At 45.8% G+C, this 66,168-nt stretch overlaps 1 protein-coding gene and 2 long non-coding RNA genes across 4 annotated transcripts in view; all 3 read left to right on the plus strand.

The window, feature by feature from the left end:
• Positions 1-2,175, plus strand: part of LOC121137467 — a 10,092-nt gene extending 7,917 nt beyond the window's left edge. Inside the window, exon 2 of the long non-coding RNA XR_005874699.1 lies at positions 1,479-2,175. This is a non-coding gene — a long non-coding RNA (uncharacterized LOC121137467). The remainder of the gene's footprint in view (positions 1-1,478) is intronic.
• Positions 2,176-6,268: 4,093 nt separating this feature from the next.
• On the plus strand, positions 6,269-12,436 carry LOC121137468. Its single transcript, XR_005874700.1, has 3 exons — positions 6,269-6,541; positions 9,528-9,904; positions 11,196-12,436. It is a non-coding gene; the product is annotated as an uncharacterized LOC121137468 (long non-coding RNA).
• Positions 12,437-17,387: 4,951 nt separating this feature from the next.
• Positions 17,388-38,069, plus strand: Larp6 (La ribonucleoprotein 6, translational regulator). Of its 2 annotated transcripts, none has more exons than XM_021230415.2 (3): positions 17,388-18,247; positions 30,353-30,560; positions 36,520-38,069. In XM_021230415.2, the coding sequence occupies exons 1-3, from the start codon at positions 18,048-18,050 to the stop codon at positions 37,585-37,587; spliced, it is 1,476 nt and encodes a 491-aa protein (XP_021086074.1). In that variant the 5' UTR covers positions 17,388-18,047; the 3' UTR covers positions 37,588-38,069. The 2 variants fall into 2 exon arrangements, with proteins under 2 accessions (XP_021086074.1, XP_005075651.1); XM_005075594.4 differs by having other exon boundaries at positions 17,389-18,247; positions 30,350-30,560.
• The last annotated feature ends 28,099 nt before the right edge of the window (positions 38,070-66,168 follow it).

The following is a 66,168-nucleotide window of genomic DNA, read 5'->3' on the forward strand; positions in this document are numbered from 1 at the left end:
CATTCTCGAATACTGGAAAAGCCATTTGTATTTTTCTCCGTTCCTCTAAAGGTAAAAAGGAGTCAGTACCAGTATTCAGCCGAAGCTCATACTGCGGAGGCGCTGAGGGGCGTGAGCCCGCCGGATTTATAGGTGGTGGCCTCACATTCATTTTTGTTTTCAGCGGCCGGTGTCTATCAGGGTGATATCTTTCTTCCTCATACCGTGCCACCTCCTCCTCTAGACCACCTTCTTCGCTAGAATACAGAGTGTCAGAATCAGAATTATCTAGCTCCAAGGCTTCTAGCTCTACTGTAGGGTATAGCCTAGATTCTGGCTTTTTCTTTTTCTTAGATTTGTTAGGGGGTGAATGATCACTCCCTTCTTTCTCTCCCCTTTCTTAACTTCTTGGGGAGGGCCTTTTTTCTTAGACATGTCTTTCCTTTTGCGAGCTCCCATTCTCTCACTCCGTTCAGTTTCTGACATGCTATCCTGAACTTCCTCTAAGGTTCCCTGACTTTCTATTATAGCAGGGTGACAGGCCTCATCCTCCAAGCAGTTTTTAACTAGCTTCCAAATGGCTTTGGTACCTAAGTGGAGATCTCCTTCTGCATGCTTCCTGTCTAGTTCTTTACCTAGCTTGTTCCATGAGGCCACAGTGAGGGACCCGGAACAAGCATACCATGGTGCCACTCTATCTACCTCCTTCACAAAATTTTGAAGTGTTCGTGGTGCAATTTTAAGATCTCTTTGTTTTAGCACAGTCTGTAGGGCAGTAACCACTGACTGTGACAACCCCATCGCGCTAGCGGCTTATCTAAAAACGGCGCTCAACTCCGTTACCAGACTGACAGCACCAGACTGACAGCACCAGACTGACAGCACCAGACTGACAGCACCAGACTGACAGCACCGTTCTGTCAGCACCAGCCACGATGAAGGAGAAGGACAAACAGGACTAGCACCAAAGCCTCCACTGACCCGTCCCACGGTGATGACAAACTAAGGCCAAAGTCGAGAAAGGGGGTATTCAGGATAAAGCATACCTCTCTGAACTTACGTCCCTGCAGTTCTGAATCCGCCCCGTCTTCCGAGGGGTCTCCCGCGGCGCCGGCGATGTTGAAGAGTTCCCGGGTTTCGGCACCAGATGTCCCGCGCTACCGTCTCGCCAGCAAGAACGACGCAGAACACTCGGATCCTTCTGCAGTAAAGCTTTAATGCATCTTGAGAGATAGATGATCAGCTTCTTAGAGGGAGACCCCAAGCTAAGAAACCCAGCCCCTTATATAAGCCTAGGAGCTCCGAGTGAGACGTGTAGAGCCGGGATTGGTGGTTTGCACATCACCCCAGATGACGCCACGGGAGAGGCACAGCTTAAACGGTTAACTCCAACTGACAGCAGATGTCAGCGCCATCTTCTAACGGTTAACTCCAACTGACAGCAGATGTCAGCGCCATCTTCTAACGGCAATAGCGATAGCGAGGGCGGCTCCTCACAGGTTGTCAGTCAGACTAGATCTGTAATCAACTAAGATGGAAGCCAGTAGGCATGCCAGCAAGAAATTCCCTTGATCAGATCGTTTGAAGCAGTAAGAGCCCACCCTCGATGTGAGTGGCACCTTCTGATAACAGCCCAGGTGAAAGGAAATGGAATATGGAAACTTCTCTTCCTGCTTGTTTGCCTTTTCTCCTGGCAAGTTCATCCGTCTTGTTGCTTCATTCCTCCTCTAATCTTAGAACAAGCTTCTTTGAGTTTCCAAGTGGCAGCTCTCCAGGAATACTCCTGGCCTTAAGTGCACGTCTGGGACTGCAGAGACATGAAGCCTCCTGGACTGAGCAACTAGCAGATTCTCAGCCTCTCTGCTTCTGAGCTGACTATCGTTGAACTACCAGGACCACATCCTATAAGCAATATCAGTGTGTGCCTTATGGAACCCTGGCTACTGCATCAGCCTTCCTGTTTCTGGCAAACCCAACCTCACTCTTCTCTAGAAATGGTTCAGTACTGCAGCTAGATACTTACTCTTGTAAGTCCTGCTCAGTGAATTTCTCTAGAGTAATTGGATCAAACCCAAATGACCCAGTCATCCTCCTGTGGGGAGGATCAGCTAGTCACTAACTACTAGGTTTCCTTGGAGTGTTTCGGGAGATGTTCAGATAATAGCTATTAAATAAATCAGAGAGCTGTTCCATGAATTTAAAGCTCTGGACATTTCTGATCTTCTTGATAGCGCTGAAGGGGACCCTGTCAATCATTCTCGTTCCATTTGGTGTACGTCTATTCTTTTCTATTTTCAGCTCCCCTAAAAAGGTTAGAGATGGAGGAAACTTGGCAAACCATCCAGTCAGAATGCTTCAGTGCTTCAGTGAGAAAATGCAGTGGCATGGTTGCCAATGCTGACCCAGATCTTTAGTGACAGATGACATGAAAGTCTTCCCTGGCTCACCAACTTAAAAAGTCTCAGCCATTAAAGGCACTTGCCACCAAGCCTGGTGACCTGAGTTCAATCCCCAGGATCCACAAGGTGGAAGGAGAGAACCGACTCCTTGGGTTAGTCTTCAGCTTCCAGATGTGTACCATGCCATATATGTGGGTGTCCACATACAAAAACAGGTAATGACTTTTAAAAAGGACACCATTTAACTGCTTCAGGTGACTATCATGTATCTTCTACCTGCCTTCTGAATGTTTCCTAATCTTTCCTCTAGGTCATAGTCTTAAGCTTATTATTAATTCAAAGGATTTCCTCTGGGGCAAGGCATGACACTCACATGCTACTAAGTCCTGATATTGATGTAAATAACTAGGCTCCCCAGATGTTGTCACCCATTCATTCACTTTCTACCACCCAGGCCTTAATTCCTGCCCTGGAAAAGAAAAGCTAGGTCTTCTCTCCTGATGGAACCAAGAAGGCTGGATTGGCAGGTATTCCAAGGGAATTATCACTGCCTGCCTAATTTTAAGTCACAACGATCTCAGCACATGTTTGGTATTGTCCCATGATGGTATTTGTAGCTATAAATTCTCTTTTTTTCCCTCAAGACAGCATTTCTCTGTGTAGCCCTAGCTATCCTGGAACATGTTGTTCTGTAGACCAGGCTGGCTTTGAACTCAGAGATCTGCCTCCCAGTCCTGGCATTTAAAGGTGTGCGCCACCACCACTCAGGTTATATTCCCAATATTATACTGCATTCTGAGATAACAAAACCCAGATCATCCTTAAGTATGTTTTCCTAGCTGAACTGTTTTAATCAGGTACAGCTTTAGCTACCTGGGAATAATGAATCTCTACAGACAAGGATTGTGTCTTGCCAGGGTCCAGCCTCAGCCTCAGCTAAGATAAGGAAGGGGTGTTGGCACAAGGAAAAAATCTGGCCACCAGATAGATTGCACCCAAGTGGTCCCAAATACCTTGAGCCACTTTTATTTACACTTTAACATGTGTTTTCTACCAGGCTTACATGAACAGCTTTATTATTGGCTCCTATTTTTTTTTTACTTTTAAGAAATAACATCATAATCATTATAAAAGAGCCCCCATTGTTCTCCTTTATGCTTCCCCAGTACACCTTCCCACCTCCTACATAACCTTATTCTAGACATAGAGTTCAGCATCTTTGCAGGCTTAACTAAATATCAAGCCAGACACATCCTGCTCTTGCAGTACTTATGTCAGCCGGCAGCTACTTGTGTTTACAACAGCAATAGACATGGGTACAATGCTTTAAGGACAACAATATTTCAACCCAGACAGTTCTTTCATGTCTGCCAGATATGATTTTAGACAGTGTCCTTTTCCACAAGAGGGTCCCATGTCTCAATCTCTGCCAGAGGCAGACTTTGACAAAGCGCTCTCTTCCCGTCTCAGTATACCATACTTCTTCCACCAATATAAGCTCCTGTGTGTGGTAAAGATGGATCTATACATCCCATAATTTACATTGCATTTTTTCCCATTGTACCATACTAGATCCCACCAATGATTCTATGCTTGGTGTCCAGGGAACTTACTCTCAACTGTTGACACTATGTGTATTCCTGAGACTTTCTGCCTGTCCTGTATATGTATGCCTTACTCTCTTTTCCAGAATTGTGAGACATGGTTAATGTTCCAAGTGTTGTTTTCTCATATGTACCTAACTATCTCTATTGAGACAGAAAAGTTCCCAAGATTAGAAATTCCAGATAAGGGATTTAAGAAGCATTATCCTCCTTGCTGAATCTTAGGGGGAAATGTTTCAGAAAGAAGAGAATTTCCAGGGAAAATTACAGCTGTTGCATGTGTGACTGACAAAGTAAAACTAAAAACCACACAAAGAATCAACAATATAATGAGAGAGAAAAGAGTCTGCAAGCTGATGAATTTTGAAAAATTGCTATGCTGTCCCACAGTCTACTGGTCCTTGCCAAGTGAGAATCTGTTTCCATGGGTGCCTTGCCCCAAGAAACCCTTTGGACAGGTAGTAATATGTTGATCTGAGACCTGACAGTGTCTTTGGTATTTCTATCTTTACTTTTCCATGGACATGTTGTACTACCTAGTTCAACAGATTGCATAAAAGGCCAAAAATTATGGCCTTCCTGTCAAGACATAAGATCTGTTTCTCCCATTTTTTGACTGTAGTTGGTCATGTGACTTACTCTGACCAATCAACAAAGGTAACTCAAACTAAAATTTGTAAAGTACCTGAGCAACGGGATTGCCCCTTGATGTGTCACTGACCCCAGGATTACTAGGAAAGCTACCTCATACTGAAAATAAGAAAGCCATGTAGAGAAGCAGCTGGCTTCTTCAAAGAGTAATTCTACTGTGGCTCTGTGAACAAGGACACTGTAGGCCACTGAGCCTCTTCTTACATACAGGGTGACTGAGCAGACACAAGTAAGGCCTATGGATTACTGAGCCTGCCAATATAGACCTTCGTAGTCAATCCAAGAAACTGAGATGATCAGCAGTGTACTTTAAGTCATAAAGTGGTATCATTTGTTATACAACAAACACTACCTGATAAACCACTCCTTAAAAAAAGAAAAATCAATTTCTGTTTTCTTCTCCCCTCATTATAGACCCCCATATTCCTATTCTTCAACCCTGATACATTTGGTTGGTATTTTGAGTGTATATGGTATTTTACTTCAATGATACAACAGTAGGCTATGATTGTTAAATAAAATCAGATCATTTGGGGGCCTGGAGAGATGACTCAGAAGATAAAAGCACTTGCTGCTCTTGCAGAGGCCCCAGGTTGGGTTCCCTGGACCCATATCCAGCATCTCACAAATGCCTGGTCCCCACTAGCATCTGAACATAGCAACAGCCACACATACATGCACCCAAATAAAAATAAGTAAATAGATTCATTTTTAAAATTGGATCAATTGCAGATGTAAACATAAATCCATCTTGATAAGATGTTTTAAGCCTGCATGTTCTTTCATAGGCTTTGGAATCTCTGGGAGAAAAAATGTCCCCAATTCTCTCTGTGTTCAACAATTTTAGCTCCAAATGACTTCCCCAGTGGACACAGCAGCTGTCTTAGATCTACTTAATGAGCCTCGCTGGTTTAAATTTCCTCTTTTATTAAAAAATGCCAGTAATTTTCTCCTTCTTGACAAACTTCCTTTTAGAACATGTAAACTTTTGGAAAACCTAAAATTGCATCACTATTTTATCTCCAACACCGTTCCAGGCTTCCAGATCATGATTTCAAATGCCTCAAATTGGATGTCTTGGGAAGTTGCTTCCAAATATTCATTCCTTATGCACATGTCTTCATACCCATTATGAACATTTTTCATTCCTCCAATAAACTGAAGATAAACCAGAAACCTAGTAAAAATCAGTCCTTGCTCTCAAAGATCCTCCAGCATATTGAAAAAGTATAAAAATGAATTTCTGGTCGGGTGTGGGTGGCACATGCCTTTAATCCCAGCACTCAGGAGGCACAGGCAGGTGGATCTCTGTGAGTTCGAGGCCAGCCTGGTCTACAGAGCGTGTTCCAGGACAGCCTCCAAAACAATACAGAGAAACCCTGTCTCAAAAAAAAATTTAAAAAAAAGAATTTCTGCCATTTTCTAGTTAATATTTGATCACTGGTTGAAAAAGACGGATTTCTCTGAGTGGTATGATGACCCTGAGAGATAAGAAGAACCTGCAGACCTGTTCCTAACGGTCCTATCATGATTACATCACAGCTTGAGCCACACGACCCCACAGGAATCTGGACAGTGGTAAGCAACTGTGTGGCATTCCTGTAGATTTCTACAAGCGATAAACCACAGCTGTACTGGTGTGGTGTCGCAGTAGAGTTTGATGACAAATTGTGGGTTGCTCTGCAGCAGCCCCTCCTAATCCCATTTGCCCATGACTCATCCATTCCAGTCTTCACGTCTATAAATCAACAGGGAGAGCCACGCTCTGAATCCTTCATTCTGCATTGGTCTCTGCTGTTGGAATCATCTTAGCCCAAGACAGGAAAAGAATTTTGCTTTGATATTTTCCAAATTTCAAACAAAGTGTCTCCTGGATTTTGTACCAAACAGAACCTCCCAGCTCTGAAGGTGGGTGTGAGAAATAGGAGTGTCTGAGGAGGGGCAGGGAACCCAGAGGGGAAAGTCTCATGGAAATAGGCTTGTTTTGATGGGTATTTTTTCATTTGTTTTGTTTTGTTGCCACAGCTCATTACTGTAATTTTAGTCACACTGTCTTGTTAACAATAGAATTAAAAACACTCAGCAGAGTAAGAACAAACAAAGTTATATAAATGAGCAGGCACCTGATAATTTGGGATGTAATTACTACAAGGAAGAGGAACTCACTCAGGGCCAGAAGAGAGCTTACTGGAAGCATAAAAGATCAGAGCTGCAATGGTTTCATACATGTGGTCCTTCCCCATTCAAGTTTGTATGGAAGATTTGATAGCACTTTCATGGGTGTGGCATGTGCTTGCTGCTTAGTGAGCCTGTATAGTACTGACCATTGTAGCTGATCAAGCTGTGGTCCACAGTAGCCTCCTCTACTGGTGCTGGCCTAAGATGCTCACACACCCTACATCTACATGAATACAGGCCACAATAACTATCTAACCACAGTTTGGGTGCTTTTCACTCCAAACTTACAAGAGCCACTAATGGATTCACCTTGGTCAGGTGTCTGTACAGTATCCAATCACATACCAACTGGAGGGATGAGCTCTCTCGATATGCAGTCTCTTTGGGGAGGGTATTATGATTGGAGAACGGTATTTCAGGAGATTGGGTATGAAAGAAAAGGTTAGCATTTAAAGTACAAATATGCTACTATCCCAAAACCATCGTGTTAACATTTCAGTGTGTTCTTTAGCTAACATGTTGTAAGGGAAGGGCAGAAGGAGGTATATAAGGCATAGTTGATCTATCTTACAAGTAACTCGTGTTTTAAGCTTTTCTTTTGTGTGTGTGCATATGTTATGTGTACGTGTGCACAGTTGCACATGTGTGCACATGCCCATAAAGGCTAGGAAACAACCTTCCCATGTTGTTTCTCAGGTGCCATCCAGCTTTCTCTGTTTGAGGTCTCTCATTGGCCTGGAACTTGCTAAGCAAACCAGACAGGAAGGTGGTGAGCCCTGTGGATCCACCAGTTCCTGCCTCCACAACACTGGGGTTACAAGCACACATCACCACACCTGTCTTTTCTTTTAAGACTTATTTGAATTTTTAATAATGTCTATGCATGGTAGGGGTGAATTGTGCACATGCATGGAGTGCCTGAGGAGACCAGAAGAGGTCAGATCCCTGAGACTTGTGGTTACAGGTCAGTGTGAGCCACTCCATGTCTGTGTCTGTGCTGGAAAACAAACTCAGTGCCCTGGGAGAGCAATAGGAGCCTTGAAGCACAGGGTCATCTCTCCAGCCCCATGCTTGGCTTTTTCTTATAGGTTATAGGCTCTGGGGATTGACCTCAAATCCTCCTGTTTGAAAGGCAAGTGCTTTAGTGACTAGGCTATCTCCCCAGGCTGTCCTGGACTCCACTGAATAAAATACCATAAGCTTTGTATCTTGTCATTAAAATCTTTCAAGTACTTTGATGATGGCATAATATCCCACTACGGGGGATTACTGTAATTTATTAACGGTTGCATTCACATGTAATTTCCATATGTCTAGCATTTTATACAAAGCCACCTTTGTGCTTTAAGGAGTGGTATGATGCAATATAAAGGCAATGGACTTTCCGTTAGAAGGTCTGAGTCATACGCCTAGGTGACTCCCTTCTAGTTTTGCAAATTGACATTTAATGACTTATTACCTTATTCTTACTTATTATTGCTGTAGCTTTCATTTCTGATTATTTCCTTAGAGATACCTACCCTTGAGATTTATTAGGTGGAGTTGATACTTACTTTTTGTTGTTGTTGTTTTGTTTTTGGTTTTTCCAGACTGTCCTAGAACTCGCTCTGTAGACCAGGCTAGACTCGAACTCACAGAGATCCGTCTGCCTCTGCCTCCCAAGTGCTGGGATTAAAGGCATGTGCCACCAACACCTGGCAATACTAATTTTTTTTTTTACTTCCAAGTTCATACCAACGTCTACTCCCATCTGCAATGATTAAGTGGAGTCACTGTAGTTCCAACTCTTATACATTTGGAAAAACAAAACACAGGACAACATGTTATGACAGAGAGGAGGTTTTGCCAGTCTGATTCACCGATTTAGTTGTCCAAAGTTTAAAGTGATTATGAACACATGGTCCCCAGACCAGTAACATCGATGTCCACCTGGGATTTTGTTAGAACAGATTCATATTCATCAAGTTTTTCTTAGACTTACTGAATCCGAAACTCAGAATGAGAGCCAGGATCTGAGTGTTTGTGTGTGTGCCTCTGTGTGTGTGTGTGTGTGTGTGTGTGTGTGTGTGTGTGTGTGCTGATTTAGTTAGGATGACTGAGGTCAGGGTTATATTTGATGCGACCTTCCCAATTCTGCTACTACTAGTGCTTGTCACACGCTCAAATTTCATTTCGGTGCTGGGGATGAAGCTCAGGTCTTTATTCTTGTACGGCAAGCACTTTGCTGACTGAGCCATCTTTCCAGGCACAGGATTTGAGTTTTAAGAAACACTGAAGAACCCTTGTCAAGCCCTCAGAAGTGTTTGCCACTTTCCTTTAAATATAAAATTCCATTTTCTGGGCCCTGTCCATTTATAAGGGGTGGTATCATGTGACATAGAGACAATGAGTTGTCATTGAGAAGTACAACAATGTTGCCCTGGGAGATTCCCTAGTGGGTGTGCCCAAACACACGTGATAATGACTCTCAGGCTGTGGTCTCTTATGGTCAGGGTGGAAATGTCTCTGTATCATTTAGCCCAAATGTGGCACTGGAAGGAAATTTTAAGCTAAGTTACACCAGATGTTTCATGGTTATGCAAGAATGCAGAACATAACATGTTTTCCTCACTAGATAAAAACACGCTGTAAGTTTTCTTTAGCACTGTGACTAGAGCTTACCAAAGGGGGTAGAGTGACCACCCTTCAGGCAGTCATCACCCCTCCTTCTCCCCAGGGCGAAGGGCAATCAGGCCAAAGAGAAGGAAGAAGACAATGCTCTCAAGTCCGGGCCTGCAACATCTGGGGCGTATAAAACAAAGGTGACATTGTGGAGTACGAGAGCACATGCTGCTGCTTCTGCTTCAGACTGTCTCCTTCAGAATGGCTCCAGGAGGTGTGACCCCAGTGCTCATCTCAAAATAATGCAGATGGGAGCTGCAGCAGCGAAATGAGAGAGGAAAAAGGGAGAAAATTATTTCCAGTTCTTTTCAAAGAGCGCATCAGACATGCCTGTCTCCTTCACCTCAATTTAACAATGCCCCACTTCTGAGATCTCCCACACCTTTGTCTCATGGCTTCTTCAGAAGACTGCTCAATGGTGCCATTGGAAAGGTGATGATGGGATGTTAGCTAACATGATGATAAATCTATGCTGTGCCAATTCCAGCCACACAGTCTTTAGCAGGTGCAGTGGGATCATCTTGATTGGATTGAGAAGTGCCTAGATAGTGGTTCTCAACCTCTGGGTCTCGACCCCTTTGCAGGTCTAATAACCTATTCACAGGGGACTATCAGATACTTTATATTAGGATTTGTAATGGTAGCAAAATTCCAGTTATGAAGTAGCAGTGAAAATAGTGTTATGGTTGGGAGGGCTGCCACAACATGAGGAACTGTATTAAAGAATCACAGCATTAGGGAAGTTGAGAGCCACTGGCCTAGATTAATAAAGTAGACATCAGAGTGTATCTGTGAGGACATTTCCAGAAAGAATTAAACAAGGGAAAATGTGTCCTGAATGAGGGTGGCACCATCCAGTGGTCTAGAGTCCCAAAGGGAATGGGGGGGGAGAAAGACAGACAGAAAGAGGAGAGGGGAGGAGGAGGAGACCCACTAGTGACGAATTCTCATTTCCTCACTTTCTGGGCGCTCACTCTCACTCCAATCCCTGGCTGCTGAGGTGGCTGGTCATCTCTGCCTCACCCTCCTGCCATGACGGACTGGAGCCTTGAAAACCACAGCTCAAGTAAAGCTTTCCTCTCTTATATTGTGTTGTTTAGATGCTTTGTCATAGACAAAAGCTAACAGTACATGGCACTGGCACTAACATCTCATTGGGATGGCTGCGGGGACTAGAGGAGGCCACATTTAATGTCATTCCTGTCTCCTTCCTTGCAGTACTTCAGTGTGCCTCAGTCCCCTACCTAGTTGTGGGGAGGGGATCAGGGAGCACAAAAACACTGCTCTGATATTCAGAAAGATCCACTAAATCCCCTCATGCTTTGGGACATTCCTCCATAGTGAGGAAGCACTAGTCTAACCGTTGTTGTCTTTGAAAACGCATACTCCTCACAGCCTTGCTAATGGAAAGCTGGAAAATGGCTTCCCTTCACAAAGTCTGGCCTGTGTGACTCGGTCCCTATCCTAGCTAAACCTCTTGAGGCAGGAGAAAGAAGGCAGAGAACAGACTCTGAGAAGGAATAGAAACTTCACTTGGCCCTTCAAAATTCCTGCCTATATCAGTCACTAGCAGAATTCTTCACAACAAAGCACCCACCACTTAAACCTATCACCAGATCCCCAGCCCAGGTTTCCTTCAGGTTGGATCTGACACTGAGTTGACCTGGAGTTCAGAACAACTCCAGCACCCTTTCTCAACTTAAATGTCTCCTTATCTTTTCAGAGGCCGATCATCCAATGAGCTTGAGCGCAAACAAGGAGGCACTTACTCTTTTGAGTCTGTCAGGGTTTTTCAGGCCCTTCCACCCAGACTTCTCACCAGGTAATATCATAAATAATCTGTTCTGATAGGCTTTAACCATAAACCCAACACAGCCTAGAAATAATTTCAGCTGAGAAATTGCCTAGATCAGATTGGTCTGTGGCCAAGTCTATGGGGGAGTGTCTTGATTATAAATTTATATGGGGCAATCTGGCCAGGCCCACAGTGGGAGGAACCATTCCTTCGGCAGTTAGTCCTGGACTATTTGAGAAAGTTATTTGAACATAAGCCTGCCTGCCAGTAAGAAAGAAATATCTTCCATGGGTCCTTCTGTACTTCTTTGGCTGTGAAGTTAGTTTCTTGATCAGAGGCATGCTGTGTGGAATAGCAAGCATGCCTGCTTTCAACTTCTTGCCTTGAGTTTCTGCCTTGCCTTCCCTCAACGATGAACCTGGAATTATGAACTGCAATAAACTGAATTGCTTTTGGTCAAGGTATTTGTTACAGTATCAGAAAGGAAACTAGAATAGCATCCAAGCTCTGAAGCACTGCCCAAGGATCTGTGGCCATTCCCTTTAGTAGAGCTCAAGTTTAACTAATCACCACTTTGAGACTTTCTCTATTGGCCCCACCCTCTATGCTGGGCAACAGCCTGTCCACTGAGTATCTCTGATACTTCGCTGGGCACAGTTGTGTCCACAGGCACCACAGCTAATAAGGAGCCCAGGAGGTGCCAAAGCTGTGGGACAATGTTCTGCATAGTAGCTGAGAATACTCCTCCATGTGTAAGCTCACCTGCCAGAATCCCAAAGTCATATTCTTTCTGTCCAGTAAGTTGTAAGGGCTTTAGAGGAACATCACTTTCCATTTTGATGGAGTCTCCTTAATTTCTAATGGAATTCAGATCTACAACCATCGGTTGTAAACAAGGGCTAGGTTTGGGCCCGGGCATTCAAGCACCAGTTGGGCACTGATCTGAGCCCCAAATCATTCATCCTTTCTGACAATGGAGACTTTGTTAGTGGGGCAGGCTTGTGGTGCCTGGCTGTCCCAGCTCTGGGATGAGTATTCTCCTGTAGCGTCTTCAGAATCTGCAGTTCCCAGAAGGTGCCAGATCCATGCAGATCTTACAGAGGTCACAATTTGGACTCCTGCTGGGACTTTCATTTTTGGGTTGTTTCTTCCACACCAGAATACTTAAAAGAAAGGATGGGATTTTTCTTTTAATTTAATTATATTTACATAAGTAAGTTGTGTGTGTGTGTGTGTGTGTGTGTGTGTGTGTGTGTGTGTACAAACATGCCACAGAAGGTGTGTAGAAGTTGGAGGATAACTCATAGGAATCAGTTCTCTCTATCTACAGTATAAGTTCTAGGGATCTAGCTCAGGTCTTCAGGTTTAAAGGCAAATCCCTTTATCTGCTAAGCCATCTCACCAGTTCAAAGATAGGATTTTATTTGCTTTTGTAATTTACAGAGATGACATAATACACCTGAGAAATCCATTCTGGAATTTCCCAGTATCTTAGTAAACTCTAGAAAGATCCTGGGCTTGAATTAATTAGGTTAGTTGCATGTTGAAGTCTGGAGAGCCAATAGCCATACCCCAGATCAGTAGAAAATTTGGATATGAAAGGTCTGGTATGTGTGCTCTTAATTGAACAGAGTATGCAAAAACTGGTTAAACTTCCCAGATGATTCTAATGTCCAGAATCCTTGACCTAACATAGTCCACATCCTGTTCAAGTCAGCACTTTGGCTGTTGTGTGTTTTCTAGGGGTTGGTGGGTCAGAGATGGGATCTCCTTTCTCACCATAATGGACAGTTGTTCACTCTGCACCCTATAGTATTCATTTACTTCTAACACATCACACTCCCCACTAACTTGGTCAACCAGTCATTAACAAGGCAACAATTGCACGCAAAGTTTGAATGCATGCTCTGATGTGTGTGCTAAAACAGTATAACTATATGCTGTACCAGTTGCTTTTCTCAATGCTGCGACAAAATATTCAACAGCATGACTTGATGAGAAGGAACTTATTTTGGTTCATGCTTGGAAGGGATGTAATCTGTCATGGTGACAAGGCAAGGTGGCATGCAGGCGTCAAAGCCAGGGCACCAACAAGGTAGTAAAGACACATAGGAGCTTCGTATGAACTTCATGCCCCTCACCCACAGAAATTCACTTCCTCCAGCTAGCTTCCACCTCATAAAGATGATACAACCACCCCAGACAGCACCACCACCTGGGTATAAAGTGTTAAAACACCTGATCCTGTGGAGGACATTCCAAATATGCAAACTGTAACACATACACCAAGGAAACTCTTGCTCTAGCAGCAATGTGATATTTTTGTTTTCGCATTTATTTAGTGGAGGAGGTTACACAATGTGACATGGCATGCATGGAGGTCAGTGGTCAAGTCTCTTCTTCCACCTTGTGGGTTCTGAGGATCGAATCAGGTCATCATCAGCCTTGGCAGCAAGCACCCTTATCCACTAAGCCATCTCACTGACCCCAATGTGTCATTTTTTAAATGGTGGGACTCAAACTTGAGATAATGTTACTTGTTTTTGGAGGATACTTCACACTTGAGAGTAGGTGACAGTACAGTAACCAAGGGCCTTCCAGAAGCCACAGCCATCTCTGCCATTTGCAACAGAGACTGAGATCCTATTTATTACATTAACAATGTAATTCTTATAAAGGAGTTAGACGGAAACATAAAGAATCTACTCCCCCATCACATAACTGCCTGCCGTAGCAGAACCATATTATTCCTTTTTGAATACTGCATCATTTTTAGCATATAATTTTCATACTTTGAGCATACAATAAATAGATTGCTAAATCTCTTAAATTCAGATTCTAGAAATTGGAGGACTGATATCCAAATTTATTGAGCAACTATTATATCTTGGGGCCCAAGCTAGGTACTTCCCTACTATGTCACTCAAATTTAGAGTTCATATTATGTCTTAGCATTAGAATTAATACTAAGTGATGGTTACAATATAATCTAAGCTGGTATTAGAACATTACCTGGGGGCTAGAGAGATGCCTCAGAGGTTAAGAGCACTGCCTGATCTTCCAGAGGACCTGAGTTCAATTCCCAGCAAACACATGGTGGCTCACAACCATCTGTAATGAGATCTGGTGCCCCCTTCTGGCCTGCAGGGACACATGCAGGCAGAACACTGTATTCATAATAAATAAATAAATCTTTAAAAAAAAAAGAACATTATCTCAAAGTATAGTGGATTAAGTAGGACATGAGTTTCATCTGTTCTTTCCCAAATCATAGTTCGAATTATCATACACAAACGAGTCCAGAACTTCCTTTTAGCTCAAGAGGTTTCCATCTCTGAGCCTGACATGGCTGCTCTAGCCAATTCTAGCAATGGGTGGAGTGAGATGGTGAGGGAAGTATATCCTAATTTCCAGGGGTGGCAATATATACATACGTGTGTGTGTGTGTGTGTGTGTGTGTGTGTGTGTGTGTGTGTGTGTGTTTGGTAGTTATAGTCTGATTGTTGTAACAATAGTCAAAGCAGTTGGATGAATATAACTAATTGGTTGGGCATGTATCCATCTAAAAAACTGGAGGGGGCAAAACTAAATAAGGGACACTAGATACTGATTGACAGTTCACATTAGAACTGCTGAGAATAAGAATCCGTAAGTGGCCAGCTCTGCAGACCAGGCTGGTTTTGAACTCACAGAAACTTACTTGTCTCTGCTTCCCAAGTGCTGGGATTAAAGATGTGTGCCACCACTGCCGGGCTAAGCATCCTAGTTCTTATTGAAGTTGGGAATAAACTACAGGAAGGTGCTGGGTATTAGCCCAGAAAAAGTCTTCATTTTGCCAGTGAAGTTTGGATTAAGTTGGCTCTGAAAGGCTGAAGGTGTGGAAATTAAGGATTCACCAGACCCAGTATGAATGATTAGTGGAGTTTTATTGGTGGAAGAATTTACATAGAAAACAACAAGCGGCATTCCAGCTCTAAGGACACAGCCCTACCTCCTGGATGCTCTCTGCGACTTCAGGCTCCACCTCCTCTCGCCTCCCAGCCCCATCCTTTCCCTTTAACCAGTCAAGTCCACACCTGTAACCACGCCCAAAAGGTGTGGCCACTGTTACAGATGCCCAGTCGAATATATCGCTACAAAAGGCTACCTCGATTATAAGAGTTTGGTGTCTAACCCAAAAACAGAACCATAATTTCTTAATTTACAATGGAGGAAGATGCAGATGAAACAGCGGGAATGCCTGTGTCCCATTTGGGGTAAGATTTTCCTGGTAAAGCTATATCCAGAAAGCCACACATACTACCACAAACTCAGGATCTTTCTGGGTTGGGGTATGGGCTAGAAATTTTCCATAAATGGGCTAATTTTAATCTGTGTGCCCAGCTCCATCAGAGAAGGATCATTCATGCCATTTTTACAGGCAAGAAAACTGATTTTCAGAGAGATGAAGTAGCTAAGGATCGGTGACTAGGGTCTGAGTCCAGACCTGCGTGATATTCCGGTCAATGCTTTTCCTTAATATACTGCTGCTCATGAGTGAGACCTCAAAGTAAGCTTCAGGGGCCCGGCAGGTGGCTGTGTTGATAAAGTGCTCGTCGCATAGGCATTAGGACCTGTATTCAGTCCCCCAGTATGCTGAAAGCCCAGCCCTCAGAGTCCTGTGCTTGTAACCCCAGTGTTGTGGAGGCAGAGATACATGGGATCCCTGGAGCTTCTAGCCAGCCGACCTAGTTCTATTGGCAAGTCCTAGGCCAAAAAGAGATCCTTCCTCAAAATAAACTAACAAACAACAAACATATTAAACAAGATGAACAACTCCTGAGGAACAACACCCAAGGTGACCTTGAGTGTCTACACACACAGGTGTACCTGTGTCCATATGAACATGCATACATGCACACAAACGATAATAAAGCCACATTTCAAGGCATCCTTGAAAATGCCTTTTCTGGCCATCTGTTATGGTACTAACCATAGTTGCTGCATTCTTGTTATTACAGTCTGCTTTTCCAGACTGTCTCCATCTCCTGGCATTCATTCATTATGCCTCAGTCAATTTTCAAAACTGCTTGTGGTCCAGGGTCTGGTACCTGACACATGCCTAGACAAATGATAAATCAGGTCCCTAAAAACACCCTCAGACCTCTAAGTGAGTTCTCTTTAACACCTAGCCACCCCAGTTTTATTGCATTCACATCCTATTCCTCGGTCCTTGGTTTGCAAGTCTCCTGCCAGATACCAGGAAAATACTTCTAACTGATTGACCTTTCATGTACTTGGAAGGTCTTTGCAGGGCTGAGTTGTGGCTCAACCTAACCTTCCTCTATTCTGTGTCACCCTCAGGAACTAATGAAAAAACTGTTTCCCACTCTGTTATTAAAACAAGGCCCTAAGATGAATTCTGCTCCATGGCAAGTGGGAGTTCTCTTCTCTTACCCTAGGGCTTCTATTGAAAAAGATCTAACATGAGGGTAATGGTGTTAGGGGTATGTGGGGAGGAGCACAGGTCTTTAGTCTCTTTTCTAGAGAGGCAGAGGCAGGCAAATCTCTGTTGAGTTCAGTCTGAGGCTAGCCTGGATTACTTAGCAAGTTCCAAACCAACCAAGCCTACACAGTGAGATAAGATAAAATAAAATAGATCTGACAATGAAACACAAATTTAGTCAAATCTCAAAAGAAAGACCATGGGATTGAGGGTTTAGCTCAAAGACAGAGCAATTGTCCAATGTGCAGGAGACCCTGGGCTCCATTTCTAGCCTTGAAGGGGAAAGCAACTTCCTTTCTGGGCAATAAGGTGTCTCCTGGCCTCAGCCATGAAACCAGGACGCTTCTACTCAGACACTACCTTCCCTAAGACCAGGCTTTTCTTGGGTGTCTCCTGCCTTGAGGTCCTACAGCAAAACAAACACGTGGGACATCAGGTTTGTTCTTTGGTGCCCTGATGTGGCTAATGTGATCAGCTATGTCGAAGGCCTTAGATGGAGAGCTTCGTGAATACAAACTCAAGTTTTACCATGCTCCTTGTTTCTGGACATTAAGGCTGATGAGTCAGACTCATCTTAAGACTGTTAAAGTGTGGGAGGACTTTAGAACACACCGGTATCTAAACAGTTCCTTTATTCACCCAGTAAATGAGTACTGTCTCAACACCATCTCAATACAACAGTGGTTTTGAAACTTAGGATGCATCTTTGGGAGCTCCTTAAAATGCAGACCCTTATTCAGGCGGTTTGCTCCGGGGGCCTGACAATTTGCTGTTAGATCAGCTTCCAGGTATGTTTGGTGCTCTTAAGGGGACAGGGCACAGAAGAGCCATGGCTCTTGACCTCTTAGGAAACACCCTAGCATTAAGGTGGCTATGCCAGAGAAACTAACGGTAGTGATAGTGTTTTCTCTCACCTTGGCGGGTCTCTCAGGGAGACAAGCAGACAAGCCTGGGAGCTGTTGACTTGTGCCTGTCTCCACTAGTCCAGCCCAAAGCCAGAAACCAGCTGAGTCTGTGAGCAAGGCAGGGAGGAGGGAGCTGTGGGGTTGGAGCGCCATCAGACAGGGACTGGGAGGGACTCGGTCTGGGATTTACCCTGGGACAGGCCTGTGGAGCTCGGGGAGTCATCCCTACGCGGACGCTCAGGGCGGTGCCCGTGGTAAAGCGTGGGGCGGATCGCGACCCCCGTCCCTCCCGGGGCCGAGTCGCCGCCGCGCGCGCGCCGCCCACGCGCGATCCTTGCTATCGCGGCCGCCTGGCTGGCCCGGCCTCGCTGCGCGGGGACCCTGCCAGCTATGGCCCAACTCGGTGACCAGACTCTGCCAGGGCCCGAGACCACGGTGCAGATCCGGGTCGCCATCCAGGAGGCCGAGGATGTAGAGGATCTGGAGGAGGACGACGAAGGGACCCTGGCGCAGGCAGCGGGGGACCCAGCCCGGTACCTCAGTCCAGGCTGGGGCAGCGCCAGCGAGGAGGAGCCGAGCCGCGGGCACAGGTAGGCGAGGTGGCGCGGGCCTGGTGGGGGTACACGGGGCTCCGTGTGTGCGACAACTCACCAGGATAGAGGGTTTGACTCAACCCCGCCACGCCACGAAGGCTGCAGACTGAGTCAGAGCCGGCTTTGGGGGACAGTCTATGCCCCAGCCCTCAGCAGGTTTTAATTCTTGATTGACAGGGCTTCCTGGGATGGCGGCAGAGATTTGAGGGACCCAGACTTGGGGTGAGGGCTGCTCTGGGATCCAAAAAGAGAGATCTGCTGGGGCCTTCCTCACCATTCCCACTTCTGAGGAGACGCCGCCCCCTTGGGTGGATGCACCCCATTTGACCCAGTCTGGAGTTCCCCCTGTGATTGGGCCTCCCCCTGATGTCAGTGGTCCTAAAGAGCCTTCATCACCATCATCACCTGCTCTGTTCATCTGTCCAATGGCTTCACTAGGCCTCTGGGTGGGCACAGGCCAGGCACAGCTGACACATGCTGATGGGGGCACCCAGGAGGGAGTGATTTCCTGGTAAAGAGAGCTTCCTTGACCTCAGTTGAGATGGCTGAGGGCTACCACCTCCCTCAGCCTGGGGGTTCCTATTTCTGCCTGCCTGTCTTCTGCGCCTGGAGCTGGCTCCCCACTGCTCACTGCTGAGTGGCTTGTAGTTGGCATGGCACCCGTCTGACCTTGCTCCTGAGTCCTGAGCTTTCTCCTCAGCCAGACACCCATCGCTAATGTTTAGGCCCTTTGCAACCCTGGTTTTCTTATGGTGGTTAAAGAGACACCCCACATGGAGCCGGTGAGAAAAGAGACATGGCAATGACATGGACAAACGCTGAAGAATGCCGAGAGGCCTTTGGTAAGACTCCTCCTTTGAGATACTGTGCATAGGCTCTCAGCTGTGAAGACTTTGCAGAAGCACCCTCTCTATCGCTGAGAGAAGGCTCAATTCCAGCATGGGAGCATACTGGGGCCACGTCTAGGGGGCTGCCCCTCCCCCAGTTCAAAGAGACGGGGCCTTGGTTAAAAGGGTCTGGACCCCGGGATTTCAGGTCAGATCAGCAGATGCAGCTGTTGTAAGAGAAAATGCCAGTGTCACAGTTTAGGGCAGGGACAGTGACATAATTAAGTGTCCTGGCATCATTGTACAAAAAGCTCCCTCTGTGCCTAGCATAAAAGAGATGAGCACATAAAGACAGCCACGGAGCCAGATAACCCCAGAGGTCATGCAAAAGACCTTGGAGCTTCGCTTGCCTGTGACTACAGCAAAAGCTGCGGCCTCCTCAGCAGCCAAGGTTAAGGCCCCACTTATTTCATGGTCCTAGAAAGATTCTCTATGGAGTCTTAGGAAAGACTGATCCTCGGGGCCTTGTCCCTCACAGGGCAGTCCAGGGCCACCCTTCATCATCACTCTCAGTGCCAGTGGCTCAAGGATCATGGAGCATTCAGTCTGCTACACTTTATAGTGCCTACTGGCCTAGAGTTGCTCCCTGAAAGTCCCTGTGACTCTTCAGACTAGTGGAGCATGAGGAGACTCAGTCAGGGGCAGGATAATGACGTCCCCGCTTGGGCCCAGCATGGTGAATGTTCTCAGCTCCCAGTGCCTGAAGGAAGGAGTCCCAGTTCCTAAATCTGCTTAAGATCCTACACCCACCTTCCTCACCCCATCAGCCCATGGCTGCCTCCTGTCTTATTTCATGCTCCTGGGGCACTGTTCCCCTGAGCATGGTGGCGGGCCTTGAGGGGGGGTACCTTTTATGCCCGCCCACTTCTGCCCACCCACATCTCCATTCTATATTGGATTTCATGTCAGCCTTGCAAAGTCTGCCTCTTCCCCCAAAGTCCCATGCCCCTCCTGGTGAGGTAGGTTGGTCCCTCTCCGCTGTGTTGCTTTGGTACTCTGTGCATTTTAGGTCTAACACCTTTTACAGTCCTAAATCCAGGCACACCTCCCTCGAAGGTCTCTGAGCTCTGTGCCTAGAGCTCCTGGTGCAGAATGGACCAGACACCTACTAAATATGTGGGATGAATACACTCACTTCGTAGTGTGAAAAGCCACATGTTCCCCTCTGTGAGAAGAGAGACCTTGGAGGCAGTTTCGTCTTAACCCTTTGCACATACACAGTACGTAGTCCTGAGGATAAGGAATAACTGAACCATTGCTGTTGTTATTCTATTGTATTTGTTAGAGGCATGTGATGTGCATGGTCTCTCAGGAACACATGGAAGTATGTTATACAGAGTCGCACGTGAAATACTTCATCTTGTAACTCTTAACAGGAATGTTCCCTAGGAAGCCATTGCCAGCTTGGGAAATGAGCAATAACTCCCTAATAAAACCTCTCAGATGGTTTTCATAGTCAAGTTCCATGGTCAACATCCCACAGTCATCTTCTCCAGCTGTCTCCAACCAGCAGCCAGTCAGCTGAGGCAGAGTTTGCATAGTGTGTTGTCTCAGAAGAATCTTTTAGTGGAGAGTTCAGCTTCTGAAAAATGATGAACCTGTAAAGACAGCAGTTGAGCCAGACCCTGGGGGTAGGGGTGGGGTACAGATGCCCATGGAGATCAAAAGAAGGCATCACTCCCCAAATGTGGCAAGGTCCTGAACAATTTAGCAACGATAAAAACTGTTTAACAAATGTGAGATGTTTCTGGTAGTGCTTGCCCGTGTTGTGGCTTCACGGCAGCCTTGGTTCTGAGGATAGCATGCGTATTTTGCCAGTAAATGCTGCCCCAAACACCTCAACTCAGATTCAAGACTATGGATGTATTGATTGCAAGTGTTTTTGCTGTGTGTACAAAGTGTTCTGCTCTCATAGAAACATGATGGTTTAATTATGGGAAACACTTTCTGTATTTTTGTAGTTAGTCATTCCTTGGCATAGATCAAATTAATTTTTAATTGCCTGATTTTAAGATTTTGTTTTTATTTTATTTTTAATTGTGTGTATGGGGGTGTATATGAGTGCAAGTTCTCACAGAGACCAGGGAAAGGTGTCCAGTCCCCTGGCACTGGAGCTGCAGGTGGTTGTGAACTGGCCAAACTGGATGCTGGGACTCGCATTCAGGTCCTCGGGAAGAACGGCAAGCACTCTTAACCTGTAATCCATTTCTCCAACTCCTGACTAATTGGCTGATTTTAACAGTTGCTATCTGGGTTAATTTGAGCTTCCCAGAAATATTTTTAAATGAGTTTTGGCTTGGCATTGGCACAGAACTTCCAATCAATTCTGAAATGGCTCTAGACATTTTTCTATCACTTTGCATTACATATGTATGCAAAACAGTGTTGTCAGCATTGGCAATGAAAAATATTAATCAAAATAATAACCATCTCTGAAAAATGTGGTCAATGCCCTTCATCCTGCAGTACCAAATACAAGCCAAGCTCCATTCCTTATGTAAGAGCTAGAATGTCCATCTCAGCATCATGCCAATTTGTCTTTAACAAATGATAAGATTAGGCAGTTGGAGAAATGCCGCAGTGGTTAAGAGAGCCAACTGCTCTTCCAGAGGACCTAGGTTTGATTTTCAGCACCCACATGGCAGCTCAAAACTGTAACTCCAGGTCCAGGGGATCCTCTGGACTCAATGGGTACTTCATGCAAGTGGTGCATGGACATACATGCAGGCAAAATACCCATGTGCATAAAATAAAATTTAAAATTATCATGAACAAATTATTTTAAAGTAAATGTCTTTATTATTTATCACCAACAAATATTTAGTTTACATACTTGTATATCTGCGGTCATGTAAAAATTCTTGGGCAAAAAGGGGGGCTCCTAGGGGAAAAGTTTAGGAAGCCTCGATCTAGAACATTCTTAACCTCTTTCTTTCTAATGTTTTACTGCTTTAACAATGTAAGGCCAGGCATTTTTTAAATGTCTCATTTTTAGATTAGTTTTCATAGTTTCATTAACCTATTTCCTTGTACCATAGACTTCCTATAGAAGCAGAAGTTATGGGCTAATAGGTTAATTGAATTTGGACTAAACATTTTGGCAAGAGTATGTCATAGGCTGTTCCTTGACACTGACTTACATCACCTCAGGAGACTCACCATTAGTGGTGTTAAATTTGACTGTTTGGTTAAAATATCTCTCCATCATACAGATCTGTCTTTGTGGTCCTCCTGGCCTTCATTTATTAATGTGATATACCACAGTTTTTTATTTGCATATGTTGAACTGTCCTTGCACTCCAGGAATAAGTGCTGTTTGATTACGATGGATAATACCTTTATTTTAATTAAAATTTAAAATCTATATTAATTGTGTATACATGGGCATGCAGGTTCCCCAGATGGCAAAGGAGAGCATCAGATCCCCCTGGAGCTGGAGTTACGGTGGTTGCAAGCTACCATACATGCCATACACCGGCCCTGTGCAGGAGGAGTAATGTGTGAACTGCTGGGCTATCTCTCCAGACCTAGTCCTTCTGTTCTTCTTTATTGTTTTAGTTTTAAGGGGTAGAATCTCAGCATGTTTCTCAGGCTGATGAACCCGTAGGGTAAGTGGTCTATCCTCTTGCCTGAGCCTACCAAGCAGCTGGGACTACAGGTTCATCCTCTGACTACCAGATAACAATCTTTTTAAAGTTGTTGAAATCTGTTTGCATCTGTGCTCTTCTGGAGTATTGGATTGTAACCTCCTTTTCTTGCAGTGCCTCTGTCTGGCTTTAATAATGGAGTAATACTTGTAAAACAAATGTGGGAGTATTTCATCTAATCAGCTCTTTAGGATAAATTTGAGAAGAACTGGTATTCATTCTTTCCTTAAATATTTATGAAGTTCAGAAACAAAGCCATCAGATCACAGACTTTTTTCTTTGATGGGAGATATTTGTTTTTCATTTAAAATTTTATTTCATTATTTTATGTTTTGCTTGCATGTGTTTCTGTGTATCACCTAAATGCAGTGCCTATTGAGGCCAAAAGAGGGCATCAGATACATGAATTTGACAGGTCATTTGTGAGCCTCCAAGTGGGTGCTTAGAGCTGAACTTGAGTCCTCTGGAAGAGAAGCCAGTGCTCTTAGCCACCTTTCCAACCCCTCTCCTTGGAAAAAGAGCTTTACCTTATCGTCTGGATGGACCAAGGGTTCTTCCTAATGAAACCAGAAGAAATGGTTAATTATCTCACCTTTGTTTCTGTCAGTGCTGACAGTCTTACTGGATGCTTTAAATGAGGCCTTTCCTCAAACTTGAGCTTGCCCCCATTTTCTATTCATGGACTTTTGCCTGTTTCCCTTTGTTATAATTAATTACAGTCATTATTTTTGATGCTTAGACTGTCTATCATGTAGCTTGAGGTGCCTCTTCAATCCACGCACCCTTTAGAAACATGTCCTCTTGGTTTTGAGCAGAACCTCACTTTCGGGAACTCCATATTCCAGGCTCAATTTGTACTTTTCCTCATCCAGGCATGGGAATTAGGCATTCCCACAGGAATCCATGGCTTTTTGAAACACTAGTGAGAAAGCATTTAGAAACCGAGACCTAAAATAAAAAGTGCTTGTTTCTACCAGGGCATCATCACTTTCAGGGTCCTCTCAGGCATAGGACTGTTTTTAAAAATAAATCTATATAATAATTCAATTTTAGCATTACAAGATTTTGCTGTTGCTTCCTTTTATTCACACTGAGAATTTTGACTCCCTGTGATGTTTGTAAGAATATATGCGAACTGGTGGGCCAGCCATACAGTACCACCTTCACCAGTGGCATCCAAAACATAATGGTTCCTTTGACACCTTCTCCAAAGTTGAGAGCATATCCAGATATTTTCAGAATATCTCAGTGAAGAGCCAGTATCTTAAGAGGAAGAAAGAAAGGGAAGGAAGGAAGGGCAGCAAAAAGATTCATTTATTTTGTGTGTGTGTGTGTGTGTGCATGTGTGTGTGTGTGTGTGTGTGTGTGTGTGTGTGGAGTGTATGCATGTGCCTTCTGAGGCCAGAAGAGGGCACTGGGTTCCCTGGAGTGGGAGTTAGTGGTCAGCTGTGAGCTGCTCAATGTGGGTTCTTGGAACAGAACTTAAGATCCCTGTGAGACCCCCAAGTGCTCTTAACCACTGAGCCATCTCCTCCCAGGGCCTTGTGCAAGCTAGGCAAGTGCTCTATCACTGAGCTCCTTCCTCAACCCAGAATCCTTTGATGTCTGTATCTGTTTAATCACATTGGCTGCCCTCTTCTGAACTAACTCTGATTCATTCTCTTACTGTAGAAGAGAATCAAAAACAACACTACGCAGACGGTTCTGAAATGGAGTGCTTTTATACATGGTGTTTCTTCTTTGTATTCACTGCCCTCGTGTTGTTGTTCATCAATTTCCTTGTCTTTGTGGCCCAAACACTCTCATAGATCATTTATACTATGAATGCACAAACTCTCCCCTGGACTGGAAGTCCTAGTGAGGATCTCGTGGCTCCATGGGCATCTGGGTGTTTTCCTTTCTCAGAATGTCTTGTGATTAACCATTGAGTCAACACACCCACATTAGTTTGAGATTTTATGAGAAAAACAGCTTTGGAGATTTTACTATTTTTTTCCTCCAAATTCCTTATGAAAAGTGATCAATATTACAAGACTGCTCCCCAGAAGTCAATCTTGTATTCTGATCCAATTTCTACCCTCTGTGTTGATTTCAAACCAAATTACAGCCATGGCAAAGACCTTTCTTGGTTTACAATATTTTATGTGAACAACAATATTTAAGTATAAACTTTACGTCTTTTACTTATTTTTTAGATGGGCATAGCCCAGGCTGGCCTGAAAATTCCAGGTAGCTGAGGATAACTAAGCTGATCCTCCAGCCTTCACCTTTCATGAGCTCCAGCTACAGGCCTGCATCTCCATACCTTCCTTATGAGGTGCTGGGATCAAACCCAGGACTTGCTCTGTGTTTGGTAAACATCCTGCTGACTGAGATTCATCCATACCCTTAAGTCTTCTTCAAGAGGAATTAATATGTATTTACAGTAACTACACTTCCTTTCTAGAACAGTCTCTGAGAACCAGGAATAGTGGTGCATGCCTTTCATTTCAGCACTCAAGAGGCAGAGACAGGCAGATCTCTATTATTTCAAAGCCAGACTGGTCTATAAATGGAGTTCTAGGCCAGCCAAGGCTACATGGTGCTCCTGTCTCAAAACAAAACTAAACAAAAACCAAATAACAAGGGTCTCTGTAGATATGAATTACCATAACAAAATCTATTTGCTTTATGTGACAAATACTTTTCAAACTTTCTATTATGTGCAAGCCTCTTAAGTGGTACTAGAATAAGAGAAGCCAATATGACTTCTACCTGCAACTTTGGGTTCATGGTGCTAATAAGATGTGTACATAGGGAGCAACGATACAAATATAGACAAGCATTAGAGGTGATTTCAGGCCTGGAAAGCCACTTTGGAGATGCATGGCTAAGAGGGGGACAAGCCATTCAAGGAGTCAAGAGTAGTGTATGCAAGGGTATGAAGTGAGGAAGCTTTTGACACAGGGCCTTTCTATTTGCTTGGAGCAAAGGGCATTGAAGGAAGTAAATGGAAATGAGCTTGCATGGTGGAGACAGCTAGAGTCTAAGTGTGTTTGAATATGAAGCTAAACACTGTAAGTTTTGTTTGGTGGGCAATGAGAACTGTGTTGCAATCAGTAGTAATATTATTAAAGTAGAACAGCTGCGTATTCTAACACCATCTTTACAATATGTAATGTGGCACTGTGAGGAGGAGGCTGAAGCCCAAAATACAGCACAGGAGGTGGGAGGAGGTGGGAGATAGAACAGAGAAAGGCTCTGCTTAGGAAATGGATGAAAATACAAGAATAAAAGGAGAAGCAATATCTGAAGGGTAATTTAATTTACATTCTCCCTTTAGACCTGTTTTCCAGGCTGTCTACCAGCAAAGAGAGTCAGGAAAAAGGCAGGTACTGCCACGCAGGAGAAAGGAAGTGAAGCTGTTTCTGAAAGAACTGAATGCTTTACTGCAGAGTTCTAAGGAGGCTAAGGGGATCTGGGAGCTACAGGGAAAAGCCTCTCAGCTTTGGGTGGAAAGCTCAGCGGTGATTCTCGTCATGTTTGCTCTAAATGGAAGCCTGCCCCCTCCAGTTTTTTAGAGCCTACTAGGAAGAAAACCAACAAGGGTACAGATCTGCAGGGGAAACCATTTAACTCACTAAGGAAGGTACTAGGTCCTCCTCCTTCCAACTGAGTAATATGGAGCCTAGGCAGGGGATCCTGATTTCTTCCAAGGGAAAGGAATGGTTTTAGGTGGGGAAACCTGCCCAGCACAGTGCAAAGTCGTGTTGCTGTGTCCTGATATGTTGTAAGGAGGATGGAAGTTGACCTCTGCGGTCCTCCTCCCCAGATCTCATGCCTTGAATTAATCATGGTGGAGGCATCAGAGAAACCTCAATGACAGGACATTCCACATCATGCTTAACTAGGACATTTCAACGCTATCAAGGTCATCAAAGATAAGGACATCTGAAGAAAGTCAGAGCCAAGAGGAGGCTTGGGAGATGTGTAATACAGCACTTCATGAGGATTCCTGGATGGGATCCTTTAGGGGAAAATGACAGAAGTCTAAACTATGTACTTGAGCGAATGACACTACATAATTGTCTCTGTTAAGAAGTGTGCTGCAGTATTAGGAGACATTAGTAATAAATAAGCCTGGTGTGAGACATATGGAACTCACTGTGCTATTATAATAACTTTTCTGTAACTCTAAAACTATTCTAAAATAAGCTTATTGAAATTTTAAACAAAAAGTGAATCGTTTATTAGTCACTTGAAGCAAAGCAATAGCATGAAAAGTAATTAGAAGAACAGGAGGTGGTGGTGTTTTAAAAGTCAGTACCCTGCCATGGAATTTAAGCTATTCTATCCAGCAAACAAGAACAGAATGCTCTTAAAAGGGAACAGTCTAGGGTTGGGGAGATAGCTCAGTCGGCAATGCACTTCCTATATAAGCATGAGGACCAGAATTTGGATCTCCATCAGTGTGAGGTAGGCATGGAGGCCTACCTGTAAACCCAGCACATACACATGTACCCATATGCATGTGAAAACACACACACACACACACACACACACACGAGCTCTTGTTTAAAAAAAAAGGCAGGAGGATGCAATCTGAGGATCAATAACTGCCCTTCACTACTAAGGCAAAGACAGATGGCATACGAGAAAGGATAAGCTCGGATCAGTTCAGATGGTCACTTAGCTATCAGGACACATTCAGAAAATAAATACAACCTTAACTGTGCATGGCAGTGCATATCTGTAATCCCACCACATGGAAGGTGGAGGCACCAAGATCTGGAGAATCCAAGGCTAGCCTGAACAACACAGCGACATAAAGGCTAGCCTGACCATCATTGTATGGCCTGCCTTGAAAACAAAACAAACAAACAAAAAAACCACAAAACTGTAGCTCTGTGTTAGAGAACCTTCCTGGAAGGCCCAAGACCCAGGATAGGATTTGATCCCCATCCAGCACTTAAATAAATGTTACCTTAGCAAATAACTGCTCTGCAGGGAATGTGTTTACACAGCCACAATAATAAAACAGATTAACTTTCAGCTTTCATATCTATCTCTGGACAGCACTTGGAATACTATTTTGCAGTACAGAGTGAGGTAATAAACTAAGGAAAATGGAGTAGACGTTCTTCTAATCAAATTTGGAAGGAGAGACTGCAAAGGTGGCATGAAACAGCACAAATATGTTTAATGAGCAGTGATTGAGATAACACCAATCAGGTAAGAGACGATCTTAAACGTACTCTTAAAAGCAAACAGATCCAGGATGTGGTCCCACTGCCCGAGTACTTACCGAACATGCCCGAAGCCCTGGGCCTGATCTCCATCACTGTGTAAGCTGGGCATGGTGGTGCAACCCTTGTCTTCCCAACACATGGGAGCCAGAGGCAAGTGGATCAGGAACCCAGGCTAATGCTCGACTATATAGTGAGTTTGAGGCTAGCCTGGACTACATGAAAATCTGTCTGCCAACAGACAGAAGGCTAGTAAAGGACCAACAATAAAGTAAAAGCTTTAATGTTGCCAGGCGGTGGTGGCACATGCCTTTAATTCCAGCACTTGGGAGGCAGAGGCAGGCGGATCTCAGTGAGTTCGAGACCAGCCTGGTCTACAAGAGCTAGTTCTAGGACAGCCTCCAAAGCCACAGAGAAACCCTGTCTCGAGAAAACAAAAAAAGAGAAAGCTTTAACGTTGGAAGATGAGGCCATGGGATTTAAGTGACCCTAAATTATTATATTATAATGGGGTACCTTCAGACCCTACACCAGTGAATACGACTACAAACGCCTAACAACTCTGATACCAGCCAATAACAATGTCAGTTAGTGGGGGATAGGATAGGGTATATGATGGTGGTCAGTGGAGAGTTTTGGTTGGGCTCTGGTACATTGGCCAACAATAGAACTTACAATGAATGACCCACACATAAAGCAGGGCAGACTGATCAATGAGTTCTACTCCCATACTGGAGCAGCTGATCCCTGATCAGAGGTAAACATAAACAGATCAAGACAGAAAGAAGGCAGCGAGCGGAGGCTCTGCCTCTCAGGACCTAGGCTGGAGCCCTGGGCTTCCCAAGGCCAGCTGTGTCTGCTTCCTCCCTGCACAGCACTCATCCCCCATCTCAATGGGGGTGACGGGGCGCAGCCAGGCCTGCCCTATGCAACACCCCTCCAGAGACACCCCTCCAGAACATGTCTGCCTGGGCTCCGTGCCCCAGATGGTCCTCTTGCACCTCGCCGCAGGATTCAACACCATCGCCTACCCCTCCATACCCTCTCCCCTCTGGGCATAGGTGACTTGCTCTTCCCTGACTCTTCCCTCCATCTATCTGCCTGTTCTGTCTCTTCTTTCTCCTCCCATTTCTATATGTTCACATCCTCTAAGGGTGGACATTGGCTCTTATTTGAACTGTACTCCCTAGTGGCTGTGACCATGTGGCCATAAAGAAAGACACTTTTCCCCCCAACCAGATAACAGCTCAAGTTTTTGTTTTTGTATGGAGTATCGCTGGCATAGCGTGGTCTTGGAAAGCCCAGGGCTCCAGGACAGGCCCTATGGTCCAGATACCCGGATCTACTGTCTTCTAAAAATCATACCTGGAGGTGGGAATCTGGGGAGGGAAGACAAAATCCATGTATGTCATTTGGGAATGAGTGCATTTTGCTGGCATCTGAGTGACACAGATTTTAGTTTATTTTTGTGCAGGTGTGTTTGTATGTATACATGTGCATATACATATATGTGGAGTCTTTCTCACTGTGCTCTACCTTTTTGAGGCAGAGACTCTCTTTGAACCTGAGGCCCACCAATTTGGCTAGCCTTGCTTATTACAGTCGGCACTACCATCTGCTGACTTTTTACCTGTATGCTGGGTGCGAATCTGAACTCAGGCCCTCATATTCCTGTGTCAAATACTTGACCAATTGAGTCTCAGCCCTGTGTTATTATTTTCAAGATCTTCTATACTTGTTAAAACCAAAGCTTAACTTCTCTGGTGATTGAGGACAGAGCCTTCGGAATATTTTTATGGTCAGCCCACCTTTAAGGAAGCCAGTTCAGATATGACAAGTCTAATTTCCAAGGGTTACCATGACAACTGGATACATGCTACATAGTATATAACCAACAGAGAAGTCATAAATGAGGGGTCCAGTTCAGATAAGATCAAATGTACACTCAAGGATGGATGTTTGGAGAATATGTACATTTAGAAATGGGAGTAGAAGGAAGAGATGGAGCAGGGACCTGCTCCCTGTCCGTGGATCTGGGGAAGGAGCTGCCAGACTTCTCCCTGGCCGGCTTGGTTTCCACTGTGTCACCATATTCTTCACCTGAGTAACTGTTTCCCGGTTCTTATCTGTGCCCAAGTTCCTGGCTTTCATGAGGAGCTCATCTGCATGGGATTGAGGGCCATCTTACTCTACAGTGGGCTTACCCTTACATTAACATCCACAGTGACTGACTCCTGACAAGGCCGAGTTCTGGGCTCTTGGGGCCTGAGGCTTCAATCTGTGAATCTGGAGGGTGACAGTTCAGCCTGTAACTAACTCGCCATTCTCCTCTGACCTCAGCAGTGCCACGACTAGTGGGGGTGAGAATGATCGCGAGGAACTGGAGCCGGAGTGGAAGCCCCCAGATGAGGAGCTCATCAGGAAGCTGGTGGATCAGATTGAGTTCTACTTTTCGGATGAGAACCTGGAGAAGGATGCCTTCCTGCTCAAGCACGTGCGGAGGAACAAGCTGGGCTACGTGAGCGTCAAGCTGCTCACCTCCTTCAAAAAGGTGAGGCCGGCTTCCCAGAGGCTGCTCATAGTGTTTCTGAGGTGTGGGCCTTGTGGCGTTAATCATTTTGTTATTTTGTTTTGCTTTGGACCCCACCACCCACCCCCTGCCACAGGCCCTCTTGCCCAGAAAATTTTTAATTAAATATGATGCCTGAAAAAGAAAAATTATCAAGAGAAGAGATTCAGTGACACTAGGGGCTAAATCAGGCAATAAAGTGTTTACCATGCAAGCATGGGGACCTGAATTTGATCTCCAGAACACACATGAAAAAGTCAAGCTTGGTTCCATGCCTGTAATTCCAGAGCTGGGGAGGTAGCAAAATATCTGTGTGTCTAAGGGCAACTTAGCCTTCTGGGGGAGCTCTATGCCACTGAGAGGCTCTGTCTTGAAAATAGATAGATAGGAGGTGTGGGGGGGGGGACACAGATCATAAGAGGAATGACATCAAGGATTGACATCTGGTTACCATATATGTGCATGCACGCACACACACACACACACATGAGGGCTATGAAAGCATTCTTGAGAACATACTTGCGTGCTATGTAAAGGGTTCTGAGTGCTAGGACAGATCTCAGCTGGTGGTTAGTAAGAAATGCTGTGACTTGTCTTCAGTAATGTTTGGGTCTTCTTGCCAGGCACACGGATGCTCAGAGGATGCTTCACCAGAACAGGGGGTCCTGGAGACCTTGAAAGATGCCTGTCAGTCTAGAATTGCACGACACCCACTCATGCTTTCCACTTGAGAAGCTGAGTCACTATGGGATGGGAGAGAAAATCCTCCACTGTGACTCCAACATGCTCTGCTCTGTGTGACACCAAAGGGAACTCTGTGTACCAGAATGATAGATGCTGAGGGGGCACTGACAACGATGCGGGAGACTGCCCGTCCCTGCTGTGGACAGATGCAGAACTTGGGCCCCAAGCTCCCTGCTCTCAGAGGACTGACTAACCAGTTGGAATAATAACTCTGTATCTCCCCTGGGGGGTGTATTTACTAGAATGGGAAAGCACTATGCAGCTTGTTGCATAACGGCTTATGTAAGGAGTGGGTCCACAGAAGGAGTGTGCCTGGCCCCAATGTCTGCATACTTCATCAGAGAGCGCTGGAGGAAATCTCCACATCTTGGAGCTTGTCTCTGTCTGGCTCCCTGGTGTACTCTGCCTTCTTCTTGGGCTCTTTTTCTTTTATTCATCCACCAAACATATTATTCTTTGAATTTGATGAGTGTTGTGTTCCGTGTAAGAGGTACAAAATTAATATGGTATTCTGTCTTTCATTGAAACACATTCCAAAGGAAGACAAGAGATCCATGAAATGCTGTGGGGTAACCACAGACAAACTGCTGGAAGACATAAAGATATTTGGGGACTAGCTGACCAGAGCAATGAACGCTGTCTAGAGAACTGAGGCATCTTCTTGGAGTGGTGGCGTTGGGATACGGTCTTGGGGGAGGAATACGGATTGCAAAGTTCCGATGGGAAGGAATGCTTCATGTTCAGACCACAGGCTCTGCCATGAAAAATACTTCCAGGGTTGGGGACTTCTAGATGAAAAAGCCAGTGGGATCCTCTACATGCCCCCCTTTTGTGCTCCCCAAGGGCTTCAGGAGCCACCCTGGTTTTCTCTCCTTTCCTAGCTGCCACTTACAGATCCACTCAGGAGCAATCTCTCTTTAAAACCAGCAGCAAGGTGGACACCCCCAATTCACACACACCCCAGTTCACTCTCCCCAAGTCACACCCCCCAAGTCAGAGCTGAGACTTTTTCCTTATGGAAGGCTTCCTGCTTAGTCAGAGGAACGTATCAGAGGAAGGCAGCAAACACTAGGAGATTACAATACCTGACAAGTGTGGCATAAGGCTTTGGGTCAGTGCTGAAGGTGCACCCCGTCATGTCAAGGAAGGCACAGCAGCAGCAGGGTGAGGCGGCTGGTCGCGTGGTGCCACCCACAGTCAGGAAGCAGAGCGGGGCAAGTGCTGAAGCTGCTGCTGAACTTGCCTTCTCTCTTTTGTTCAGTCAGGGATCTGGCCCTGAGATCGTACAACCACATTTAGGGCTCATCTTCCCTCTTTATGGGAGCCTCCTCACGGACACATCCAGAGGCTTGTGTCCATAGAGATTCTCAATTTAGTCAGGTTAACGATGATGGGCAACCATCACACAGAGTTTCTGACAATCTGACAGAGTTCTAAAAGCTGCCCAAGGTCAAACTTCTTTCTTAAAAGAAAACATGTCTGTGTGTGTGTGTGTGTGTGTGTGTGTGTGTGTGTGTTTACCATGTGTATGCAGTACCCTCAGAGTCCAGAGGAGGGCATCAGGTCTTCTGTAACTGGAGTTAGAGACTGTTGGGAGCCATCACGTGGGTGCTAGGAACTGAATCCAAGTTCTCTACAAGAGCAGCCAGTGTTCTTTACTACTGAGCCATCTCTCCAGGCTGCTGGTTCCCATTCTGATGTGATATTCGAAACTATGGAAAAGTATCACAGACATGGACCTGAGATGCCCACAGAGTAAGCAAGGTTTCCCGGGGACCTGTCTCTTGCCTCTGGGTGTGCCCCAGTCCTCAACAGCTCTCCTCTCTGGTAGGACATGGTCCTCCTTAGTGCTCACCCGTCCTGGTAAGGCAGCACATGCTTCCCTGCTCTGACTTGACTTCAAGCTTAGAAGGGATTTCTTCGTCTCTCCTGCACGCTCCCTTCTCAGCTGTTTCCACAGATGGCTCCATCCTGCCAGGCCTTGGCTTTCCTACAACCTTGCAGTGCCCTTCATCCTTACGAGCCCCTGCTGGATTCCTGACTGACTGACTGACTGACTGACTGTTCACTAGAAATCCAACAGTCGGCCCAGGCCTGCTTCTCTGTGGTGTAGTGATCAGCCCAAGGACTCTTTGTAGATGACCTAGGGTTTCTTGGTGCTAATAATGAGAGGCCACAGGTCAGAGTGAACAGTGTACATGCTGCAGCAGCATGTCAGTCAGGACTTGGAGCTCTGTGGGGGTTTCCCAGCCCTGCCCGAAAAGCAAGACTTCTTTTCTTGCTTTCTGTGCCTTCTCTGCACGGGGAATTCCTGCTTCTGCAGATCAGCCTGCTGGACTTGGCCTCAGAGGATTCTGGGTGATTTCCCCATCCAGGCTGAGGTTACCCACCCCACCCACATCCACCACTTCTTGGGGATGACTCATTTCCCTAACAGGCCCTTCACTGGAAGTGGGCCTCTGTAAAATTGCCATTTTATGAAATAAATATAGCTTTTCATATACTGCAGCATCAGTACACACAGTTTCCATCATGGGAGGGAAGGGAGGAGTTGTTTCTTCATTTTTCAAGAGGCCCGGGCCATTGTAATTCCATGTGGTGTCTGTGCCTGCTACTTTTGGGGAGATTACAGTGGAACAGGGGAGATCTTTTGGAGGTCCCTCTCTATCAGCTGTCAATCACAGCTCCGGAGACTGTCAGACATCCAAATCCTTTCAAAGTAGCAGCACATTCAGTGGTGACTGCCTACAGCCCCAGAATTTTGGAGGCGTAGACTGGAGGGGTCATGAGTTTGAGTCCAGCCTGGACTATACAGTGAAACCCTGTCTCAAAGAAGAAGAAAAGCTCTGGGCTGGGGCTATAGCTCATGGAAGACTGCTTGCCTGACATTCTACATTTAGTTCCCAGGACTATCCAAAGCTCACTTGCGACATTTATATATTTGAAACAGTGATAGCACATTTCTTACTGGGTATTCTTGGAGAGTAAACTACTATTTTAAATTTTGTGTACAAATGTGTCTCTATTTTTTGCTATTCATTTAATCTGTGAGAGAGAGAGTGTGTATGTGTGTGTGTGTACATGTGTAAGTGCAGATATATAGTAGCTGAAGATTAATCGTGTCATTCCTCAGAAGCCAACCACCCTATTTTTTGATACAGGGTCCCTCCCTACCTGGAACTGACCGGCTGTTGGCTGGTTGACAAGCCTGTCTCTGATTCCCCAGTGCACATGTCACCCTGCCTGGCTTTTTCGCATGGGTTCTGGGAGTCAAACTCAGGTCGTTATGTTTACATGACAAGCACTTTACAAACTGAGCCATCTCCCAAGTCCTCATTTCATCTTTGTAATGGTGTTATGAAGCAGATTTTTTGTTGTTTCCCTGTGTAGCTTTGGAGCCTGTCCTAGAACTTGCTCTGTAGACCAGGCTGGTCTTGAACTCACAGAGATCCACCCGCCTCTGCCTCCCCAAGTGCTGGAATTAAAGGCATGTGCCACCACCACCCGGCAAAGTAGACATTTTTAGTATCTCTAGCACTTAGAAGAGGAGGTTGTATACTGAGAGACTGAGTAATTTTCCAAGTCTTCCTAGTGGATGGAGGTGAGACTTGGGTCTATGTACATCACAGCCTTGTTCTAGAGCGTACAGAATCTGACTTGTGAACTGTGAGGATTTCTACTGCCGTGCACTCTTCCATTGCCCAGCACTGCTCCAAATCCTGCTGTCCAGATCTGAGGCTGAAGAAAGAAGGGCTGTGGCTGTAGCTCCATGCATGATGCCCTTGGTTCAAGGCTCAATCCCAAGTACTGTAAAAAAAAAAAAAAGGCAAAATGTGTTTATGGTCTGAAAAGAAACCAGAGCTATTGTTATTATGTTGGCTTTAGTTACTACAGCAAAGACTTGGAATTAATCTAGGCTGCCCACCAACAAATGAACGAACAATGAAAGATCTGGTGTGTGTGTGTGTGTGTGTGTGTGTGTGTGTGTGTGTGTGTATGAATACTACTCAGCTCTAAAGAAAAAATGTACTCAACATTTGCAGGGAAATGGATAGGCCTAGAATGTATAATATTGGGTGAAGTTACACAATTTCAGAAAGGAAAAAGCTGTCCTCTCTTATTTGCAGAATCTAGCCCATAGCGTGTGCATGTACATGAATAAATATGCGTGAGTGCAGTTAATGTGTAGAAAAGCGAGCAAGAAAGGCTATTAGGATGAGGAAGGACTGAATGCAGGTGCAGGACGTGAGTTATGAAGGAGGATCTAAAGCCATTTACTAGTCTAACTCTTTTCTGGATGTTTCTGTCTGGGTGGTGGATAACTGCATAAAACGCATTTGATAGTGAAAGTGTAAAACCCAGTGTGAAGCTCCCCAGCTTCAGAATGGCTATTCTAATTGTTCACTGAGATATGTAATGTAACATGATAATTAAAAACCCAGAGACTGATACTGGGGTTCAAGCTTCAAGCTGAAGATCAGTGAAGCAAAGCAGTCAAGCCAGTAGATCTTACCTCTACCCAGCTGAAACGGCAATCCTGTCTCCGTGAATCCTCAGAGACAAAAGCTCTCTATTCTAGTCTCCTCCTCCTTTTATTCCTTTCTCCGCCCAGTCATATCATTCCTGTCTCCACCTCCCTAGTGCTGGGATTAAAGGCATGTAAACCCAAGTGCTAGGACCAAAGGCATGAGTTCTGTTACTGTTCACTCTTGTGTAGGCCATGGTGGCCTTTAACTCAGAGAGATCCATCCGCCTGTCTCCTAAATCTTGGGATTAAAGGTGTGTGCCACCACTGCCTGGCTAGCTAGTATGGCTGCTGGGATTAAAGGTATGTGTCACCACTGCCTGACCTCTGTAGCTTTACTTTCTGAATTCTCAGGCAAGGTTTAATAAATCATAAATAATATATCACTGCAATGTAGACTTTGGGTCTGGCTAATTTCAGCAACATGTGTTTTTTTTACAATTTTTATAATAAAGTTTATTAAAGATTTTTAAAGGAAAGAAACCATTGAAGAAGTGGTAAGAGAAATTTTTCATTTACTCATTCTCTGACTGGTATTTGAGTGTCTCCCACAAAAGGTATGACTCTATTCATTGGTGTTACAGAGGTGAGGAAGGGAAGGAGGGAGGGTATAGCATTTACAAGTACGGAAAGGAGACGAGGTACCATTCAGACCTGCTTTGTGTTCTTTAGGTGAAACACCTCACACGGGACTGGAGAACCACGGCACACGCCTTGAAGTATTCAGTCACCCTGGAGTTAAATGAGGACCACCGGAAGGTTAGGAGGACCACCCCTGTGCCACTGTTCCCCAATGAGAACCTCCCCAGCAAGATGCTGTTGGTGTATGATCTACACCTGTCCCCTAAGCTCTGGGCCCTGGCCACGCCCCAGAAGAACGGAAGAGTGCAGGAGAAGGTGATGGAACATCTGCTCAAGCTCTTTGGGACGTTTGGAGTCATCTCATCGGTGCGAATCCTCAAACCTGGGAGAGAGCTGCCCCCCGATGTCCGGAGGATCAGCAGCCGCTACAGCCAGGTGGGGACCCAGGAGTGTGCCATTGTGGAGTTCGAAGAGGTAGATGCGGCTATTAAAGCCCATGAATTCATGGTCACTGAATCTCAGGGCAGGGACAACATGAAAGCCGTCTTGATTGGGATGAAGCCACCCAAAAAGAAACCCCTCAAAGATAGGAACCACGATGATGAGTCCACAGCAAGTACCCACCTAAGCAGGTCCCTGAACAAGAGAGTGGAGGAGCTTCAGTACATGGGGGATGAGTCTTCCGCCAACAGTTCGTCTGACCCTGAGAGCAATCCCACCTCTCCTATGGCTGGCCGGCGGCATATGGCCATCAACAAGCTCAGCCCTTCTGGCCACCAGAGTATCTTTCTGAGCCCAAATGCCTCTCCATGCTCGAGTCCTTGGAGCAGCCCCTTGGCCCAGCGCAAGGGCGTCTCCAGAAAATCACCACTGGCTGAAGAAGGTAGACTGAATTTCAGCACCAGCCCCGAGATCTTCCGGAAGTGCATGGATTATTCTTCAGACAGCAGTGTCACTCCCTCGGGCAGCCCCTGGGTTCGCAGACGACGCCAAGCTGAGATGGGGACACAGGAGAAAAGTCCAGGGGCAAGTCCCCTGCTGTCTCGGAAGATGCAGACCGCAGATGGGTTACCTGTAGGGGTGCTGAGGCTGCCCAGAGGCCCTGACAACACCAGGGGCTTCCATGGTGGACATGAGAGAAGCCGAGCCTGTACATAATAGCTTCTGTTTTTAATACTGCCTCCATTGAAAACAAACTTTGTTTTCGAGGTCCTCACAAATAGCATGACAGAGAATGGAATTCAGTCCCCTTAGAAAGCTTTTGTATCCATGTAGACCTCGTAATTTATACATGTGTAAGGTATACAAATTGTCCTGTATGCCATGGTTTTAATGTCATCTTCTGGCTGGGAGCTCTTGCTCCCAGCATGGCTACTGTTTTGACGATGCCTGGCATGTGTGAGTGTGATGGCTCTGAAGGGCTGTGGGACACAGGCTCTCTGGAAAGATCTAGCAGTGAGTTTTCTGTCGGGACTGTTTTTTTCCTGCAAAGACTGCGCTGTCCTTGGCAGGTCATGCAAGGGCTCCTCCTAAGACCTCAAAGGAGTTTTCCTCGATGGTGAATCCTTCAGCCAATAGCATGGTGTCTCATAGGATTGAGTGTCTATTTCCTGTCAAGTGAATAAATAATAAAACACCCAGTGGGAGTCCCGTATCTGAGGTCACAGATGATACCCTTTAAACAGGGAACCCATAAAGGACGTGTTTTTTCCATCCACCCTTCTGTGTACTCCAAGGGCAGGCCTGGACTTACAGAGGCTTCTGACAGCCTAGAGGGTCTGTCATCACCATGAGTCTCACAGACAGGCAGCTTCAGTCTGCTGATGCCCCCACAGCATCCCAGACCATCAGCGTTGACATCACCCGAGACCTTGCTAGAAACCCACATTTCCAGGCCCCATCTCAGGTCGACTGAATGAGAAACTATCAGAGGAGGAACTCTAGGTGTGCTTTTAAAGATTTGTTCTTATTTTTATTTACATGTTTGTGCCTGTGTGAGCGCATGCCATATGTGTGCCAGAATGGGGCATCAGGTCCACTGAAGTCGGGGTCAGCTGCAGAATAGAGAACCGAACTTGATCCTCTAGAAGAGCAACAAGTGATCTTAATCCCACGCCATCTCTCTAGGCCCAGAACCTAGAGTTTGAAAAGCCCTGCAGATGTTTCTGATAGGTGCTAGTGTGAGAGCCCCTGAGGTGACCAAAGCTACAGGACCCCATGTCAGTCAGTCTGACCCCACATCTCTCACTCCTATGCTGTGACTTGGGTGTGGGACTACCTTCCCAATCCTTCTGGTGGCGGGGGGGGGGGGGGCATGCTTTCCTGCATAGCAGTGTGTGGAAAGTAGTCAGCTCTCTATAAACGCAGGCTCCTTTTCCTTCTCACTTGGCTTATTGTCTGTTATCTTCAACATCCATGTTGGTGTACCACCCTGGCCTAGAGTCCAACGCTGGCTTGTTCATGAGCAGTGCGGGGGATTTAGGACTTGTTAAGAATCAAGTAGTGATTGTTTGCCAGGAACTGTGATAAAGGCTTTCCCATGTAAACCATCCCAACTCCATGTGAAGAAAAAAAAAAGACTCGGGTATTGGAGCTACTTTATACCACCAGATTTAAAGAAGAAAAAAAAGAGCCCTCATGTGGGTAACTAGCCTGTATCTGGGTTGATGGTTCTGGGATTCGCTTTGTTGTTGCTAGTGATGCTGTTGGTGGTGATAGTGATGCTGCTGCTGCTGGTGATGCTGCTGCTGGTGCTGGTGTGATGCTGGTTGTGGTGGTGGTGCTGGTGGTAGTCGTGGTATTTTCTAAGACAGTCTTGCCATATAGCATTGGATGATCTCAAACTCCCAATCCTTTAGCCTCAGTCTAGGAAGGCTACATATGCGCCATCACCCCAAGCTAGCATTAAATGGTTTTTTTTAAATAAAATTATCATCATCATCATCACCATCATCATTATTATTATCATTATTGTGCGTGATGTGCGTTTGTACATTCATGTTAAGCCATGGAGTATGTGGGGGGGGGGGGTTCAGAGGTCACAAGTGTTACAGGTGAGAGCTGAAGCAGTTGTCTCCTTCCCCTCGTGAGTCCCAGGGAACGAACTCAGGTCATCAGCCTTGCATCATAAGCATTTTTACTCTCTGAGACATTTGCTGGCCCCACTAAATGGTTTTGACATTTCTGAGCCTTGCCATCCACAGCCGCATGACATAGTCACGTGTGCTACTGTGAGTGCAGCAGCTCCCTGTTCTCAGCATCTCCATAAACTATTATGCTGAAAATTTGCACATGCATGGCAGAGGTAGGAAAATAAAGCTTTCCTTGAACAGTTGTGGGAATGGGAAAAGACAAGTTTTGGGTGTTTTTGTTTTGTTTTGAGGCAGGCTGACCTCAAAATTACCACATAGCTGCGACTTGGTGACCCTGAACTTCTGGTCCTCTACCCGCCACCTCCAGAAATCTGGGATGATGGGATCACAGACACCACCACCACCAGCTGTAGCTTTATGTGCTCCAGAAATCTGGGATGCTGGGATCACAGACGCCACCACCAGCTGTAGCTTTATGTGCTCCAGAAATCTGGGATGCTGGGATCACAGACGCCACCACCAGCTGTAGCTTTATGTGCTCCAGAAATCTGGGATGCTGGGATCACAGACACACACAATCACCAGCTGTAGCTTTATGTGCTGCCTGGGGATCAAACGCAGGACTTTGTGCATTCTAGGCAAGCACTCCGGCCAACTGAGCGCCATTCCCAACCCCAGCAGTGTATTTTAAATTATACAGATGTATCCAAATTAGCAGATAATTGCCCGCTTGGGAAGGTGGTATGTAGCTGTATTTTTTCGTCATGACCACCAGCCCACAAATAACCACATGGAGACATTATTCATTATGAAAGTTTGGCCTTTATCTTAGACTCGCCCTAGCTAGCTCTTATAACTCAAACTAACCTGTTTCTATTAATCTCCATTCTCCCACATGGCTCAGTCACCTCTGCTCTGTACCGTATGTCCGACTTCTTCAGAGTCTCCTGTGACTCTCTGCCTCTCTTCTTCCCAGAGTTATCTCTCTCCTCGGAAATCCTGCCTGTTCTCTCCTGGCTAGCTAGTGACCATTAAGCTCTTTATTAAACCAGTCACAGTGGCACATCTTCACACAGTGTAAACAAATACTCTGCAACAGGGGTATTCCCTTTAAGGCCCAGAGTCAGTATGGACAATACCTGCAGGAACTAGATTCTTCACTTTCCAGACAACGTGCTGCAGGCTTGTGTCTAGAGCCCAGACTGTGAGACCTGCTGACCCTGTGGGGTATCACAGCCCCCTCCAGACACTCTCTGTGCCTCATTCCCCAGCCCTGTGCCCACCACTCACTCATCACTACCCCATCCTTCCTGGCAACCACCCCTCTGCTCCCAGGCTGCCAGGCTGTCTGACCATCTCCAGCTCTCCCCTGCTGGGTGTCCCGGATGCTACTCCATTATATTCCCACACAGTCACTGGACTTTATTTTTAGATGAATTTCTGTGCACCACAGCTACTTTAAGACCTTCATCTTTATATGAGAGTACAGGTGAACTTGACCTCCCCTCTGTGGAGCTGTCCTGTGGGAAGTTATTCTAGAGCCCTGAATGTGGGCATCAGCAGATTTGAGTTCTGGCAAGGGCTTTTCCAGTAAACAACTGATCCCAAATAAGTCATTCCTGTATTTAGTTCATGTTTCTCCATGCAGTCAGTGGAGGGCAATCAGGTAGATAATCCTGAAATAACTTGAGTATGTGCAAGTGCTTTATAGTTCTAATTACATGTCCTCTTTCCAGTCATCTCAAAACACAGCCTGCCCCCTTTCCCAAGAAAAATGACCTTGGTTCATGTTGACACCACTTACAGAGCCCATCTTTAGGAAGGTCTGGTTTGCATGGTTCTGAAGAGAGGTTCTCTGGGTGACTGTAATGGACAGGCAACATTGAGAGGCTCTCCCATCATGGTGAGGAGAGGAGCCTGAGGAACATCCGTTCCTCCCCCTCCTTGGAGACTCAGTTTTGGTCCCTTCTGTAGGGGTCTCCGCAGTCACAATATGCCAGAGCCCCGAGGGACCTGATCTGTTTACCTCTATGGCTAGACCTTCAGCTGGGTCATGGCCTTCCTGTTTGCTAGCACAGCTGACTTTTCTTGAACAGCTTGGCCAGGAAACTCAGCCAATCATATTTTTACAGATGTTTCATTCTTTTTAATGAAGACCAGATTCCTCTCTGCGATGGGACCCGGAGTCCATGGGACACGTTCCCTTACGGCACTAGCAGAATATCAACACTCTACACGTGTCCAAATAAGCACCTTGTGACCCGCCCTGCCTTCACTCAGATGCCTACCTGCTCCTTCTCTTGACCACCCATCTCAAGTGATGTCATCCTTTCCAGTCACCCAGACTGAAAATAAGGTCATGCAGCCAATGTGCAGAAAGTTGGTTCTGGGTTCAAATCCAAATGGATTTGCTTTCCCATGCCCCAGTTCCCCCTGGGGGAGAACAGTGATGACTGCCTCCTACGGCTTGTTTGAATCTAATGAGTCAGAACAGAAAACTGGCTCAAGGTCAGTGCCCCCAGGATTCCAGGCAGCCCTCGGTGGGCCCTCTCACCCAGCTCCTGAATTCAGACAAGATACCAGCTCCATCTATGGAGCACCAAGAGGTCTTCTTCACCATCTCTACCCGAACTTACCCGCTCTCCTCAGATTTCTAATGTCTGCATGTCCCAGGTCTCTTTATTGATTTTATGATCATGTGTGCACCTGTTTATGTGGGAGGTGCACATGTGTGTATTGGTGGTGGTGGTGGTGTGTGTGTGTGTATGTGTGTGTGTGTGTGTGTGTGTGTGTGTGTGATCGAGAGACAACTTCATGCTGTTTCTTGTGCCTGGCACTCATCAAGTAAGTGAGGCTGACTGAACAATGAACCCCAGGGATCAGCCTGCCTCTACCTCCCCAACTTTGTTATTATAAACATGCACCGCCATGTCTGGAGTTTTATTTTATTTTTATATAAATTCTGAGGATTGCTGACTGGGCTGTCTTCCCAGCTGTATCTCCAGAATTCTTTGTTTCTCTTGCATCCTGTCACCAGATTCATCTTACTAAAATACAATTCTGATTGCTTAACTTCTCTATTTTTTTTAGCTGCCTGTTTTTTATGTACATGTTTTGGAGGGCATTTTGCTTTGTTTTTTCAGAAAAAGGTCAAGCTGCCTAGCCACCACTACTGCCACCAGCACCACCAGCACCACCAATGCCCTGCCATGTGGCTGTCTTGTGGGAAAGGCTCTGGACATCACTTGGTGGCCCCACATCCTGTCAGAACCCAGGGTGACGTCGTCTAAAACATGTCCCTGTCTGTGTCTCATTTGCTGATGCACCACCCCAGGGTGTGACAAGCTTGAAAACAGCTCTGCTTGGCTTCTACTACATGAGCCTGAAGCATGCCAGCAAGTCCTCTTAGCTGATGAATTGTTCATCCATTATTTTACTTCTTTCCCATAAATCATAAAATAGTTTTTTCTCGGTAGCCTTGATCCTTATTTCTTATAAAACTCTGCCCAGAAAGCTCTGAGGCAGGAAGGGATGGAGGCCACAGGGAATGTCAGATTAATCTCAGCAAAGGTGTAGCTCCTGGTGTAAGGCCTGGTGCGTGTCACCCTCAGAAGAAATAATCTGAAGACTTCAGCTTCCCTCATTCTTCCTCATGGTGTGCGCTCCTAACAGCCCTCTGTGACTTGGTGAGGAGGGAGTAGGGGAGTCCTGATGGACACTAGGAAAGCAGGAATGAGTGTTCTGGTTGGGACATGCATGCAGTGTGTGTCTAAAAAGTCCCATGTGAGCTAGTGATCGTCACTCAGACCAGTCTCTAGTTTACCTGCTGTTTGCATACCACCCCTGAGATAGAGCCATCTGTGAGATAAGCAGAAGCAGGGTCAGAGTCATGTGATCTGGCCTCTTTTATTTACTCTCCGTGGCTGTCATAAAACGCCATGACAAAAAGCAACTTGAGCAGGAAAACGTTTATTTGGGTTTTATTGGCTACATCCCAATCATCATCCATCATGAAGGGAAATTAAGGCAGGAACTCAGGGCAGGAACCTGGAGGCAGGAGCTGAAGCCTAACCATAGAGGGTGCTGTTTCCTGACTCACTTCTCATGGCTTCTTCAGCCCGCTTTCCCACACATCCCAGGACCGCCAGCCCCAATGGACTGGGCCCTCCCACATAACTCGTTAGTCAGGAGAATGCCAATCTGATGGAGGCATTGTCTCAGTTGAGGTCCTCTTCCCAAAAACAGGTCCTTCGCTAATAATATAGAACATATAGTGATGAGAGAGGGGGCATCAGCACACTGGCATTTAATTAAATTCCACGAGGTTACAAGAGTTCTCAGCCAGGGCTTCCTAAACCTTTCCTCTCACAAGCCCTTTCCACCTGAGAAATGTATAATTTGTTATAGGTATCTAAAATAGGTATATAATCACACTTGCTGATAATAAATCAGAATGAAGTTTATTTTAAAACAATTATTTGGCAGATATATAATTGACCATTTGTTGAATCTGAACTTAATTTAGCATACTAAAGAGATGGACATGCTTGTCTATTTTTACATAAAGAATTAAATTTTTAAAAAAAAAATTGGGACAGGATTTCCTGTAACTTGCTCTGTAGACCAGGCTAGCCTCCAACTCAGAGATCCATCTGCCTCTCCCTCCTGAGTGTGTATGCCACCATGCCCAGCTAAGAGTTAAATCTTGACTGAATATTTGATACTACATCACAAGAGAGCATGTTCAGTATATTTAAGAGTCATCAGTGTTTTGATCTTATTATTGTCAATACCAAGAACACCTCTTTCCCTAAAAACATAATACAAACTGACAGAAGTATGTTTAAGTCCATTTCAGCCATGTTGGAAATTCTGCCCTTATCTCAAGCCAATTCATTTCATGATTTTTAGATGAAAATCAAATCAAGTCAAGACAACAGATTCAATCCAAATATCCAAGTGTATGGTAGGTGGTGAGGAAGGATGGTAGCAAAATATACTTGACGCCTTTGTTCTCAGAAGAGCAGAAAGCTTGGCATACTACAAAAGCATTGCAACTCACAGCTTACATTAGTCTCAGATGGGAACTGAGGCTATGGTCAGTGACAGCAGCATTGAAGTTGAGAAATGCCAGTGTTGGGCACTGCCAGAAATGCTTCTGCTTCCTCCGCATTTTATCTGGAATTAATTTCTGGCTTTTGGACATTCAGAAATCTTTTACCGCTGGCAAACTGTTGATACCTTCATCCAGTTGTGCATCTCTGTGTCCACAGCTGTATGCAGACATTGAATTAGATGCCACAGCAGTAAGAAGAGTTCTAGACCAGGACTTCTTCAGCAGCTGGACTCTGCATATCACGTAACACTGAAACACTGTATGTGAGGTGCTTTGTTGGAAGATAAGATGAAGACCTTTGTCCTCATCTGCCACTGCAGAATAAAGGAGACACTACAGTCATCATCAACCCACCTTCAAAGATGTATACAGGAAGTTCTGTTGTGGCTGCCCAGAGGTAGCTGCCAAGGGAAAGCCTCTCCAGTTTGCTCTCATCGCCCTCTAGTGTCCACACTGGAGTATAGCCATGTCGAAAAGGCCCACAGCTCAGCCTGAAGTCAAGTTTGTGCTCCCTCTGCTGGGGAATGAAAAAGATCCTACATTAAATCCCAGCCATGCCACTTGCCAAACTGTGAGGCCGGTCCCTCTTCTTAAAACTTCAGTTCCCTCAGCTCAATTCCCATCCATCTTCTTGTCAGAATTAAAGTGAAACTAGTATGTTGTACTAACAACAACAACAAATCGCTCTCCCAAAATAGATCACAACTAAGACTCTCGGCCATAAGCTCATTCTAAATCATAAGAACAGAGAGGCTTCTCTAGAGCACCTGTCACCTCGCGCTACTGTCAATTGTTTATGCTCCATTTCCTTGCTAGAACATGAGACGCAGGGCGAGGATGCTGGATCTCATGTACCGTATGGTCTGTGACAGGAGCCCAGGAAATATTTATTGAGAAAGCATTGAATAAAACCATTTTCTCCTCTAACATTAACAATACCCAGTGGCTCGGGAAGACGGCTCCACTGGTAAAATGCTGGCCTGTCTGTAATCCAGTGTGGAAGTCGGAGACAGAGAGGTGATACTGGGAGCAGGCTGGTTAGCTGGCTATCCAAACTGGTTAGCTAAGCTCTGGGCTCACGAGAGAGATGCTGCCTCGATACAAGCTGGTTAGCTGGCTATCCAAACTGGTTAGCTAAACTCTGGGCTCACGAGAGAGATGCTGCCTCGATATATAAGGTGGAAATCCATCGAAGAAGGAACTATAACTGTACAGTGCACCCCCCCCACACACACCCCACATAGATGCACACTCACAAACATCTCACAATACCATATAAACTTCATGTCTCCAAGAGTACAAGCTGACCCTATTGCTGTGGGACTCTATAGTTTAGAATTATTTAGCAACTTGCCCCTGCCCTGAATTTCTCTGGCTCTCAAATACACCTTTAAATGTCCATGGGTCTCAGAATAATGTCTGGGGTAGGAACTCCTGAGTTCTAGCCCCCTCGGCAATCTGAAAATGAGAAGGAGTTCCTGGAATAGATGGGTGAGGATCTTGGTTAGTAGTAATAGAAGCCATGGACCAAGCAGGTTCTTCAGAAACCAGCATCAAAGCCTCCAACCCACTCACCCACCCCCCACCCCCACTCTCACCCCCACCCCACTTATGCCTCCTTTCTTCTAAATGAAGCAAGGTGGTGCTCCCAGCCTGAAGCACCTGGAGTATACATTCAATGTTCCTAATCTCTATCCCAAGTCTGTCATGGGATTGACTACAGAAAGAACAGACAGAAACTGTTATGAATATCAGTATTTTCTTTGTCCAATAATGATTATTCTCCTAAAAAATTTTTTTGGTTTTTACGAGACACGGTTTCTCTGTATTGTATTCAAGGCTGTCGGTCCAGCCTGGCCTCGAACTCACAGAGATCCGCCTGCCTCTGCCTCCTGAGTGCTGGGATTAAAGGCGTGCACCACCACCGCCCAGCTTATTCTCCTAAAATTTTATTGGATGTATTTGTTATTGTAATGTGTATGTGTGTTGTGTGTGTGCGTGCACGAGAACAGATGTGGTAATAGAGGACAACTCAGGAGCGTTGGTTCTCTCTTTCCACTTTTAGTCCTGGGGATTATCTCGAGTTCTTGGACTGGACAGCAGTGGAGAGTTTTTAAATCATTATGAAAACATGTTAAGGCCACAGAAAAGTCAAGAACACAGTGAACTCTAAAACTACCTCCCATGTTTATGTTGGATGGTTGTTCTCTTTCCTCCTCCTCTCCCTCATCTTTCTCCACTTCTTCCCCCTTCTTCTTCGTTTTAAAATCAATCATTCATTTTGCATGTGGATAAGTATACATGTGTGGGCACATACAGCACATTTGAACTCAGGTCTTCAGGCTTGGCGGCAAGTGTCTTTACCTGGTGAGCCATTCGTCAGTTTTCACGGAGATGATTTAAAACAGACTCTAAGCCTGAGCCTTTTCACTCCTACGTACTTAAGCATCCATCACTAGTAACTTAATAGACAAAACTTTGAAATTTTCTTTAGGTAAATTTCCTATGCTTTTACTTGTATTGACCATGTCTTGTAGCCCAACACGAACTGTATTTATAGCTACATAACATAATTATAATAGTATATGTCATAAAACAATTCCTGATCATTGTAAAGTGACATTGAAAATAAAATTCCACAGATAGTTTGCTGCCTAAACACCTGAACTGAGTACCTGATTATATTCTGAGATAAGTGCTTTTTCTTTCATCTTTGTTGCGACTTTTTATGATTTTATTTCACTGTTGAAAAGCACCATAAAGGGAAGGCAGCTGTGTAACTACCACTCCAGTGTCCCAGGTGTGTTTGCGCTTGTTTCTTATCTTGGGATTGGTCTATTGAGGAAGCCGGTGGTCCTCTAGTTCTGCTCACACTGGGTTCATTTTCCTGTCTGTGGTTCTCAGAGCTGGTCCTTTAAATGGTCATTAGATCCAGCCGGCATCTGCGGTTAGGTTTCACTAGCAGCGTTAAAGCCAGAAGCAGGGGACCAGGGATAATGCTGAGCCTGTTCTTCAGTGTTGTAGAAGAATGTGATTTCAGGCAGATCAGAGGTTCGGCATGCTTGTGCTTTTCCAGAGGACCCAAGTCTGGTTTGGGTGGCTCACAACTGCCTGTGTACACCAGCTCCAGGGGAGTCAACGCCCTCTTGTGGTCTCTGCAGGCACTGCAACCACTTGTACATAGCGTGCACACGCACACACATGCACACACACTTTAAAATAAAAACGAAATCTTCTAAAAGAAATGTTATTTACCTTAACAGCTGAATTTTTTTAATCACCAAGTCTTGGCCTTGGCTAGAAGTTGATCATTCTCAGGTCCAATTTTCTTAAGAATTCTTCATAGCCAACTGTATTCCTCTTGTCTCATGTTGAGATGGACTAGTTTCACTTTCCTCATGTTAAGGTGGACCAGCCATTATCCATGCCTCAGAAGAGAAAGTGGGATAATACAGAAACTTCTATGTGTGAATATTTTTGTTTTTTTACACCCATATGTCAAATTTATAAAGTGTTTATTATAGAGAAATAACAGTTCACACTCACACGAAAGCCTGGACACACATATTCATAGCAGCATCAGTCATAATTGACCCAACATGAAAGTCCTTCAAACTTTCTGTAGCTGGTAAAGGGTTAACACACTGTGGAATGTCCAAACAATGGAATCCACACAACAGGAAAAAAGGAGTGAGCCATTGCTAGACACACCATTGTAGCTGGATCTCAGTTAATTGATACTAATGACAGCAGCTAACAGGGCCTGGGGCTTTGGGGGTGGCTCAGTGAGCAAACCCCTTGTGGTAAAAGCATGAGGACCCGATTTTGAATCCCCAGAACTGTAAAAACCGGATACAGAATCATGTCTATAACCTCACTGCCACCAAAGATGGATTGGGGTTGGAGACAGGAGATGACTCCCCTGAAACCCAAGTGTCAGGAAACTGTGTGTTGAAGCATAGCCCTTAAAAAAGGGTGTGATGTGAAACCCAACACCCGAGGTTCTCCTCTGACCTCCACATGCATGCTGTTCCATGTGCGAGCCCCTGTCTCATGTATACATATTGTACACACAGATTCTTTTCATCAGCTGCATGGTCCCATTTATATAGCAATCTGGAAAGAGGAAAACTATAGAGCCAGGGAATAGATCAGCAAAAGGAGGGGCAAGAATGAATTGTAATAGGAACAGAGAACAGTAGAGTGGTTCATCTGGGGGGTTGGTGGTGTTGAGCATCTGGGGGCTGGTGGTGTTGAACACCTGGGGCTGGTGGTGTTGTTGAGCCTCTGGGGGTTGGTGGTGGTGGTGAGAATCTGGGAGTGTAGGATGTTACAGACAGATACAAGAGCAACAACAGCAAAGCTTAAAAATAATAATAAAAAGGAGCAAGCAGGGTTTCAGGTGTGTGTGCCCCTGGTCTATGCATGTCCTAAAACACCTTGGTGAGTAAACCAGGTCCAGGCAGCATGTGAAGACCTGCAGGAAGGTGGTCTATTGCCCAGTAAGGAGGGCTGAGAGGTGGGTAGGGCGAGCCCACGGAGGACACTACAAACACTGCAAAGAACTTGCTGCTCAAAGATCATTCCGGTTACCGTGTGGGGAAAAGAAAAATATTCTTCATTTTAAAAAATATGGCTAAGCGGAAAAGCAATCACAATCATGCCTCCAAACATGCCTCCAAAGAGAAGCCCAGTTAATGTGAAAATTGAAGCAGGACCGAGGTGGGAGGTGGGGGGGGTGCGGAGAGAAAAACAACCTCGCTTTGCCAGTGTGGTTTTGCCCAGTGGTTAGAATTTCCTTGTTTGGCTAATTTCAGAGTTGCAGGGACAGGAGTTCCCAGAAACATGTGTGCTTGACCTTCTGTCTTGGGATAAACAAACGTGGTGTCTCCAGGCTTTTCAGAGGGTCTTGGGTACTGGGTGACATGATCCAGACCACAGGAACTCCAGTGCCAGCCTGCTGCCAGTTCCCAGCGGGGCCTGTTACTATAAACACAGGCACAGGAGGCCGGGGCAAGTTTGAACACTCCCGGGGCAGTTCCGTTGCCTTTCCAAAGCCCAGGAACAAATGGGGCTTAAGGGAAGAATGGAGTTTCACTGCAGAGTAGCACCCAGACCTCAGAGAACACTGCCCAATGGGTGTGTGCAAGACTGTTGGAAGCCCCGTGTCAGCTTCAAGTAGAGGGTGGGGGTGGGAAAGACTGGACAGTCAGCAAGACGTTTTGCTGGACCTACAGATTAGCAGGGAAAAACTAAACACAAAAAAGCCAAGGACTGGAGGCATGACTTGAGGCTGGAGAGACGGCTGCGTGGTTAAGGGCACCGGAAGCTCTTGCATAGGGCCTGGGTTAGATTCCCAGCTGATGGGGAAGTCCTGTGTATATGTCAATAAAGCACTGTTAGCCAATAGGGAAGCAATATAGGTGGGACTAGGAGTCGAGGAGGATTCTGGGAAAGAGAGACACAGGCAGTCATGATGTAGCCACCATAGGAATAAGAGGTCTGGACCCTTTCTCCGGTAAGAGAAATACTTAGATTAACAATTATGGGGTAAATACTGAAGTCAGAGATAGCCAGTAAGAAACCAAGCAAACAGCCAACAGCTTCCTAATTAATATAGCCTCCTGTGTGTTCATTTGGGACTGATGCGGCTCTGGAACCAGACCGGCGGGAAGGCTTCACTCAAAACCCAGCACCCACAGGGAGGCTCACAGTCATTGTTACTCCACTTCCAGGGAATCCAACTTTGTTCTTCTGGCCTCCACAGACACTGTGTACATGTGGTACACAGACATACATAAAGGCAAAACACCCATACACATAAACATAAAAATTAAGAAAGAGGGCTCAGTGGTTAAGAGCACTGGCTGCTCTTCCAAAGGTCTTGAGTTCAATTCCCAGCAACCACATGGTGGCTCCCAACCATCTGTAATGAGATCTGGTGCCATCTTCTGGCCTGTGGACATACATGCAGACAGAACACCGTATACATAATAAATAAATCTTTTTTAAAAATTAAGAAAGAAAACATTTATACTAGCCAAGCACAGTGGTGTGTGTGTGTGTGTGTGTGTGTGTATGTGTGTGTTTATAAACCAAGCATGAGGACGACAGAGACAGGAGGCTCCCTGGGATGGCTGGTCACCCTACTTAGCCTACTTGGAGAGTGTCAGGCTCCTGAGAGACAGTCTCAAAACATATGGCCATCACCTGAGGAAGGGCACTTGGGACTGACCTATAGCCTTCACACACATGTACATGTGCTGCATACAGGGACGCATGCATGTGTTTACACCCTCGGTGCCACACAAAATCCCCAGTTGGAGGTGGATAAAATGGTCGCATAGACAATCCTCTTGGTGGTAAAGAGATCTTCCAGCTTGAGAGCATAGAAGTCTGCATTGCCCCCTTTGAAGGCCCAGGGTGAGGTTGCTGCTTTCCACTCCAAGGAGCCCTTTTGTTTGATTTCTGGGAAGTCTCTTACCCCTTTCCTGGTGCACTTCTCCTCTTCAAAGGTGCCCTGGTCACCTGGGCCTTGGGCAACAACTTGTCAGTGAAAGGTCCTGGGCTTGGCCCTCGGGAATCATTAGCATGAGGACCAGAGCCAAGCTGGGGCTCCATTTCAAGTTTTCCTTTCAAGGGACACCATTTGATACGCTCCACCCACACAGTCCCACAGTCTGGAAAAGCACAAACAAAGCCAGGAATTCTAATTCAGAGACCCAACCCCATTTCTACACTAACACTGGTAATTGCTCTCTGCAAAAATAGAGGAGGAGAGAGACAGAGAGATAATAAAACTTATCTTTAACTGGCTCCAGAAAACCCCATAAAAGGCTGGTGAGTGTCTCGGCGTTTCCCACGAGTTGCCTTCCATGTGTTCACCACAGTCAATGTTCAAATTCCCAGGGCCAGAGAGACACCTGGGAAAACTGAAAATACAAACAAGACCTGAGTAGGGAGAAGCAGATGCCAGCCACTGTGACCTCAGTGGCTCTGTCAGTGGTCCTTGTCCCTCTCAGGGCCTTAGTTTCCTCAGATGTAGGTTAAAAATCAGGACATTGTATCATTCTGTCTTACTCTCCAGTGTGTAGGTACCTTGTTCTTAGCTTTCTGCCTTCTGGGCTGGGGTGTAGCTCAGCGGTAGAGCACTTACCTAGCATGAGCAAGGCCTTGGGGTCCACCCCTAATCTTAAAGCATTTTATTTCCTTATCTTCCACATCTTTTATTCATTTTAAAAATCTCATTTTTAATCATGTGTGTGTGTGTGTGTGTGTGTGTGTGTGTGTGTGTGTGTGTGTGCTCATGAGTGTAATGCCTTCAGAGACCAGAAGAGGGCATTAGATCCTTTGGAGCTGAAGTTACAGGTGATTTTTGAGCTACCAATATGGGTATTGGGAAGTGAATTTGAGTCTTCCAGAAGAGCAGCAAGCACTCCGAACTGCTGAGCCTGAGTCTGTACGGGATTCCCATTAGATATGACCTCATGTGTACAGAGGTTCTGCTTGAATGTGGCCCTGCTGTCCAAACCAAACCAAGCAGAAATCATGATCCTGTCTGCCTTTCTCAGTCAGCCCCTTCCCCTTCCTTCTAACTGTGGTAGGGCAGTTTATGGTGAGACTTAAACACCAGCTTTTCCTTCCTCTTGCAGGGCCATGTCCCCGCTACACTTGGGAGGAGGGTTGGCTCCCACCCCCTGCTGAGTTTCCCCTAGGTCGTCTCCCTCTATGTTCTGTTCTCTTCCGTGTGGACCACAATTCAGATCATCACTAGGTGAGCCACCCCTAGCAGCCTGTGCCTTCCTTCCTGTACGCGGTCAATGTGCAGGGAAGGCAGCATGGGACCCTTCTCTTTGCACATTATCACCCGAGAGTGGACATGTGACCTCACTAGCAGCTAGAGCATGTTCCAACACACAAGGAGAAGGTTTTCATGGGTGGCCGAGGCCATGCCTCTGATGTTCACAAGTAGAACTGTACGCAATGGTACACATGACAGGGCACGCCTGATCTGCCCTTGACCTCCTGTCTGCCTTCCTCCCAGAGACACAGTTTTCTTAACAAATGTTCTCTGTGGAATGCTGTGATTGGAACGCATCACCCACCAACCACGTGTTGGGGAAGATGGCTCAGTCCTTACAGCACCTGTGTTGGCGAGCATGAGGACCTGGGTTTCATCCTCCGTCAAGGAACTGAGGAGAAGGCTCAGTGGGTAAGATCATTTACAAGACCTGAGTTCAAATCCCCAGTGCCCATGTAAAAATCCTGGACCTGGCACAGGTGCCTGTCTTTCTGGTGTTGTGAGGCAGAGGAAGGCCTAAGCCAGGAGCTTGCTGGCCAACCAGCCTAGCCCAAAATAGTAAGTTCCATATCTTAAGGGACACCTGAGTCCCCCTCTGACCTCTGTGGTTACATACATAACTCTCTCTCTCTCTCTCTCTCTCTCTCTCTCTCTCTCTCTCTCTCTCTCTCTCTCTCTCTCACACACACACACACACACACACACACACACACACACAGGCATGACATGGTGTCACATACTTGTAATCCTAGCACTTGGGGAGGTAGAGACAGACTATCTCTTGGGCTTGCTAGCCAGATAGTCTAGCCTAATTAGCAAGCCCCAGGCCAGTGAGAAACCCTGACTCCAAAACAAATAAACAAATAAGGTGTGCAGCTACTGAGAAATGGCACCTGAGATTGTTCTCAGGCCTCTACATGCATACACACACACACACACACACTAATGTGCACACATACCAGCACACATGAACACACACTCAGAGGAAGAGGTCACTGGCAGGTGTTCCCTCAACTGCTTCTCCACTCCATGCTGTGACACAGTGTGTCTCGGGGAAACTGGAGCTCCCTGGCTCAACTAAACTGGCTGTCCAGCGAGCGCCCACTGTAGGAGAAACTGCGGCCAGCCTACCCAAGCCGCGGTTGCCCTGTCCCCAGTGTCCAGGCCAGCCACATACACATGCACGGCAGGCACTTCCTCCCTGAACCAAGCCGCCAAGCCTGCCTTAACGCCCAGAGACACACACCAATGAGAAAAGGACACACAGCAAACAGAATGATGTCTCACTCGGGCTTGCTATGTTGAATTTCTCAGATGATGGGGCCAGCCCTTAGTCTCTGTCTCCATGGGGGAGTGTTCAGAGATATGGGTTTGTTTGCTCATGTTCAGGGAAAGAGGCTAATCTTTCCAGTTATAATGGCAGCAAACAGAATGATGTCTGACTTGGGCTTTCTGTGATGGCTCAACTTGGCACACCTGGGTAGAGGGGACCTCAGTTGAGGAATTATCTCCATCAGATTAACTCCATCAGATTGGCCTATGGGAACTATTGATTGAGAATTGATTTAGGAGAATTGGTTCCTCTAATACAGCAACTACGAGGCTTCAGGAGTGCAATTACCACTACTCCAGGGTGAACTGCCAATTACATAGGTAAACCTTTATTTTTAACGTGAAGAATTGACTACAATTACTATACAAAGGGGACTTTCCATAAATCAGGACGTTGAAGCATAAACATGCAATTACCCACTGTGACCACCAGATGGCACCACATCAAAGGTCACTATAGAGCAACACTCAGGCCTGGACTACTCAAAAGCAAAGAGGCTGTAGTTGAACGTGGAGTAGAAGAGGATGCACAGGTGAGTTTTGTCTTGGTTTTGTTTTGGCCCTTTATCTTATTGTATAGATGGATCATAAAAATGCAAAGCAGCTGAAAAAGACTGAGAACAACAAAGCCTCTTGACTGACATGTGTGCGTTAGCTGACTCCTGAAAATGTAGTCCTGCTCTGAGAAACTAAAATCCTTTGTTCTTAAAGATAGTTAGTCGTTCCATTGTGTTGCTGTGCCAACAAATCCCCAGACAGAACATTCACATTTCCATCCAGTTCTCGAACACCTCCCCACCAAGTGGGCAATTCTGGGAAACGGACTTGTGGAAAAGCAGACATAAGGGCTTTTTGGTTTTATCAATTAATAAGCCCTTAGCTTGCTCGTGGTTTCAGAAGGCTCTCTGTGGTGGTTGCTTGACCCCTTGCCCTGGGCAGAACATCATGACTGCAGGAGTGTGTGGAGGAGGCTGTTTGCCTCACGTAGATAGGAAGCAGAAGAAGGGCAATACGCCTGAGGACCCGAGTTCAAGTCCGTAGCGCTCAGATAAAAAGCTGGACATGGCTGCACATAACTGTGGCCCCAGCCTTGTGAGAGATGAGACCTAAGGAGAATTGTGAGCCTCCGGCCCAATAAGACATGCTGCAGCAATACTGCATGCAGCAAGTGCCTTCCTCTGGGACCCACACAAGAGTGCACACCCTCACTCACAATCCTGCATTCACCACCCACACACATGCATGCGCTAAAACACACACACACACACACACACACACACACACGCTCGAATGTGTGCAGACACACATGCACACACACATATGCTCACATGCACGAACACACACACACGCTCAAATGTGCGAAGACACACATGCACACACACATATGCTCACATGCACGCACATACTCATGCTCACATGCACACACACACACACACACACACACACAACGATGCTACAAAGAGAGGGAGCTGCCCCACGCCACGTGAAAAGAACCCGGCCTGGTAGCTCATGCTTATAATCTCATCACTGGGGAAGGATGAACAGACCCTGGGAGCTCACTGGCTGTCCTACTTGGTGAGCATCCGGCCAGTGAGACCATCCCATACCCATCCCATATGCAAATAGCTTTCGAACTTTCCAGCTGCCCTGGCATTGACCTGCTCTGCCTGTTCTCATGCCCAAGGCTATGAGAGCCTCACACTCTTGCTTTGCTTTCCACACCCAGTGGCCTGCAGAGAATCAACCTCTGGGGCCTTTGCCGATGACCTCATGGGGAATTGCTGCCTGTGGACTTCCTGTTTTTATATTCTTTTCCCCTCTGCTTATTTTTCTTACTTTGCTGGGGTTTTTTTGTACATTTCTAGCTCTCCTCCCTTAACTCAGCTTGCAAAAACTCAACTTTATTTTCTGTGATTATTTTAAATACATATTTATATAAGGAAAGGAATGCTTCTCCCCAAACCTTTTTTTTTTTCCATTTGAGGAATTGCGTTGAGTGGTGTCTCTCTCTTTTCTTTTCCCATCCTCATGATTTATTTCCCACACTATAGCTCCCATAGCTTGGAAGAGACAAACTCCAAGGCCTGTGTTCGCCAGTCCCAGGTACCTGCCAGAGTGCCTGCTGGATGCTGTAGGAGACTGAGCTATATCCCAGCTTCCCACGTGGATCTCCTGAGCTCTCTCACATACAGAGTCCCTACTTCAAAGTCATATAAGCTTTCCATTTCTTCACGATCAAGTCTGAATTCCTTAGTGTGTGTGGAAGACTCCAGAGGCTGCTGGCCCAGTGTACCCCTGCCACTCACCCCATGCTGGGTCCACCTGCTTCTGCCCCGCTTTCCCCAGCTCTTTTTTTTTGTTTTGGTTTGGTTTGGTTTGGTTTGGTTTGGTTTTTTTTTTTTTTTTTTGGTTTTACGAGACAGGGTTTCTCTGTATTGTTTTGGAGGCTGTCGGTCCAGCCCGGCCTCGAACTCACAGAGATCCGCCTGCCTCTGCCTCCTGAGGGCTGGCTCTTCCCCCACAGTTCTCATCCTCTCCCGCTGTGTCCCCTACACACTAAGAATAAAATATGCTGTGTTTACTTCACTTGTTTTTCTGTTTCCCCTCTTTTGTTGGAGTCGTTGTGTTTGCGGGCGCTGGCTTGTGTCCCTCCCATCCAAGCACTAGCCAGGGCCAATCCTGCTTACTTCCGGGATCACAGAAAATGGTACATCTGGGGTGGTATGGCTGAGGATGTGCCCTTATTTTAGAAGCAAGTGACTTTCTCTTTGATTCCGTGTGTGTTTGCATGTGTGTGTGTATGGGGGGAGGGGAAAAGAGACAGACAGACAGACAGACAGAGAGAGAGAGAGAGAGAAAGAGAGAGAGAGAGAAAGAGATTCTGCTCGTCATAGTCTTTGAGTATCCACTACAGCCCGTGAGGTAAGGCCCTGGGGACAGGCATGAACTGAAGAGGTTGGCCGCTCACGTGTTCATCTCCCAAAGCAGAGACCACGGATCATTTAACAAGAAGCCGGCATCTGGGCCAGGTGGGGAAAGAAATACAATCTCCAGGGCCTTACATTCAGATTCCTGGGCCTGAGCCTCATACCTTATGAATGCAAGGAATAGGCTCCAGGAATGAAGCACCGGGACTCTGCTGCGCCAGTGCGACCTCCTGACCAGGTGCTTGGGGAGCTGGAGGCCTCCAGGCAGTCAGCCCCAAGCATACAGGTTCAGTGGCTGCTTTCCAGCCCTTGTCAGAAACCCTCCCCTTGGTGTTACCATGCAACATCGGTCCCTCTCCTTTCTCGCCCTCTCTGCCACCACACGCGTGTTCCTGGCGTCTGCCTCAGCCTTTAGCCTCTCCCTCCCTCAAGCTGTATCAGGTGCTTCCCCCCAGGCCCTTTGGTTCTTGGACTTTCTCCTAGATCCTGTCCTTGACTTTGCCCTTGACATTCTGTCCCCAGCCCATGGTTTCCACCCCCACCCGGTCAAGCGGATGGTGTCAAAACTGACATTTCCAGTGTGGTTGCTCTCCTTGGCCTCCTGCCTGGGCACACACTGCCTTCCCAAGCTCTCCCCAGCATGAGTCCTGGCATCTCTGTTTTGTGTATCTTCCTCCTTCGCTTCCTATGTCTGAGGGAGGCACCTACTTGGCACTGAGCTGGACACCCAAGAGTCACCCCCCCACCCTTGCCACTTAATAGCTGCATCATCACCTAGAACAAGCTACTCATCTCTTGGTGTCTCCATTTTCTTATCTGAAATATGGACACGGAGACAGTACCCTCCTCAATGGGTTGTTAGGAGTAGAAAGCCCATAAAGTACCTAAAATGATGCCTGGCATGCTCAAAGTGCGTGATAAATGCCAGCCATGGATAACCATGAGCCTGACGCTAATAAATACTTAGTTGATTATAATCGTATGTATTATCTCTTCCTCCTCCATTGTCTTTCTACCTTCAACATCCCTTCTTCTCTGTAACCCATCCCTCCTCCCTATCACCTCTGTTCTCCCATTCCCCATTTCTTTCCTCAACTAGTCCAGGTCTGGCCTCTCACCTGGATTCCTGAATCCTTTATCACTGAGTGCAACTGAGTGCAAATCAAGATTGGCTGACGAAATAGATGACATAGGATGAGTAATTTTTGGATGGATGGATGGATGGATGGATGGATGGACATATTACCAGTGGTCACTGGACTGGCTGTTTCCAGATCTTTAGCATCTTATTCAGAGAACTGAAGAAATCTCTGGGATGGTCACTGCTAATTTTCAATATAATAGAATATAGAGTTACCCTGAAAGAGAATCTCAGTGAGGGATTGACTACATCAGTGTCTCTCAACCCCAACTGTAATTATAGTTGTTGCTACTTCATAACTGTAATTTTGCTCCCGATGTGACTCGTAATGTAAATATCTGATATGCATGATATCTGATATGTAACCCATGAGGGGTCACAACCCACAGGATGAGAACCGCTGGTCTAGATCAAGTTAGCCTGTGGGCACATCTGTGGAAGGTAAACTTGATTATGTTAATGGAGATAGGACCATCTGCCATTATGGGTGGCAACATTCCCTGGGCAGAGGATTCTGAACTGTGTGAGAGTGAGACTTACTGAGCACTAGTGTTCAGGCATTAATTCCTTTCTGTCTGCCCTTGACTGTGGATACAATATGAGTAGCTGTCTAAGTTTCTGCGACCTTGCCTTCTCCACCATGATGAACTACAACCTAGAAGGTGAGTCAAACAATCCTTTCCTCCTTAAGTTGCTTTTGTCAGGGTATTTTATCACAGCAACATGAGATGATTAAGACTCACACTAGTAGCAAGGGATTTTATTAAAGGGCAACATGAAAGCACATACTAGTACAACCCAAAGGAACAGTGTGCTAAACACACACACACACACACACACACACACACAGAGAGAGAGAGAGAGAGAGAGAGAGAGAGAGAGAGAGAGAGAGAGATCTCAATAAAAAGAAAGCCTCCAAGAAAGCACTACCAATCAAAATTGAAAGAGAATATGGCATATTTCCTATTCTTGACTTAAAAACTACCGTTGATGTTTTTCACAGAAGCAGCATCTCAATGATTTATTTTGTATAATATACCCAATTTTAGCAGCTTAAAATTATACTTCAGGTTGTTCATGTTTGTTTGTAGGTTTATTTGTGTGTGTGTATGTGTGTGTGGTCTGTGTGTCAAAATTTATTTTTGTAGCCCAGGCCAGCTTTCTACTCACAATCTCCTAGCCTTAATCTCCAAGTGTTCCCTGCTGGTCAGTTTGCTCATGATTCTAGGGGCGGCCTATTGCTGGGCTAAGCAATTCTTTTGCTGATGTTGCCTGGTCCAAAGCATTAGGCATCTTTATGGAGACTGGAAGATGTCAAATGGTCTCTCATGTGAGTGATCTTTAGAGCTGTCTGTTGACTGGTTTCTTCATATGAGATATCCCAATGGGTAAGTGCTTTTCTAGCCTTTTCTTCTTCTTCTTTTTTTTCATATTTACATAGGACTCATTGGCCAAAGCAAATCATGTGACCAAGTTCATCATTAACATATAAAGGATAGCACAATTCAGAAAGGTATGACTCACTGGAAGCCAATATACCCTACTCAGGATGCTTTTTGACATATCAAAAACTTCCTGGGTATTTAATATGAGCCAGACCTAGGTTGGTAGTAAGCACAAGGAAACCAAGTAACCAGGCAGAACTGTGGAGACTGGACAGGCTCTGATGTGCTAGGAAGACAGAAGAAGGTCTCCCCAAACACATCAAAACCCCTGTGTGGGTAGCTACGGATGACATGATGCTGGTGTGTCAGTATGCCCTTGTCTATGCGTCTGCTAGACAAATGCTGTGGAGTTGCTTAGATAATCTCTCCTGGTCCTCACGCAGGCTGCTGCATGCAGTTGAAGCTCAGTAAACAACCATTGCTTCCCCAGTGATAAGACTCCTTCCAGGCTTTTCTTCAGACTTTAAAACACTGAAAGAAGAGTATGCTCCCTGACCACAAAGAGCTACTTGAGTTTTGTTTTTTTTTCCCCCTTCTGGAAGCCTGGCCAACCCTGAGCTGGAGGCTCATGCTTGCTGACTCTGATATTTCCTCCCTCCCTACATTCCTGCCACCCACAGCTGCTCCAGTTGAGAGCAAAAGTTCAGAGGTCAAATACTAGCTTCTCCAAAGTGATGGCAAAGAGACAGCTCACTCGGAATAAACAGCTGTAGCTCCTGCAATGCTGGGCTTAGGCTTTCTTATGACATATGCCCAGGTCCCTATTAGATCACCCCACTAGCCCTTGGAGCTGGGCAGGGTGCAGCAGATAGGGAAACTAAGGCCGGGAATGGAAATTGACTTCCTCAAAGAGTGACAAAGTTGACAGCAGAGCTCTGACTTTCTGATTCCAGGTCCTGGCTCGTCCTGAGCAGGGCTGCATGCGATCCACAAGTCTAGGAAGGCTGCCCTTCAGGCCCTTCCTGAGCTTTCTACTGTGTAGTTCCACTCACATTCACTTTTAAGCTTGTTTTCCTGCATATTTCTGCACATGCACACATCAGACATCTCAGGTGCTGGATTCTCAGTCCATTCTCTTCAGACAACTGTGCATTCTCTTTGCAGGGTCAACTTCCATCTGTGAATGATCCAGCCAGGCTCTTCCTGGTGGGAAAGAGAGGCTCAACATTACTCAAAAGAAAATGGGGTACAGTGGAGGAGTTCAAAACACCTTCAAAGGCTGCTTTGGAGGGGATGGGCCATCAAATCAGGAGAGAATGAAGCCATCCTGCCTTTGTGATGGCAGTCATATATTTGTATGCATGTGTGTTTGCACACGTCCATGCACATGCGGACATGCAGAGGCCAGAGGTCAGTATCAGGTATCTTCCTCAGTCTCTTTCTGCATTATTTTTTATTCATTCATTCATTCATTCATTCATTCATTTGGATTTTTCCAGTCAGGGTTTCTCTATGTAACTTTGTAGACAAGGCTGGCCTCAAACTTACAGAGATCCGCCAGCCTCTGCCTCCCCAGTGCTGGGATTAATGGCACCGTGGCATTGTTTTTTGAATCACCGAAAGCAAAGCTCACTGATTGGGCTACGCTGGCAGGCTACCAAGTCCCAGTGATCCTTCTGTCTCGCCCCTGGTCCAGTTAGTGTGTACCTTTGTGTTACTCATTTTGACAACTGTGACGATCAAATCTTGACTGGTTGTCTCTCCAAAGTGTTAACATGGAATCAGTTGCTGGGAACATGCCTATATGATTCTGCAATTGCTAAACACTGTGATAAATCATGGAAGAATTTCTAGAACCACACTGTAGAAATCTTATAGTATGAACGAGGAAGCAACAGAGAAGCTAGAGAAAGATGATGGTGGCTTTTCTTTAATGTTAAAAGCTAGAACCAGAGAGGGAAAGCAACTTCCTCAAAGTCCCACAGCACATGCTGGCAGAACAGCAAGCCAGTGTCCTCACCCGAGGCCAGTACTTTCCCAGTTTCATTGCGTCCTTCTTGTTTCTTCTATACCATTATTCATTTCCCCTACAAATCTGCTCTCTGCCCCAGCAACTCTTGGCCACTCTGGAAACTCTCTCCTTGAGAAGGGCTATTAGTTTATAGATTTAACAACCAAGTGTCTTGATTTAATTTTTTATTTATTACTAATTATATGTATTGTATATGTCTCTGTGTGTGCATATACGTGTGCCTAGTGTCCACAGAGGCCAGAAATTGGTGTCAGATCCATTGGGACTGGAGTTTCAAGCTTTTGTGAGCCATAAAACATAGGGAATCAAATCCCCGCCCTCTGCAAGAGCACTGAATGCTCTTAACTCGTGAGCCAACTCTTCAGTCTTCAGAAGTCTCAATTTGAATTGAGTTGCTCAGGTAGGGTTGGGGGAATCCCCACCTGCTTTCTAATAAATATGATAATCGGTGCTTCCTTATAAAGCCATTGGATTGTTCCCCCAAATACCCTCAGAGCAGAAATGTTAGGTGAAAAGTAATCTTGTGTAATAAGGAATAAGTCTGGAAAGTCCTGTAAAACTTTTGTATCACGATCCCCCTGGAGCCCGGGATGAAAGGAAGGTCTGGAGACACAGATTCCATGCATGCTGATGGGGAGAAAATGCTGGAGGCCCAAAGAGGCAGTACACATTCCAAGAGCATCTCAAACCCAAGCTGATGAGTGATTCCCATCAAGGGACTCAATTAGAAGCCTCACCTCCAAGAAGCTGAATTATCACTGTGGCCTCCAGTCCCACTGATGGTCTTTCTGGTTGTCACATCAGAATACGGAAGCCATTTCCTTACCTTGAATGGTGCAAGCAGCAGTATCTATATGGAGTTCATTGGGCTGGTCATCTATCACCACCTCCCCCATTCTGGCCTTTTAACATTTGCGTCTTTCTTTAGGCTGGTCTAAGTGAGCTGAAAGAGCTTCAGCAGTTCTGAGACTGGACGATCAGTTGAAGCTGGCTGGCCCGGGGAACACCAGGCACCTGTCTGTCTCCACGTGGCCAATGCCAGGAATGCAAACACATGCTACTATGTCTTGTTTTACATGTGGGTGCTGGGGATGGACTTCAGTCCTCATGCTTGTGAGACACTCTGCTGACTGAGCCATTTCCCTGGCCAATATTACAATAGTTAGAGGAAAAGTTGCCTCCCAAAGATGGGATTCATTCTACAACATTTCAAGTGGTGGGCAACTGGAAGGCTGTCAGAAGGATACTGAGAAATGTATCTATAGCAACAGGAGCTGGTCAGCCAAAGAGGTAGCAGTTGCAAAAACGTCATTACAGGATAATGCTGTTTTTGCTTGAGAAAGGCACATTTGTATGTATTTTGTATTATACGTGCACAAACATACATGTTTATGCATATATATACATGCAAGCATATGATTTAAAATTTAATGGAATATTCTGATAATCTAGCATAGTATTGGCTGTGATTATTTAAAGTAAGTGCAGTGGCAGGTATTTGAACATTTCTCTTTTCTCCCCTGTCCGCCCCCCCCCACAGGGTTTCTAAGAGTAATATAAAGAAGCAACTTTTTATGTTTAACCTTTTAATTTTCTTCATTCTAAACTGTTCAATCAATACCCTTATGGAAAATAAACAACTTTATAAAACATACACATTGAAAAAGGAGGGTTTGCCGGTTGTGGTGGCGTACGCCGATAGGATTTGCTGAAGGAGGCAGAGGCAGGCAGATCTCTGTGACTTCAAGACCAACCTGATCTGCAAGAGCTAGTTCCAGGACAGGCTCCAAAGCCACAGAGAAACCCTTGTTATTTTATTTTGGTCTTGAAAAACCGAAATAAAATAAAAATAAAGAAGGAGGGGTTGGCTGTGCTCATTAGACTTCAGTCAGCTCAAGTGTTCTGAAGAATGGTCCTCTACAGGGCACCAGGGGGCTGGAGGAGAACAGGCCCCGCAGCAGCAGGAGAAGGGACCTTCAGCTTCGTGGGTGTGCTCTCCAAAAATCCCCTGGCCACCCGCACGCTCGCCACCAACAGGCTCACCACCTGCGCATCCTCCCGGTTACATCCTGTCTTATTTTGACTTTTACTCTTCAGACATCGGTTCACAGGAATGTCTCTTTAACCACAGCACCAACATAAAAATCCTGCAAAAACTCCATTTTAACTCAGTCCCAGCAGGCAGCTGATGTGGCCTCGGAAGCACACTGGTGCCCTAGAAGGGGAGCCGTGGTAGCTAATGGGCTTGACCAGCTAGGAGGTGAACTCCATCCCCCACCGCCTACCCCATGAAGCTAGGCGGCAAATGATTACGTATCTGCACCTTTGTTAGATTCCCATTGTGGACTGGTTGCTGGCCTTAGATTCCAGTGTGCTTTGTCTCTACTCAAGGAAAAGCTCCAAATATTTGTGTATATTCAAGGGTCACAGAAATGCTACACGACCAAAGGCTGCAGATTAACATTGTGTGTTGGTAACTACCTACCCTCAGCAGCAGGAGGTAGATTCACTCTCATCATGCGCCCTCTTCTTTGAAAGCTGATTTTCTTTTCTGTTTATCTTTCCTCTCAGAACACTCCTCCCACACACACTCACCGGAAGCTCTCATCCTTCTCCATGCTCAGCAGTTTGTGTGGGCTTCCACGGTCCCGCTGGCTGGCCCCTGGGAAATGCCTTGATGTGCTGTTATTTTTCCTTTTATGTTGAGGTCTCCTGGGGTTCCCTTGACTCTTGCAGTTGGTTAGAGTCCAAGCATGGACTCATCTGCCTGTGACCAGAGGCAGAGCAGTAGGATAAGGCCGGTGGGAATCAGGGAGAGGGGGCTTTTCCACATTTTAAAAGATAGTATAATAACATGCTTGAGGCTGACATAGAAATTCTTCAGAGGAAGCATGGCTGTGAGACAGAGAGAAAAAAGCAGATCCCACCATCCCACCAACTGGTGACTGGTAGGGAACTCTGCCTTCCTTAACTCCAACAGACACCCTTCCAGACTGAGAAAGGCTAAGTTGCGGACTGGATCATGGATTGGAAGCTCCTGTCAGGAGGAAGTTAGAAAGGTGCCTATGTGAACAAAACTGGGTTTCCTTTAACATCAGAGGGACATGGTTGTGATGGGGAAGGCAGGGAATGACATCCTGTCTGTTCCTAAGAGGTGTCCCTGTGAGACTTCCCCAGGGCCCTGTTTGATGAGGCCCACCTTGCCCAGCTTCATGTCAACTACGTATTTATCATGAATCAGAGATGCCCTGGGTCCAAAGTGTGGAAACACAGGCACAGATCATCATCTCCTACAAGGAAGTAGGAGAAGCTGGAAAGCCCATGTGACTCACACTTTGGGGCTTTTGCTCTTCAACTGGCTGCCAGATGTGTGGAAGGCAGGTCGCTGTCCAGGTGTTTCCTGGGTTCTGTTCCTGCTGCCTGCAAATGTTGTCCCTAAGGATCTGACTTCACAGCCACTAGGGCTACCAGCCTCAGGAGCAAACAGACGACCCCCAGTGTCTCGAGTGGGGTAAGATGCATATGTGTCCTCTAATCTCAACTGAGTCCTGCTGAGGGTTTGCAGGCAGGGCAGTCATGGAGACGAGCGCCCTCATCTCCCATCCCCAAGACCAACAGTGCAGCAACAGTTGGCTGAGATGTTTAGAAGTGATGTTTCTACCCAACAGTACAGCCCGGATTTAAGTTCTTGAGACTTCCTGAGAGGCCACCCCCTTGGAGCTTTAATCCTTCCTCCCAGTGTCCTTCCTGCCACCTGTAGTCTAAACTTAGTGACAAACACTTCTTCTCCAGCCGCTTTGGCAGGCTGTGTGGTTGCTAACGAGCAATCACACGCTCCCTCATCAGGGACACCTTGAGAGGGGAGGAGGTTTGGGCAGGAGTCCGGGACAATGATCTTCCTGTGGGCTTTAAATTGTTCATTAATTCTATAAATAATATACAACTGGAAAAATGTATGTCTATATATCCATGTATATGAAAATAAATGGCACCTTTACCCTTCTCACTGAAAGGTTTCACTGCTAATGTTTTCATCCAGGCTTCTGTGTATTTGTACTTAAATATGGTCTTTAATTCTGACAACAATAAAAGCTTACCAATAGAAAACATTAGATGAAAATGAACAAGAGACATCCTAAAACCAGAAGTAACAGTTAACTCTTCCTTCCTTCCTTTCTTCCTTCCTTCTTTCCTTTTTTTTCCTACTGAGTTGAAATCATGCCTCTCTCCCCCCTCCCCCAAACCTCCACTTATTTTGAGAAATAATCAGTCACCACATTTTAATTCCAAACTGTTTCTGTCACTTCTCAAGACAATATTCCATGGTTTCAGTGAACTGTAACTTGGCCATTCTTCTGTTGTGGACAGTTAGATTAGAATGATTGCATTTCCCACCCACTCCCCAGCGGTGTACATTCTTATCCTTGACTGCATTTAGAATTACTTTCTGAAGATTGGTGTGTGGGGCTGGGGCTGTAGCTCAACTGATAGAGTGCTTGTCTGGAGTCCTGGACCCCAGGCTCAACTCTCAGCACCTCATAAACTATGTGTGGTGGCACACGCCTGTAATTCCAGCACTCAGGAGGCAGGAAGATCAAAAGTTCAAAGTGAGTCCTGCAAGATGACTTAGTATGGAAGGGCCCTTGTCACCAAGAGGGCACTTGTCACCAAGCCTGACCGAGTTCCGTCCCTGGGTCCCACACAATTGAAGGACAGAACTGATTACTGAAAGTTGTCCTCTGACCCCCACATGCACATTATGTACACACATATAAACACACACACACACACACTAAATGATAATAAAATATTTTAAAAGCTTAAGTTCATCCTTGGTTACATAAAATATTTGAGGCCAATCAGGCTAAATAAAAAAATTAAAGATTGATTTCTAGATATAGGATTGATATGTG

Source organism: Mesocricetus auratus, unplaced genomic scaffold (assembly GCF_017639785.1).
Source record: "Mesocricetus auratus isolate SY011 unplaced genomic scaffold, BCM_Maur_2.0 Super-Scaffold_100691, whole genome shotgun sequence".
Lineage (NCBI taxonomy): Eukaryota > Metazoa > Chordata > Mammalia > Rodentia > Cricetidae > Mesocricetus > Mesocricetus auratus.

What these genes read in the sequence shown, in the direction of transcription:
- Larp6 (XM_005075594.4), top strand. Translation starts at nt 18,048, where the DNA reads ATGGCCCAACTCGGTGACCAGACTCTGCCAGGGCCCGAGACCACGGTG. An exon ending in GAGCCGAGCCGCGGGCACAG is followed by an intron (nt 18,248 to 30,349) that starts GTAGGCGAGGTG and finishes CTCTGACCTCAG; the next exon opens with CAGTGCCACGACTAGTGGGG. An exon ending in TGCTCACCTCCTTCAAAAAG is followed by an intron (nt 30,561 to 36,519) that starts GTGAGGCCGGCT and finishes TGTGTTCTTTAG; the next exon opens with GTGAAACACCTCACACGGGA.